Source organism: Neophocaena asiaeorientalis, unplaced genomic scaffold (assembly GCF_003031525.2).
Source record: "Neophocaena asiaeorientalis asiaeorientalis breed wild unplaced genomic scaffold, Neophocaena_asiaeorientalis_V1.1 scaffold543, whole genome shotgun sequence".
Taxonomy (NCBI): Eukaryota; Metazoa; Chordata; class Mammalia; order Artiodactyla; family Phocoenidae; genus Neophocaena; species Neophocaena asiaeorientalis.
Window position 1 is genome coordinate 2,145,436 of NW_020173671.1, and position 58,107 is coordinate 2,203,542.

The following is a 58,107-nucleotide window of genomic DNA, read 5'->3' on the forward strand; positions in this document are numbered from 1 at the left end:
AGGGTGGGCTTGGCCCTACATACTCCAATATCTTTATATACAGAATTGCACATTTGTTTTTACTTGGGTTTCATGGGTTCCACTTAGTGGTGTGCTGGTAAATGTTTAACAAGCTAACAAATAAAAAAGCCCTGCCTTGACCTGTTTGCCATTTTCCGTGGTGTAAATACTTCCACCACGACCAGGTTCAGGATCCCCCGTGACATCACGGAATGCGGAGACAGGAAGAGATGTAAGCAGCACTCCATTGGACAGTATTTCTACCACACGGATTTAATAGTCATAAATCATAGGTCATAACAAAATGCAGTAAATTAGTTGTATGTATTGATTTTTTAGTACCTTTGTTTTTAGTATACAGGTCCTCCCTGACTTAAGATGGTTTGACTCACAATTTTTCAACTTTAGGAAAGCAATATGCATTTAGTAGAAACTGTGCTTTGAAGTTTGAATTTGGATCTTTTCCCCGGCCTAGTGGAATGCAGTCTGATCCTCTGGTGATGCTGGCAGGGCAGCAGCCACGGCTCCCAGGCAGCAATGCAGTCACAAGCGGGAACAACTGATACACTTACAGCCATTCTGCACCCAGACGAGTATTGTATTTTTCACTTTCAGTACCGTATTCAATACATTACACGAGACAGTCTACACTTTACTGTCAAGTAGGCTTTGTGTTAGATGATTTTGCCCAACTGTAGGCTAATGTAAGGGTTCTGACCGCGTTCAGGGAGGGCTGGGCTAAGCTACAATGTTTGGTAGGTTTGATGTATTAAATGCATTTTTGACTTAATAGTGTTTTCAATTTACAGTGGGTTTACTGGGATGTGACTCCATCGTAAGTCGAGGAAGATCTGTAATTTATCTCATTGTAATATTACAAAATTTAATTTTAATAGTAAGTGAATTATGAAATTTAATTGTAAGAACTGGTTCACAGAATTCCTAAAAAGTTTTATAATTGGCTCTTGCGAACCGTTACGGGCTGGTTCCAGGACAGCACCGATGCCACTTAGATCTCAGCAGGAAAGGACTGCTTCTTCCTGGGTTTAAGAGCTATGAGTTTAAATGAAAAAAAGGGACCTGGATGCAATCCTAAAAGCTTCATTTGAGGGGAGGTCTGCGTCAAGTGGAAGTGTGCAGTGAAACTGAATGGGTCATTAGCGATCCGAATGGGATTTATGACCTGGAGATGTACGCTGGCCGCAGCGAGGTAGTGGTGCTTTGCATGGTCAGCTGGCCCCGCTCCATAGGAGGGCCGTGGAGCAGGGAAATAGATGTGCAGGGCAGGGTGTGTATCAGCCAGGGCTCCGGCAGGAAGCAGGCGACACACTCAGATCAGCATAATGTGTGGGGTGTTTGAGGGAGAGACTCTTTTGGGAGGTGTGGGCAGGTTTAGGGAGGCCACAGGGGTAGGGCAGAGCTCCAGGTGCAAGCAGGGTGAGGGGACCGGTCACTGGAGATGGACACAGAGAGGGCTGGGGAGTGCGATGCCTGAAGGGAATGGGACCTTTGCTTGCAGGGAGGGATGCAGGGAATAAAGGGCCTCTCTCTCCTCTTCCCCTCTGCTTTTCTGTCTCAGCTCCCTGTTGGCTGGATCCACCCAAAGGCCAGAGGGCAAGGAAACCCGTTGTTTCGACCCCTTTTGGGACAGGAGAAAGGTGGGAGGGGTGTGAAGGATCAGATGGCAAAGGTCTTGACTTGGGTATCTCACTGTGGAGTGGACGCCCTGGTTCTTTGTCTTGGGCCTAGGAAAAGGGCCAAGAGACTCACTTTTGGAAACTCCACGGGCCACCTTCGTCCCAGAGAAACCCGGGGTCTGATCACCCACCCCTGCTAGAGGCAGGGGGCTGTTTGTGGAGGTCCACTGCCTTCCACTCTGGGGCCAACACTTCTCTTGCAGCCTGGTGGTTCCTGGGATGAGGGCAGTGAGGTCTGGGAGGAGACCCTTGGCCATGGTCCCACCCCCTGCTGCCAGGGCCATCGCTGGGGCCACTCGCTGCCTGTCCGGTCCTAGGCTCCGTCTCAGATTCCGCAGGGTCCTCTTCTACGGACACTCAGTTGAGGGGGCCCTGGTCTGGGAGCCCCGAGACCCGGGCATCTGGCTCTGACACTTCATCCTGTGGGGTTACCAGATCCTATCACGAATCTGAATTTTCTCATCTGCAAAACCAGGGGCCTGGATGGCATGATCCTGATTCCCAAGGACACCTCTGACTCTGAACATCTAATGTCAAGACTTCAGGGGTGCAATCTCTAGGTCATTTGCAAAATGAAAAGCATGTCTTTCCATAGCCAGGAGGTGGCAGCAAAGCTCTGTTTAGAAGAGGCCTGTGGGTCAGGGTAGGTTCCGTTCTCCCAGGCCCCAGAACTCGAAGCCCAGGTTTGGTGGCTAGGTTTCACTGCTGAATGATGGTAATAACAACAACGATCTCATTATTATTATCATTCTGGTTAGTAAAGCATCTCCATTTGCGCAGTACTGCGTTTCTGGGGAAATCCCTTGCGTAGCGCCATGCGGGAGTCTTTCCACAACTTCATCCTGAGGTAGGAAGTCCCAGGACTTCCTGCCCCATGTTGAGGCTCAGAGACATTCCCTTACTTGCCCCAGGCCTTCTGCAAAGTATGATGTGCTGGAGACCTGAGGGCCCAGGGTGGGGAGGTGGGGGACCAGGTAAGTGCAGAGATGCTAGGCAGCTCCAGGTGACCTGGGGAGTGTTCGAGCAGATGGAATCCAGATCTGCTTTTGTTGGGGTGTCAGAAAGGAGTGATTCCACAGGAAATTTTTTTGATGACCCTCAAATGCATGGTGTGTTAGCCCCTCAAACCAGAGGAAGCTCCTTAGAGACACAGTGAAAGCCCCAGCCCATCTGGGCCCCTGTCTTACACTCCACCTGTGCCCTTAGACCATGTGTTACCTCTGCCCCCCATGACGCCAGGCTACCAGGGTACAAACTGTGTGTCTGGCTCCAGACCCAGGGTGTTCCTTGCATATTCTTACTTACTTCTCAGTATAACCCTCTAAAGTACATTGTTACATCCCGTTTTATACGTGAGGATGCTGAGGCTTAAAGTCATGGAGTAACTTGTTCCCAATCACACAGCTATGAATGGCGGGGCAAGACTGGGACCCCGGCAGGTTGGCCCCAGGGCTCTCACCACGAAAGCCCACGCCCACACAGAGGGAAAGGCCACTGTGTGAGACTCTGTGCTGCACGGTGAATCTGAAGAGCTGCCATGTCAGTTCCTCCTCAGCATTGGAAAAGCCACAGTCCATCTGCAGCCCCGTTAGGAAATGAAGGTATTAGTATCTGCCTGACCTCCTGATGGGCTTGTTGGGAGGCCAGGATGGAAAAGAGGAAAACGGTCCCATAAATACTCAGCATCATACAAAATTGTTTGTGTATTTGAAATTGTATTACTTTCATTGGGAGGGCGATGCAGTAGGGTGGCAGAAATGTAGGATTAGGATCTGGTATCTGGGGACTTTGAGAACAGCCTTGGTTTCCTTGCCTGTAAAATTGAGGAGATTGAAGAGATCATTTTTTTTTTAGCTTTTTAAAATTATTTATTTATTTATTTTATTTTTGGCTGTGTTGGGTCTTCGTTTCTGTGCGTGGGCGTTCTCTAGTTGCGGTGAGCGGGGAGCCCTCTTCATCGCGGTACTCAGGCCTCTCACTGTCGCGGCCTCTCCCGTTGCGGAGCACAGTCTCCGGACGCGCAGGCTCAGCGGCCGTGGCTCACGGGCCTAGCTGCTCCACGACATGTGGGATCTTCCCGGACCGGGGCACGAACCTGTGTCCCCTGCATCGGCAAGTGGACTCTCAACCACCGTGCCACCAGGGAAGCCCCTGAAGAGATCATTTTTAATGACTCTTTCAGTCCTCAAGTTTAGCCATGATGATGGTGAGAATGGTGATGATGGTGGTGGCGATGTCAGACATCTGAGATCACCCGACCTCAGAATCATCTCCTGCCACCACTACTGGTGCCACCCATCGTTAACTTCCAGCCCCACTGTGTCAAAGGCACAAGGGATGGGCTGGTGATGAGATGGAAAGGAGGATCTAGAAGGCCAGAGAGAAGGGATGATCTAAGATGTTAGAGGAGAGAGCATCTCAGTGCCTGGTACATAGTAAGCCAGAAGCCCTGCACGCCTTGCCAACACCCCAACCCCCCATCTGTCCCGGGAAAGCGGTGATTTTTATTGGTATCTCTGCCTTACAGAATAAGGAAATTGAGGCTCAGACCGTTAGTCTTAAGTTGCCCGAGGCCACACAGTTGGTATGTGATAATATTGGGATTCCATCCCGGTTTGCTGGAACCCAAAGTCCATGCCCCTGACCACACGGGTCAGTCTGACCATTGAGACAACTCAGGTTCAGAGAATGTATGCGGCCAACCCAGGCCACACAGCTGTTGCTACGAAGTGGTCAGGCCGAGGCTCAGATTTAGTATCGGCTTCTGATCCTGTCCTTGTTTGTCCTGCTGCTTTACTACCCTTCAGGGTAGGCAAACCAACACAGTCACACTCAGCAAGATCTGGCTGGGATCTGGGAGCGACCCTGAGACTAGCTGCACCCCTCACCCCCGGCTCAAGCACCAGGGGGAGGGTCCATGCGCGTGGAGAGGAGGGACCGGAAGGAGGGGCAGGGCTTGCAGGACAGGCCAGCCCCTAGGCAGTCCTTCCCCGAAGCATCTGTCCTCCCAGGAATGCATCCCAGGTTCAGGAGCGCCTACTGCCTCCAAAGATGTTCTGGGAGCTGTGGGTGGTCTGAGAGGAGTGGAGACACGGCCGCTGGGGGGGACGGGTTGGAAAAGCAGAGCTGCTTCGTGGAAAGAGCCCTGCTTGGGGGGCCTGGGATCTTGGGGTCAAGTCTCCCACCACCCTGGACAACTACAGTCAGAGTGCTTAGTCTATCTGGGTCCAGTTTCCCTGTCTGTAAATTTAGGGGAACTGAATTGGAAAAAATTATGAGTTCCTAGGCAGAAAAAGGGGTATGCTTATCCGAAAGGGTTTTTATTTTTAACTGCTGGGGAGCTGGTGATATATCTCGAGATGAGTTGGATTTCCACCCTTCCTTCTCAGGGCCAGGAGGGTCTGCTTTCACTTCCCTTACTTTCTTTATAGTTTATAAATAGACCTGGCAAGAATCTGAAAACCACCCCACGGAGGAGGAATGGACCGTGATGATAAACACAGCAGAGCCAGGGATCCCAGTAGTCAGGAGAATTTATTTCTCACGACACCTTCTCTCCATTTTCCCGAGGTGTCCCATGGCAACGGGGGGGGAAGGGCTCATTCTTCCATCTTCTGGGGGAGAAAAAGAATTGTACACAGGAAATGTGTCAAACCAAAGGTGAGGCTGGGCACTGTCTTCAAGTGGGGGCAGCTGGAGATGCTGGAGCCTCAGGAAAATATTCAGGCCTGGCTTTATCTCCGTTTGCGCGTTGCAAAAACAAACCAGTCGAGCTCCCGGAGTTGGGGTGAATTCCCCCCAAAGCAGGGGCTTCTTGGGCAGCGCCTCTTGCAACAGGGAGGGGCGGGGATGATGGGGTGGTCTGGCCCTGGTCCCGCACTGCTCCTGTGAGCCTGGAACCACAGGGTCCAGGCTAAAGCAATGACTTTTGTGGCTGCACGACCAGCAGCGGGGAAGGTGCACTGACAGGCACCCTCCAAACTCTGCTGGGTGCTGCCTGGTCCTGGGTCCTAGGACGGCTGGGGAGGAAGTCTGCTCTCACCTGGGCCCCCACGTCGCGGCTCTTGGCCCGCAGCTTGTTGACCTGGGACTCGGCGATGTCCGCCCGTTCCTCGGCCTCCTCCAGCCCGCGCTGGACCCTCCGGCACCTGGACAGCTGCGTGTTAACCTGCTCCTCCTGAACGGAAGGTGGAGGGGGCAGGAGGCTGAGGAAGCCCCTCGCTCTGGCGCTGAGGCCCCCAGTCCCTGATGGCCTCTGGGGAACTGCGGAACCAGGAGAGCTTGGGCCCCCAATTCCCTGGCGGCAGAGGAGGGAAAGCTGAGCTCTGCAGCGGTGAAGACGATGCCCCTGGCTCCTGTGTGCACTGCCTGGTTACCTTGCGGGTCTGCTGCCCCCAGGATGCCTGCATGTTCCCCTGTACCCCGCCTCTCTGCCATCCCCCCAACCCCGGAGCTCTTGGGAGGAAATCCAAGTGTCCCAAGGCATGTGGAGCTGTCAGAGACCAAAGGTCCAGCCCCCGCCCCCGCCAACCCCGCCCGGGCCTGCTCCCCGTACTGTCTGCCTGTAGCCCGGGCATTGTATGGGTGTGAGAGCCATCCAAGCGTTTCTGATGAAGGTGGCCTCCCGGGGCCCCTCCAGCCTGGCCAGTCCTGCTGCGACTGTACTGATCCTCCCCCAACTTAACCAGTTCCGATCTGCTTCCCAGAGGTCAGGACAGAAGCACCAGGCCCTTGGGCGGGGAGTAAAAAGGACAGGGGAGAAGCCACACCCTCAGTCATTTATCTAGGCCAGACTCCCCCAGGTTTTGTTCCTCAGGACACTAGTCCTGTGGGATGCTCTGCCTCCAATACAAAGATGCCAAGGTCCATTAAAGGGTGGGAAATGCTACAGTCTAGAACGCCTTTTCCACTATGGAGTCCATCCCGTATTACCTGCAAAATCTGAGAAATCCTTGAAGTAAAGCCACCCGTCGTCCAACTTTGTGTAACCCAGAGTTTCCCGAACGATTTCTTTTCTGTAAAATACCTCCCCCTCCCCCGCACCTGCTGCCCCAACTTCCTGCTATTAACATCCTCCAGACCTAGTGGCCCCAGAAGATATTTGGGAAATGTTGGTTTCAGCCCAAACTATTTCCTCACTGTTGGTTTCACCTGTTTGCTCAAGGGCAGATCAAAAAGGATGAACTGGAGGGTGGGAGCTAGGGAGGCCAGGGAGGGATGGAGGTGGTAGAAGCCAGGGCCAGGGCTGAGATGGGATGATGTGAATTAAGGCCAGGTGTTCAAGGTTAGCTCACAGGGCAGGGAATTCTGAGTAAGTTGGGGGTGGGTGGAGTCAGCCAGTGTGGGTGGGATTAAAGCCAGGTGGGCTGAGGCAGAGGGAAGGGATGCAGGGGCGGGGCCAGGACTAGTGAGGCAGGAGGCCCCGGGGAGGGGGAGGTGGGGCAGGCTTGCATAATGCAGACCCGAGAGGGAAAGGGCAGGCGTCCTGAGCTTGTGTTTATAGCCTGCAAATGAAAACTCAGGCCTCAGCTGCCGCGGGCGCTGTGAAACAGGGACGGACTCCTGCCAGGGCGCCTCCCCCACCAACTCCCCGGGACCCCCTACTCATGGCCTCCTCCGCCTGCTTCCTGGAGGCCTTCACTTTGGCCTGCAGCTTGTCCACCAGGTCCTGGAGCCTGAGTATGTTCTTGCGGTCCTCCTCAGCCTGCCAACACAGCGTCGGTGCCAGGGCCCCAGACCCCCTCCCCCGCTGCTTCTGCCGGGTCTGATCCAGGGGATGCAGGAGAGCCGTTGCCTACCTGGTAAGTCATTTCCTTGACCTTCCGTTCGTATCTGCGCGCCCTTCAGCGCCTGGGCTTCCCTCTTCTGCTCAGCCTCTAGCCCGCTACGTGACTCCTGCTCCCAGAAGAGAGCACAGAGGTCAGGTCACGCCTCCCAGGCTTTTCTCACCCACTCACGTGCCGGTTGTTTTAGGGTAAACTCAAGATGCTCTAGTTATATTTTGCGCAGATGACTCCTCGTAGGGCTCAGGATCACATGTGGTTCCCAAGGCCGCCACTAGTCCGTGCCGTGGCTTTGTGCAAGTGACCACGAGACGCCGTCTTTGGGGCAGGAGCACCCCGGGTGCACGCGCCTCGCCTAGTGGACCAGGCTTTGCAAAAAAGTGACGCCTCCCCTGGGGCCATGCAGCTCGGTGAGGGCTTCCTGATCAAGGAAGGGGGCAGGGGTCATGGAGAGAACCTGGGCCAGGTAGAGTCCAAGGTGTGTTTCAGCCCCTCCCCCCGTCCAGCTGATCCATCCAAAGTAAGCCCGTTGTCATCACTGAGTATGAGTTTCCGTGTATTTAGAATGGTGATGATAATTCCGGCCCAAACTGCCTTGAATGTGGGGATCAGATGAGACAAAGTCTGTGGAAGTATTTGTTGAGGATAAAGCACTACACAGGTGTTGTTGATTTCATAGCTGTGTCTGCCTTTCCTGAAGTCGTGAGGGGGCAGCCTGATTCCTCAATCCAGGGAGAGCCCAGTGGTGGAGGTGGCAGCCAGTCCCTGGGCATCCCAGTAGCCACTGGATCAACCTTGAAATCTACCAGTGGAACAGGCAGCTCTGGGCACTGTTCCAGAGAAGACCCCACCCACCGGCCCCGGGAAGCTGTCTTCCATCAGCTTCCCTGGGAATTCTCTCTAGGCCTCTGTAAGGTTCATGAAACTAAGATAACTGGGCAGCTGGGGACTGGAGGACAGTCAAGGTGCCTCACCACGACAGAGGGGAGGTTGGCGGAGGGTTCCCTGCCAACCCAGGAATCAGAGTATCAAAGAGGGTGGCATGGGATCTAATTCCTCCGTCCAGGGAGGGGTCCGTGTGAAGGACAAGCCCAAGTTTGTTTCAATAGAAGAGGACTGGGAATAATTAAAAATAAGCATTTAAAGAATTCTGGGGGGAGCTCTGACTTCCCTGGTGTTTACTTTTGTTACTCATGTGTCTACAGCCTTGTAGTTTTTAGCCAGAAAATTGTTTCACATTTAAAGTGTATGAGTGCTGGTGACCACATCCTTGGGAGGCTGGCATGAAGAATGTGTTTGGGTCTTTCCTGCTGGGAGAAGTTGTTTCCCTCTCTTCTCCTCCCCTTCATCCTCTTTCCCTCTTTCGTGCCCGTTCTCTGGGGGGCAGCAGAGACAGTGTAACATCCTCTTCCTCCGAGCCCTTCTCCAAACTGCAAATGGGTAATGCAGCCTGTTTAGAAAAACAAATAAAACAAGCCATCCAGGGTCTAACGGGAAAAGCAAGGGGTATAGGAAACAAAGGGAACCACCAGCAAAGAAACTAAAAACTACAAAATACACTCCCAGGTAAAGAAAAATCAGGACTGTCCTGCGTGTGGATCGCACTTTGCTGGCGAGTTAGCCTGGGGGAAACGCCAGTCACCCTGCATTTAGGATGGAGCTGAGGAATGCAGCAGAACTGCAAGTTGTGTTTCGACATTAGGAAATCTGGGAAGGGAATGAGCTCCCGGAACGGGAGGGCGAGGGAGACTGCATATCTTATGTAGGATGGGCCATTGTTTATCAAAGTGGAGCCTGGTCCAAAATGTAAATTGTACCAAAATGTGTAATCTTATGATTGTAAGGTATGTTTCCCCTTCCATTCACGTAGATCTGAATCTGTATAAAAACAGAATGTGAACATTTGAAATGTCATTACATTGTAGGTATCGAGGGATACGCATTCGAAAGTGGGTTTGTGTGTGTCTTGGGGCGTAGGGACCGGAGAGGAAGAAGTAGGGGGGACATTTGGCTCACAGGGAGTTTCACAAGTGGTCCTCAAACTGAACCTACAGTCGACTCAGTGCCCACTTCCCTGCCACCTAAGTTTCTGGACTGTGGTTCTGCCAGAGGCGGCTGAACTGGTGTCACTCCGGGAGTGAGAGTCCTCTCCGGCCACCCTACCCGCACCTCCAGCTTCTGGATCTGCTTCTTCCCGCCCTTCAGGGCCAGCTGCTCAGCCTCATCCAGGCGGTGCTGCAGGTCCTCACCGTCTGCTCCAGGTTCTTCTTCATGCGCTCCAGGTGGGGCGCTGGTGTCCTGCCCCTTCTTCAGCTCCTCGGCCATCATGGCCGCCTGGTTAAGTTCACAGGAGGCATCAGTGGGCCACCCACCCCTCCTATGCGGGCACACGGAGGATGCTGTGAGGCTGGTGCTAGGCATGCTGATGCTTTCCTCCTTCCCGCAGCCACCGCTGATTCTGCATGGCTCCCCTCCCACTTGGCCTCTGCTGAGACTCCATCTCCTTCCGTCTCTCCAGGAAGCCACCACTGACTGAATGCAGGGGTGAGGAGAGGAAACCTACTTGCAGGTCCTGGCTTAGAAGCCCCTTTCTCATCTCCAGACAGCATCTCTGATAAGAAAGAATGGAGCTCACATCCGTGATGGCCTTCCTGGCCTTCTCCTCTGCCTGTTTGGACTCCTGGATAGAGTTCTCCACCTCTGCCTGGCATCGGGCTATGTCAGCTTCCAGTTTTTTCTTGCTATTTATAAGGCACGTGTTCTACAAGAAAAATCAGATAAGAGGTTCGGGCTACATTTGGACACTTACAACGATTGGAAGGGAGAGGGTTGGGTGGGGAAAGAAGTCAATCTCGAGAACGTTCCATTTCTTATTTTTCACACAGGTGAAAAAATTAAAAAGACGCTTTCATTTTTGATAGGACAGATATCCCAAAACAGGCCCGAGAATTGTACAGAAAAGAACTGAGTGAATGATAAATGTGGACATTCAAATATTTGAGGAAGGATAGATTATTTAGTTAAAGGTGCTGGAACAAGGAAATGGTTGACATAACTGTGAAATGAAAAATAATTCTCATGATCGAAACATTGCACGTAGAGTCATTAGGGTGATGACAAACGAGAAAACATTTGCAGTGTGCATGACTGAAAAAATATCGCCTTCCTTAATATGTAAAAAAGACAAATCATTAAGAAAAAAGGGCAAAAGTACAAATAGCTAAGACACACCAGAAGAAATACAGATAGCCAACAAATAGAACAGAATGTTCCGCCTCATTAGTAATCGAAGAAACAAGAACTTTTAAAATGAGGCATTTCAAAATAGGTGAAGATGAAAAAAAATCATAGCTAAGCACTCTCACATATTTTCCCCATGGGAATAAAAATCGGGACAACTTTGTTTAAAGACCAGTTTACAACATATCATAAATGTCTTTGCTGTTTCTACCATGAATATATACTTCCAGGAACATTAAGGAAATAGTAATCATGGATATATGTGAAAATTTAGTTATGAAGAAGTTTGTCATACAATCTTCTAATCATAAAAATTTTTATTGGGAACAGTCTAAAAATATACAACCATAGAAGACTGATTAAATAAAAGTGCCATAATACACAACTAAAATGGACTGCTTTGCTGCCATTAAAAAACTGTACCGTAGAAAACTATTTTAAAATATAGAAATATGGGCTTCCCTGGTGGCGCGGTGGTTGAGAGTCTGCCTGCCGATGCAGGGGACGCGGGTTCGTGTCCCGGTCCGGGAAGATCCCACATGCTGTGGAGCGGCTGGGCCCGTGAGCCATGGCTGCTGAGCCTGCGCGTCCGGAGCCTGTGCTCCGCAACGGGAGAGGCCACAGCAGTGAGAGGCCCGCGTACTGCAAAACAAAAAACAAAAACAAACCCAAAAAACCCCCTAAAATATAGAAATATGTTCACAACACGTCGTTAAATGAAGAAAAGTTGCAAAAGGATTGATCACGTTTACAAAAAATATCATATTTATGTATAGAAACAAGAGCCTAGAATAAGAGATCCCAAAATGCTAACAATATGGTTGGTATTTTTCTGTTTTTTTGGCTAATTCAAAAAACAGTTATTAAAGCAAGGAATTTTGGGGGTATTCCCTGGCGGTCCAGTGATTAGGGCTTTGTGTTTCCACCGCGCAGGGCGCGGGTTCGATCCCTGGTTGGGAAACTAAGATCCCGTATGCCATGTGGCGTGGTCCAAAAAAGTAAAAAATGAAACAAGGAATTCTTTAACTTTCCTAAAAGTAATTATTTCAAAAGACAATCCTAATTTTCTAAGCTTGCAGCTTATCTGTTACTGCCCCCGTGAAGCCTTTGCCAGCCCTTTTATGCAATAATTCGTCATTCCTTGCTCCGATTTCCCCATGATCTTTTATCTTCAGATAAAAGAAAGCTTAGCAATCTGTCCATCTAGAGACAAAGTTATTCCAAGAACTAGGCCTAATGAAAGTTTGTCTTGACCACTAGCCTGGAAGGAGTGGTGGGAACTCCTTTCCATCAAGCCTGGGTCCTGCCTGCCTCCAGGGTGGACCCTGGGTGGAGTAAGGATGGACACACCTGGGAGTGAAGGAGCTGCACGCGGTCGCTGGCATCCAGCAGTCCCTGCTCCGACAGCTTACGGGTCCGCTCCGTCTGCTCCAGGGCCACCTTGCTCTCCTCCGGCTCCTCCAGCAAGAGGCCATTCCTGCGCTCCACGATGGCCGGCTGCCCCTTGAGGTCCTCATTGCTCCTCAGGGCATCATCCAGATGCAGTTGGGTGTCCTTCATGAGAAACCAGGGGTGAGACCGGAGCCCAGGGCAGGCTGAGGTCCCGCCAGGTCCTCCGGGGGCCGTGCACTCACCTTGAGCTGGCTCCGGACTGAGCACAGGTGTTTCTGGGTCTCTGCCACCTGGCGGTTGGAGTGGCGCAGCTGAATCTCCATCTCACTGAGGTCCCCCTCCATCTTCTTCTTCAGCCTCAGAGCATCATTCCGGCTCCGGATCTCAGCATCCAGCGCGCTCTGCATGGCCTCTGCTGCCTGCTGGCTGTTTCTTTTCAGCTGCTCGATTTCTCCGTCCTTCTCAGTGATCTCAAGCTCGGCTTTCACCTGGTTCAACTCTAGCTGGACACGCAAAATCTTGCTCTCTTCATGCTCCAAGGAACCCTGATAAAAGTCAAGGAGTGCTTGGGATTGCCGGGGGCAGCCACCTTCTTGAATGAGGTTTTGCATCCCCATTATGATAAAATGGGTATTATTAGACTCATGTTACAAATAAATAGAACAGTACTCAAAAAGGTCAAACAGTTTGCTCCCAAGCTGTTACTAGTAATGAAACTAGAACTGAAGCTTTGTTGTTAACAATCTTATGTCTTGAGGAGGACAGAGCATCGTTTTCAATTAGTAAACATTTTGATTACTGTGTCTTTTTAAATAGTGACCGTAAGTCAGGAGCCAACCTCTTCTCAAAAAAGACAGAGAAAGGCAGAGGAATTGCTCTCCTGTTATCCTGCATAGTGCAGATTTCCCTAGAACGTCTTAAGATCTCAAAGTAAGTACTTTGATCTCAAAGTAAGTTGAATTAACTTTAACGAAAAATAAAATTCATTTTGGAGGGACTGTCACAAAAGTAAAGAGACAGCGCAAAGCCCCAAACCCCTCACTGGCCACAACTGATGATTGCATCAGGATACTGCACTCTTTGGACCACACAGAATTCCCAACAGCCAAAGATGACTGTGTATAACTCTCTGTTTAAACTAAGGCATTCTGAGCTGGCTCTCAGGATGTTTGGTGATTGAGTTCTTGCTTTCTGAGAGGAAGACGTTGAGGACATAATGAACAAGTTTATTTATTCAGTAGGAGAAATACGATGGACTAGAGGACACCCAGGAGACAAAGCAGCAGAGAGCAGCTGGTCCCCCCACCCCAGGGCAGGGGTGGGGCTGGATTCTTCCCATTGGAGCCCCAGTGCCTCCCACAGGAAGGGCCCCTGGGGGTGGTCTAGTCCCCTTCCTCAGTGCCCCGCCCTCCTTCACATCCCAGACACTTGCCTCCACCTCTTCTAGGGCAGCCTGGAGGTCTGACTTTTCTTTCCACTTGCTTCTTGGTCTTCTCCACTTCCTGATGATTCGTGCTCATTTCCGCAATCTGCATGGTTAAGTCATCTCTTCTGCAAAGGACAGGCTTGATTTAGGTGGTTTTCACAGGCTCTGTCTGATAGCACAGGCATTTGCCAGGGAATTTGGGGATTGGTGATTCATTCATGACATTCATACAGGAGAGAACAAGTACAGTGAAACCTTTCGGGGAAGGTGTGGACAAGACACAGGTGTGTGGCCTCACCTGAAGATGCATGGGGAGAAGCAACAGAACACCTGTATGACCCTGAACCTTCACACAGTACACAGAATGGGCACAGAGAGGACCGGGGGAGAAAACTGTGGAGAAAACACATAGAATCATGGTCTCGGAAATAGAAGGGGCTTTAGGGGGCACTGGATCTGGTCTGGTTTTATAGGTCAGCAGTCTGAGATCCTAAGGGATCTAGTGACAGGATCAAGGACACAAAGCCATGTAGAGACAGAATCCATGGGAGATATGTTCTGTAGAAGAGCAGGGAGCTTAGCAGCCCAGTGAGCCCTCTGTTCTCAAGAACAAGGCTTGGCTGTGACGATGCCTTACATTGGGGGAGTTTGGGTCTCAGGGTAAACTGAGTAGATGTGAGGATTTTGTGGGGCAGCAGGAAGGAGGATGCTGTGGCCAAATGGGGGAGGGGTGGCCAGAAGAGAAGGGGGACTCTCACACACCTGTTGTGGGGAGAGAGCTGGGGGCTGTCACCTGTGGGGGGGAGAGAGCTGGGGGCTGTCACACACCTGTTGGGGGGAGAGAGCTGGGGACTGTCACACCCCTGTGATGGGGAGAGAGCTGGGGACTGTCACACACCTGTGATGGGGAGAGAGCTGGGGACTCACACACCTGTGATGGGGAGAGAGCTGGGGGCTGTCACACACCTGTTGGGGGGAGAGAGCTGGGGGCTGTCACACCCCTGTGATGGGGAGAGAGCTGGGGACTGTCACATACCTGTGATGGGGAGAGAGCTGGGGACTGTCACACACCTGTGATGGGGAGAGAGCTGGGGACTCACACACCTGTGATGGGGAGAGAGCTGGGGACTGTCACACACCTGTTGGGGGGAGAGAGCTGGGGGCCGTCACGTGTGATGGGGAGAGAGCTGGGGACTGTCACACCCCTGTGATGGGGAGAGCTCACCTTGCAGAATTTTGTTCTCCGGTCTCAGTGTCTCTAACTGACCCACCACCTGCTTGTAGGCATTGCGCATCTTGAAGATTTCAGTACTAAGTGACCTGGACTCTTTCTGAGCAGCTTCTAACTCAGCTTGACTCTCATCCAATTTTTGTTTCCACTCTGCGAGGACCTAGGAGGTGACAGAGGGACACGTGAGAAGCCGAAAGGGCCAGGGACTTGGATGAGTCATGTCTACTGTCAACAAGGGCCATCAGCAATGACAAGGTGGACCCTTCTATCCTTAGGGACCAAAGAAACAGGGTGAGCCCCAAACTCAGGGGTTCCAAACTCTGATACCACTACAAAGATCTGCTGTATTCTTGAAAGATATGTTGATCTCAAAGTAAGTTGAATTAACTTTAACGAAAAATAAAATTCATTTTGGAGGGACTGTCACAAAAGTAAAGAGACAGCGCAAAGCCCCAAACCCTCCACACTGGGAGTTGATGCTCGAGGGCCTCCCCGAAGGTGTGCATCTCACACATCTCTTGCATTGTGGCTGCCGTCAAGCGGTGAGGAAGGACCTCATCGAAGTTCCTCCGCTTCTTGTCCAGGCAGGCGCAGGCGGTGTTGGCCTGCTCCAAATCCAGCATCAGGTCGTCCACGTCTCCCTGGAGCCTCTGCTTGGTTTTCTCCAAGGAAGCACACTTGGAGCTCACAGCCTCTGTGTTTTCCTCTGCTTCCTGGAGCCTCTGGGCCAGTTTTTTCCTAAGAGAACCAGGTTTGTTGTTGTTGACAAAGGTGGACCATTTCAGAAGTAATTATCAGATCGGAAGGGAATTGAGCCGTCTATAAAGGACTGGAATTTGAGAAGACCTAGAGTTTGATGATTGGACAGTACGTATCACCTGAAGAGTCCCCAAATGGGCAAAGCAGTCACCTAGGAGGCGCCGAGGGGACCAGGCGGAATGGACAGTACCCTGGGAGAGGGGCAGGGAGACCAGGTCTGCGTGTTTAAGAAAACTCAAAGGCCTGGGGAGGAAGAGAAGGTCTGTCCTCTGTCCCTTCCCTTGTGTCTTAGGGTCGACTCTCCTACCGTAACCTGGGAGCCCCTACTTGGCCTCCTCCAGCTCCTCCGTGCGCTGGATGGCGTCCGTCTCGTATTTGGTCCTCCACTGGGCCACCTCGCTGTTGGCCTTGGACAGCGCCCTCTGCATCTCGGCCTTGGCTTCCTGCTCCTCCTCATACTGTTCCCGCAGCAGGTCACAGTCGTGGCGGGAGGACTGCAGGGCGTGGGCCAGGGCGCTCTTGGCCTGCGGAATCACAGTGGTGACAAATTGCAAAAACGTGTGGCCATTTTCCAAGTTAAGGTATTTTTGTTTCAGCCAGTGTTTCCCAACTTGAATCACTCCCTTGCTGCCTTCACAAACTTTGCTGTAGCAGTATATCTCCTGTTTTATTTACTTCATTTTTTTAAAAGTTGACTCCTTTATTATATTTAAATATATTTATTTAAATGGAAAACCATTAACTCTTGCCATAAGCAGAAGATAACTATAATAAATGCAGTGGAGGTCAGGCGGTGTTACCACCTTCTAGTGAAGTACTTCGCTGCTGTGCCTCTGTGTCTGAGGCCTACTCTCTGCGTCTTAGTGAGGAAGATACACCAGTGTTAGAGAGATGGTATCCAAAGTGAGACCTTTTCCTTCTTTAATCAGAAGAATTGAAGTAGCGTTGGAAAGGGAATACGTTTTCTCACTACTTAATGCAGTGTTATGGAGTACTTTGCCCATGAAAACCCCAAAAGCATCTTTTGGTGTCACCAGTGGGCTGTGTCCCCACCCGGGAACTCTGACATGAGCTATGCCGTTTCCACAGCTCTGCCACCTCTTCCCAAGCAGGAGGGGGACATGCCCAGAGGCCTCCATCACTCACTCCTACCTGGTCGGGAAGACAATGTAGCTCTCATTATAATGGTCACAAAATACTTTCTGGTCAACCCAGTGCAATATCTCATACATTTTTATCCTTTTAAAGACACAAACAACAAAACTTAGACCAGGAAGGAAAGCTTAGCTGTATCCTGGCCAGAGGACAGCCTTGCTCCTGTAATGGACCTTCTCAGGTTCTGGTTCCCTCCACTCCCCCTGCCTCCACCCAGTCCACCAAATACCCCTACCCTATAACAGGAAGATGGGAGACAAATATAGCACTTCTTTTTTGGAAGGGGCAGATGGAACTCGGTGGAATTCCAAGAGACTGCCCTGTAAGTTTTAGCTGGCACGTGGTAACCTCAGAATTACACTCATGCAGGTTTGCGGACTTCTGGGTTCCTATTCTAGTGCTCGAACACCCATCGACAGCATTTACTAAGCACCTACTGTGTGCACTGTTCTGTGTGCCGTACTTACTGTTTACCGTTACGGCGGGGAAAAATAATTCTTGCCCTTTAGGAGTTTACAGATTAGTGGGGAGACATGAATTATAAACATAAATAGCTTGATATTGACGTCAAGAAGGTGATAATGGTGTTCATGTTTATGCAGGTGTCCCAAGGGTGCTCCAAATGTGGTCTCTTGGAGGAGGGGGGCTTAAATGTGGGTGTTGTAGCTGGTGATACACAAAGAGTGATGAAGGAGAAAGAGGAGGGCCTTTCAAGGGGCTGGGATGAATTGCAGGGCAGAGTGAAAGAATGCACAGAGGCAGAGATGCCCAGGCTAGTACAGTGACGGGGAGGGGATACCCCTGGATGGGGAGGGGCATTTATCAGCCCCTCCAGTGGGGCACAGAGGAGCTCTGAGGATGGAGCACCCTGGTAGAGTTTTCTATCTCTGAAGAAGAAGGTCCTGCCAAGGTCCTGTAACCTCCGAGAACGGGTTCCTTCTACTACAAGGAAGAGAGGCATCACACTTCATGATGCAGCAGTGCCCCCAACCGGCCTGGTGGCTTCTCAGGTTCCACCTGACTCTGCCTTCCTAAACAGAGGCAACCATCCTTACCTTGGTTTCTTCTTCTAGCTGCCTCTTAAGCTCCTCCAGCTGCTGGGTGAGGGCCTGCTTGCTTTCGGTTAGCTGTGAAATCAGAGCCTTCTTCTCTTCCACTTGGTGGCTCAGCTCCCCTGGCAAACAGATGTGGCCCCACGTCAGAGTTTGGACCACCCTCTCCCACGGCCCAGTGGTCCCACCACCGGGCCCTGCCCATCCTCACCATTTTGGGTCTGCAGCCTCGCCTTCTGCATGTTCAGATCATGGATTAACTGTGTCTGTTGGTCATCCTTGGCTTTGACGTCATGAAATTGGTCTTCCACAGTCCGGCACATTCTTTCCACGTTACTCTTTAAAAAGAAAAGAAAAGAAAAAGCCAACATGAATGGGAAACATGGGTCCCTGGTGCCCAGTATTGAACCGTTTGACAGTTTAGCTTCTCATTAGGTAAAATAAGAATAAAAATACAGAACACATAAAGGTCAGTTTAAAAAATTGGTCATTTCAGGTTTTCTTAATCACCAATATCTTAGACCATCAGCTTTTAATAGATAAGTATTTACTGCTTTGTAAACAAACCTTTGAGAAGATGACGCTCAAAGGGACCATGGGATCTTCTTACAGTATAGTAATTTTTTTTTTTTTTTTTTTTTTGGGGAACTCTCAACCACTGCGCCACCAGGGAAGTCCTGGAACTCACTTTTCACAAAGTTAGAACAGGAGTGGAGCTTTCGGGACCCAAAGACCTACATGCAAGTGGATGCTAGTGATAATGATCACACTAGCAGCTAACATTTTACTGAACACCCTCTACGTGCTGAGCTTTCCACGCATACCCTCCGAGGTAGAGCTTCCCACGCATACCCTCCGAGGTAGAGCTAATTGTATCTCCATTTCACAAGGTGGGGACTGAGGCTTCATGAGTTCCGTGGCTCACTCGGCATTCCAGACTCATTTGGAATGGGCTGAGATCTGAACTCAGGGATTCTGGCCCTAGAGTCGGAACCCTCAACCCCTGCGTCCTGTGTAGACCCCATCCTGCCTGCGCTTCCACAAGTAATCAACGTTAGCGCGTAGTAATAAAATATCCTCCCGTCGTCTGCTTGCTGCTCCAGCCTGACTTTTATTTTGGTGAGACCACTGGCTTTGTCATCTTCAACCTGAAGATCCTCCAATGTCTGCTGATGGGCTTCCTGCAGAGATTTCTTCTCTTTGGTCAGTTTGGAAATGTTTTCTTCAAGTGCTGTCATTTCTTCTGAAAGATTCTTTACATAAGAGAGTATCAGCACCAATTGAAAGTTCAAACAATTAAACCAGAAGCTTCTGGCAAAGGCTGTTGATTCTTTTCTTTCCTTTTCTTTGACTTTTTTGTTTTTTGGCTACTGCTTCTTTGCCTCCGCAGCAGGTGCTCACAGTGTTGGCTGCATCATCCTGAAATTGGCAGCCTCTGGGTTTTTTCAGTCCTCACTGGCCTATCACAGAGCCTCAAACCCTCCCCTTAAAGCTGATTCCTTTAAAGAGGGTGTTACATGGTACAAGGAAGGACACTGATAAATGCAAATATGCCGCCTCTGGAAGGAACACAACAGTCTATATTCATCGCAATACACCCATGGGGGTTTGTTTATCAGCTGACCCAGGGTTTAGAATGAGGCAGGAAGGGGAAGAAGGACAGGCATGAGGTGCTATGCAGGAAAATCCAGAACAGGAGTCCTGTGTGTCAGGAAGCAGGACAACGGCACCAACCGCAGAGATTTTAAGGCGTTAAATTGAACTTTTTTCCATGTATGGCACTCTGCCAGATCAGAGGTTGGTAAATCCTGACCTATGGGCCGAATCTGGCCACATAATAGTTTACAACTTTTGAATAAAAGTTGAAAAAACATGAGATTTCACATAAAATCTGGGATGTCTGGTTTCTCAAGGAAAATTGGAAGCTCTGGCAGTGCTGGACTCACAAGGCCACCGGGCACCAGCTGGCTGGTGCGGGGCCCTGGCTGCCACCTGGGGGCGGGGCAAGTGCTCTCCAGTTCGCCGCAGTCCCCACCCCTCCCTATCACCTCCCTATCAACGCCCGGTTGTCTGTCCCACACTGACGCGGGTCATCTCACACCTGGCCAACCTCATCCTTGCCCCCGTCTCACTGGCAACCATTATGACGTGAATCATGGATTGTGTTTTTCATTTATTTTTGTAAAGTGTATGTGATTTTGTGTGCGTGTGATTTTAGTCTACATAAATGGTACCATGCTGTATACTTCTCTTTCTTCCTTTGTCCTCTTTTACATCCATCTTGTTGCCCTGATGGCTGTGTAGTATACCCGGCTGTGCATCTTCTGCCCCGCACCTCTCCATCCCTCCAAGGTGGACCCCGATCTTGCCTCCAGCACCCCCCACCACAAGCCACACTGCCATGAACATCCTCATACATGTCCCCTCATGGACCTGGCAGAAGAATTCCGTGGTCTGTATACCCAGGAGCAGAATCACTGGGTTGAAGGATTCTTTTTTTTATTATTATTATTAAGTTTATTTATTTATTTATTTATGGCTGCATCGGCTCTTCGTTGCTGTGCACGGGCTTTCTCTAGTTGCGGCGAGCAGGGGCTACTCTTTGTCGTGGTGCGCGGGCTTCTCATTGCGGTGGCTTCTCTTTGTTGCAGAGCACGGACTCTAGGCGTAGGGGCACAGTACTTGTGGTACGCGGGCTTCAGTAGTTGTGGCTCGCGGGCTGTAGAGCGCAGGCTCAGTAGTTGTGGTTCACGGGCTTAGTTGCTGTGTGGCCTGTGGGATCTTCCCAGACCAGGGCTCGAACCCGTGTCTCCTTCATCGGCAGGTGGATTCGTAACCACTGCGCCACCAGGGAAGTCCGGATGTGTGGATTCTTCATTCGACTAAGAATTTCCAGATGGCGTTCCTGAAGGCTGCATCAGTCTACGCTCTACCAGTAACGCACGAGGGTCCCTGGGCCTCTGACCTCGTGCATGCACGAGGGTCCCTGGGCCTCTGACCTCCCTGCCAGTCCCTGGTGTGGTCCAGCTTTCTGCCTTCTTCACCACTTGCTTCCCTCATCATCTGCCTGGCCCTGTAGGCACATTTGTCGGCTCCCCCTGTGCTACATGCTTCTCCTGAAGCATCTCTTGGCTTGTGGAGGAAGGGTTAGGGCTAGAAGTCTGTGGTGCAACCAGGCAGGCAGCCGGACCGGGGGAAGAGCCCATGGAGTCTAGAACAGGGCAGAGGCGGACTCGCTGGGATGTAACTGCCTGTCCACTGGCTCCCCTCTCACTTCTGGACAATGTAGGGTGAACGGGCTCCTTCCCCGCCTGTCTCCTCCTGGTGGGGGCTGGGCGTGCTCACCTTGTTCTCCGGGGCGTGCTTCTCCTTCTCCACCTCGGTCAGGGTCAGCTCCAGGTCGTCAGTGTCTGTTTTGAGGGAGGAGCATTTATCTTCCAGGTTCCTCTTCTTGGCAACCAGTTCAGAATTCATCCCCCACTCCTCTTCCAGCCTGTCGTTTACCTCCTTCACTTTGGCCTCCAGCTGAATCTTCCTTTTGATGAGCCCCTCGCACCGTTCCTCGGCATCCATCAGGCTTTCTGTCTCCTGAAAGAACCAGATCGTGATGTCTTTTAAAAAATTGAATTTATTGAAGTATAGGTGATTTACAGTGTCACGTTAGTGTCTGCTCTATGGCAAAGTGATTCAGTTATACATATATATTCTTTTTCATATTCTTTTCCATTATGGTTTATTACTGGATATTGAATATAGTTCCCTGTGCTCTACAGTAGGGTCTTGTTGTTTACAGATTGTTATTTTTTGATCAGCCTCTTGACCAACCCCAGAAGGGAAGGGCTTTGCCCTCCAAAAGGCCATTATCTGGACCCAAGTCAAGGAGTGAGTCATGGCCACACACACACTTGCACATATGTATCATCCAAGTCCTTTTTTTATTAACCACTAAGGATGTCATCTACTTAATAGAAAATCACCTAAGCTAATCTCAAGCGAAGGTGTTCATGGCATTCATAAAGCCTCTGCAAATTTGCCACGTTTGGACCCCCAGCCATTTTACTCTTCCTTCTACCAGGAGTTGAAAAACAACTCATCTCCTCTGTGCTTTCACAAGCTGACTAATAGTTCCCAACCATGACTACCTTTTCAGACTCTCAACAGAAAAGTGCACCCTGTGTCTCCTCAGCCCTGCCTCCTCAAGCCACGGAACTGAAAACTCCAAATAGACAAAAATAAGTGATTTTGTCATCACTTAATACATACATGTCCCAGAAGACTCTGTAATGAGTCTCTTGGAGTGGCCAGGATTAGCTAATTATGCTCTTAAACGTAATGGGACTGTGTCTTCTCCTACCAGAGTATTGTAAGAACTGGACACACATTTCGAGGTAAAGGATGAAAAGAGTCTAGCGGGAATAGCCTCTGTGTTTGTTGAACGTGTGCTGTGTGCTGGCATTGTACAAGCACGAACTCACCTGATCTTCCCAACAACCCTGCGAGGTGGCTACTCTTGCTGTGCCCATTTTACAGAAAACTGAGGCACAAAAAGGATGTCACCTGCCGTAGTTCACACAGCTCCCAAGTGGGGGATCTGGGATGTAAACCAAGATCTGATCCCAAAACTTGTTCTGCCCGCTGTGCTTCGGAAAGGGTTCCTAACAGCTGCACGTACTGACTGGGAAAGTGAAAACGGGAGCAGTAAGATGTTGGGGGTTTATTAAAAAGGGCAAACGATAAATGTCTTAACTCTACGAAAAGAGACCCTTATGCTGCCAGAGTGTTACCTACTGGTTGTATGGTTTCATTTTCCCTATTTCTCTGATAAAAAATGCATATCTTTAAAGCATTTCTATTTTATTTTATATTTGTTGTAAAGGAAATGAACAGTAATTTATGAATTACGTATATATGAAGCATTTTTAGAGTATAATTATTTTCTTGAAAATCACATACAGAGAGTTACTCTTTCTACATTGAATTGAATGATTTAATTTTAAACATTTATTTATTTATTGCCGCGCTGTGCGGCTTGCAGGATCTCAGTTCCCCGACCAGCGATTGAACCCAGGCCACGGCAGTGAAAGCCCGGAATCCTAACCACTAGGCAACCAGGGAACTTCCAGGGATGTCTTTTTATTTACAGTTTTTAAAAAGACCTGGTGCATTCTTGACAGCTTTTTATTCTGATGACAGACACATCCCCCTCACGCCCACAGCAAAATACATCTTGCTCCGCTATGGAAGACAGGGAGAAATCAGAGTGAGCAGAAATTCACTTTGCAGATGTGTTTTCCAGGGTGATCTGAGGGGCTGGCCTCCTTCCCTGGCAGGGTAGTCATGCAATACTCTGTAGGCCCACTGAGTGGCACTACTGTCTCTTGAATAGACACTGGTGGGGCCTCCTGGTCTCAGACTGGACATGCAGCTGGAGGTCATTATTTTCCTGCCGCAGGGACACCATTTTCTCCTCCAGTTCCTTCCGATGAGCCTCAGATGTGGCCAGTTCTTCATTGGCTCTCTCAAATTCTTCCTTCATGGTGGCCATCTCCTTCTAGGCCTCTGCACTCTTCAGCAGGGGCTTGATCTTGAAGAACAGGTTCATCCAGGGCCAGTGCTTGATGTTCATAAAAGATCGGATGTTGTGCTGGATGCAGAAGATGGAGTCCCTGTGCATCGTTAGGACTGGGGTTAATGGGCCATAGCAAGGCCCAGTCTCCACTCACTTGCCCCCCAGGCCCCATGACCTTCACCTTTCCCGTCCAGGTGGGAAGGAGGTACAGCCAAGCTGTGCAGATCCTATGGACTCCAGAGTCCCTTCTGCAAATGAAAAGCAGAGGAAATAACACATGCAAATTTGGGAGGTGAGCGAGGGTCCAGGGCCACTGAGGGTCTCCCATCCACCTGGCTTCCACCCCCACTGCCCTACTGAAACTGCTCAGCCTGAGGTGGTCAGTGGCCTCTAATTACAATGTGATGAGCTTCTTTCATTCCCGTTTTATTGGGTCTTTCTCCCACATTTGAGTTGTTAACTCTCACCTTTTTTTTGGTATGAATTTTTATTGGAGTATAGTTGCTTTACAATGTTGTGTTAGTTTCTGCTGTACAGCAAAGTGAATCAGTCATGCATATACACATATCCACTCTTTTTTAGATTCTTTTCCCATATAGGTCATTACAGAGCACCGAGTAGAGCTCCCCATTGCTATACAGTAGGTTCTTACTAGTTATCTATTTTAGAATATATAGTAGTGTGTATATGTCAATCCCAATCCTTTTGCCCTTGATTCCCTGATAAGACAGTTTTCCTGTTTCAGTGTGTTTTGCCATATGGGCTCCTGCTTCCTGTTGAAGTGTTGGTGTCCACCCAGGACCTGTCTCCAGCCCACTGGTCACCTCCCAGACTCTTGCCTTTCTAGGACTGATCTTTTCTCCGAACTTAGACTGTAGCCTACGTTCCAGTGACACCGACACTGTTTCCTAATCTTCATCCTCCACAGCTTTGTATCCAACTCACGTGAACCTGAAAACTTGGTTTTCTTTCCATTAAACTGGTCCCTTCTCTGAGATTTTTTTCGTTTCCATGCTGGCTTCCTTTCCCTTCACCGGGACAGATGCCCGGGAGGTATTCTTGACTAATATGTAATGGTGGCGCGTTATGGCAATGACAACGGTAGAGCTGTATGGGATGTCGGGGAATCAGGAGAAGGTGCTTCCATCAAATTCCCCTCTCCCTGACATTCCCACACAGGACCAGCCATCAGAGCTGCTGTTCCTCCTGTTGAATTACTGAAGGCCTAAGGCCCTTTAAGCTTTCTTCAGTGCCTCCCCTCCTCTCCCCCATGATCTGTTTCCTAATTCAGGTCCTTGTCATCTTTTATTTGGACTTCTGTTACAGCCTGGTCTTGGCCCCTCTTGTGCTCTCAGGCCTGCTCTTCTTGTAGCTGCCAGAGCAACCTCTCAGTGTGTGTGTGTGTGTGTTTGGCCGTGCCGTGCAGCACACGGGATCTTAGTTCCCCGACCAGGAATCGAACCCATGGTCCCTGCAGTGGAAGTGCGGAGTCTTAACAACTGGACCACCAGGGAAGTCCCCCAGAGTGACTGCTCTGAGCTATAAACCTGATCCTCTCACTCGTCTCCTCCATGGCTCCTCATCAACTAGAAGATTTAACCTGGGCTCTTTAATGTGGCATGTGGGGACCTCCACGCCTCGCCCCAGGCATGTGACCTGCTTGTCGGTCTCCTTCCCCCCAGGCCACCTTTTCTCAGGCCATGCAAAGCCTCCTTCAGAAAGTTCTTTCTTGCTGACCCCTTCACGCCAACCCCAACGAGTCCCCCCCGCCCCGAATATAACTGACATTGCACTTGTCATAGGCGTTAAAACTAGCCACGCACGTGTCTGCTTTCTGCTCCTCTACGGGTTCCTGGAGGCCAGGGCTCATTTCTGCATCCCCAGTGCTAAGCAGAGGCCCCAGCACAGAACTGCAGCTCAGTAAATGTGGGTTAAAGGGGTGACCGAGTAAATTAATATCCCCAGACAAGAGCAGGAAGCCATAGTCAGCTCCAAGGAAGAGGGCGGGGAGGTGAGGGTCTGCGTCACCTCCTCTCCATAATCTTTTTTTTTTTTTTGCGGTATGCGGGCCTCTCACTGTTGTGGACTCTGTGGAGCACAGGCTCCGGACGCGCAGGCTCAGCGGCCATGGCTCACGGGCCCAGCTGCTCCACGGCATGTGGGATCCTCCCGGGGCACGAACGCGCATCCCCTGCATCGGCAGGCGGACTCTTCCCTGCGTCACCAGGGAAGCCCCCACACTTGTATATTTTGGTCTACCTCATTAATCATGAACTGACAGAGTTTATTTAAATTCACCTACAACTATTGTTGTAGTGCTATCTACCAGCATTTAAAAAACATTGAGGTGTAATTGGCATGTAACATTTTACTAGTTTCAGGTGTACAACGTATTGATTCGATATTTGTATATATTGTGAGATGATCACCAAAATAAGTCTGGTTAACCTCCGTCTGTCTACATACATAGTTACAATTTTTTTGTTCCTGTGATGGGACCTGTTTCAAATGCTTTACGTGTACTGGCTTATTTAATTCTCACAACAGCCCTCTAAGGCGGGTTAAATGAGTTAATATTTACAAAATGAGTCAACACTTTATAAGCGCTCACTCAATAAATAAATGAATGAATAACTAAGCGAATGCATAAAGAAAATGCCATTTTAATCCTCCTTTTATAGACCAGAAAGCTGAAGGACTCAGCTGCGGTCCCTTGGGCAGTAGTAGGTGGAGCTGGGGTCTTTTCCTTGATCATCTAATTCCTCTGCTCTCCTGTAACATTGCTGAAGCAGGACCTTGATGCCAGAAGCCCAGCCTTTGGGATTCAACAGCTTGGCTGGTGAGAGAGCTGCCTCGTAGCGATGGTTTGTTCTTTCCTTTGTGACAAATGGCCCTGAAACTCAGCCATATTTGTGCATCCAGGATTGTTGATGGTTAAAGGTCTGCTGTACCACATGGTGTTCTATGTCTATATATCTGGTCTCTGACTCTCAGTTTTCTCATTTATAAAATGGAGATGATTATGCTTATCTTGCAGTGAACTGCTGTAAACAGTAGAGATAACATAATAATGGGACTGCGTTAGGCTCAGAAAACAGTTGTTATTGATGCTGTTTTTATTATGGAACACCTAAGCTGATTATTTGCCAAATACAGTGACTCTTCACGTTGGGGGGAAAGGTTTTTAAGAATCTTATGAAAGGTATGGATTTAATGTACCTATATATGTACATAACATTTTGGATATAATTTCATAGTAGGGCTGCCAGATAAAATATGCCCAGGATGCCCAGTTGAATTTGAATTTCAGAGAAACAGTAGATACTTTTTTTTTTTTTAGTATAAGTATATCCCAAATATTGCATGGGTCATATTTATACTAAGGACATTTTTATTGTCTCATCTGAAATTCGTATTTAATGAGACGTCTCGTGGTTTTAATTTGCTAAATCTGGCAGCCCTATTTCATAGACAGAGAAGTGATAAAGGCTATCATGATCCTGTCCCCAGGGAAACACACATGCACACAGACACATGTACATACTCACGTGTGCACCCATACCCACACCCACAGAATTCTGCATACATTTCAGGGAGTCCTGCTCTGATGGATTCTCACTCACCAGGAGTCTTGGTCTCATTGGGAATCAGACATCGCACAAAGTGAGGATGGGTGCTACTTAAATTGGCCATCAATTTGTTTAAAATTTCCTGGGACACAAACCAGAAGAAGCACATTTACCTTAGCAAACGCCGTTGCACTGGGCAGAAATACAACCGAATGTGGAAGTTGCCAAAAAACAAACCCTGAACACAGCGGACACGGTCTGGAAAGAGGAGCCCTTCTTCTTCCCGCCCTTCTCGCTCACCCCAGCGTAGCCTGGAGACAGACACAGAGGGTGTGTCCGGTGAGTCCTGAGGACACAGTGGTGGCCTTTCCTACCCACCTGCCCCACCAGTTTTATTGAGATGTAACTGACATATAACACTGTATATGTTTAAGGTGTACAACGTAATGATTTGATATATGTATATATTGCAGAATGATCACAGCATTAAGTCCACTTAACATCTATCCCTTCACTTAGTTACAGTTTCTTTTTCTTATGAGAGCTTTTAAGCTCTACTCTCTTAGCAACTTTCAAATATACAACACAGTGTAATTAACTACAGTTACCATGCTGTACTTTACAACCACAGAACTTATTTATGTCATAACTGGAAGCTTTTACCTTTTTTGTTTTAAAGAAGATGTTGGGGGTAGGAGTTTATTAATTAATTAATTTATTTTTGCTGTGTTGGATCTTCGTTTCTGTGTGAGGGCTTTCTCTAGTCGTGGCAAGCGGGGGCCACTCTTCATCGCGGTGCGCGGGCCTCTCACTATCGCGGCCTCTCTTTTTGCGGAGCACAGGCTCCAGACGTGCAGGCTCAGTAGTTGTGGCTCACAGGCCTAGCCGCTCTGTGGCATGTGGGATCTTCCCGGACCAGGGCACGAACCCATGTCCCCTGTATTAGCAGACAGATTCTCAACCACTGTGCCACCAGGGAAGCCCGGAAGTTTGTACCTTTTAACCCCTTTCACCCAGTTCTCCCACCCCTCACCCACCACCTCTGGCAACCACAGATCTGATTTCTGTTTCTGTGAGTTTGGTTTTTTAAGATTCCACATATACGTGAGATTATACAGGATCTGTCTTTCTGTGTCTGATTTATTTCGCATAGCATAATGCCTTCAAGGTCCATTGTTGCCAATGGCAAGATTTCATTCTTTTCTATGGCTGAATAATATTCCATTATATATGACCGTTTCTTTATCCATTTATCCATCAGTGGACACTTAGATCATTTCCATGTCTTGGCTATTCTAAGTAATGCTACAATGCACATGGGGGTATCTCTTTGGGATAGTAATTTCATTTCCTTTGGGTATATACCCAGAAGTGGAGTTGCTGGATCATATGGTAGTTCTATTTTTAATTTTTAAGGGAATCTCCATACTGTTTTCTGTAGTGGCTTCACAAATTTACATCTCCACTAATAGTGCACAGTTTTGTCAGTGGTGGCCTTTCTAAACCACTTCCTCCAAACCCTGAAGTGAGAGTGTAGTTTTCTTTTGACATAGCAGAGCTGAGGGTTTTTTGGTTTGTCCATTTCTGTATTCTGATTCTTCAAATTCCTCCAAACTACTCAGATTTGGGAACACTGATTTTTATCACTGTGGGAACGGAGTGGGGTGGGATATGGGTGGCATTTAACTGGGAGTATAATTTAGACTCTCTGTATCCAAGGAGAATCTTTTCCTTTAGACATCAGACGTGAAATCCAACTGAATAGTTGGCAAGATTGAGATGTTCCTCTTGGCGAGTGTGGTTTCTTTCATGAGTGTCTCTTTTAAAAATTCTCGAGTCCCCGTTTATCTCTTCAAAGTAATACAACTGAAGTTTCTCAGAATATTCTGCAAGTCCATTTTTTTCTTGTCTAGAAGGAACAGCCCAACTTAATGAGGCATCAGTGATATTGGGTCTGCTTTTTCTGAATGGCTCAATTTCAGATTTATCTTCTGATATGTAATCAAGATTCAGCCCTTGGGGAAATTTCATGTCTCATTTCCCCCACCCTCCTCTCACTCCACCCTTTTGTCCCCAGGGTCTAGCATGACCATATGTTTGGGTGGGGAGGAGAGGCAGGAAAGCCACTTCCCCAGGTTCATGCCTACACAGGAACTTACGTTTAGAGTCCTGGCATCACTGCTATGTGAGGTTATGCAGTACAGTTACAGAGATGCCCTAATTAGATTTGAAGACGATGGTGTTCCATCATTCAAGTTGAAAGTTATGCCCATTTTTATATTATACTGCCCAATACACTAGACATTAATTGTAAAAAATTATCTAATGAATGACTATATTGCATGAATTAAAAGCATTAAGTTGTTAAATTAATGCATTTAAAATAGTCCATAATTTTAAAACCTTATTCTGGAAATTACTTAAAAAATATATAGGTAATCTTAACAAGTGATACTGGCTTGTGCAGCCATTTGGGAAAATGGTCTGGAAGTTCCTCCAAAAGTTAAGCATAGAGTTACCATATGATTCAGTAGTTCCATCCCTAGGTATGTACCCAAAAGCATTAACAATGTCCACATAGAAACTTCTATAAAATGTTCATAGCAGCATTATTCGTAGTACCCAAAAGTAGAGAAAACATAAAGGTCCATCAGCTGATGAGTGGATAGACAAAACTGTGTTAAGATCCACACAGTGGAATATTAATCACCTATAAAAAGAAATGAGTTGCTGACACTTGCCACAACGTGGACACCTGAAGACGTTAAGCTAAGTGAAAGAAGCCAGACACAGAAGACCATATAGTGTATGATTCCACTTACATGAAACATCCAGAATGGGCAAATTCATAGAGACAGAAAGTAGTTTGGCAACCGCCACAAGCTGGGAAGGAGGCAGGTGGAAAGTGACTGCTAAAGGGTTACTGGTGTGATGAAAATGTTCTGCAATTACGTACTGGTAATGGTTTCACAACCCATAAATATACCAAAAACCGCTGAATTTTTTTTTTGATAAATGTATTTATTTATTTTATTTTTGGCTGTGTTGGGTCTTTGTTGCTGTGCACGGGCTTTCACTAGCTGTGGTGAGCGGGGGCTCCTCTTCATGGTGGTGCGTGGGCTTCTCATTGCGGTGGCTTCTCTCCTTCGGAGCACGGGCTCTAGAGCGCAGGCTCAGTAGCTGTGGCGCAGGGGCTTAGTTGCTCCGCGGCATGTGGGATCTTCCCGGACCAGGGCTCAAACCCGTGTCCCCTGCATTGGCAGGCGGATTCTTAACCACTGCGCCACCAGGGAAGTCCCACCACTGAATTTTTTAAAGGGTGAATTTTATGCTATATGAATTATATCTCAGTAAAAAAAAAAAACTATTAAAGAATGTGGTATTGGCTATTGTGTCCACTGGGAGGCCCTGTTCACCTCCGTAGAACCTAATCTCTTTAAAAAAATTTTTTTTTTCGACTTAAAAACATTAATTTATTTTTTATTGAATGAAAATTTCTTTAAATTCTACAGTGCTTTACAATTTTCACAAGTTTCACAACATGATTTCATATAATCGCATAATAACCCTTTTTCCCTCCCACCCTTGTATTGCCCCTCCCTCTTCCCTCTCCCCACTGGTAACCACTAGTTTGTTCTCTATATCTGTGAGTCTGCTTCTTATTTGTTTTATTCACCAGTTGGTTGTATTTTTTAGATTCCACATATAAGTGATATCATACAGTATTTATCTTTCTCTGTCTGACTTATCTCACTTGGCATAATGCCCTCCAAGTCCATCCATGTTGCTGCAAAATTTCATTCTTTTCTTTTCTATGGCTGAGTAATATTCCATTATAACAATTAGTGTTTTTGGGTTTTTTTGGATATATACCCAGGAGTGGAATTGCTGGGTCATATGGTTAGAGCTTGATCTCTTAAGGAAGAGGAAGAATAGAAGTAGGAGAAAGAAAAACAGAGATTAGAGACAGACAAATAAATCAAGCTCAACGTGAAGCTCATGTCCAGCTACTGGTTCTTCATGAGTTATGAGTAATTACACAGAGTTTCCGCAGGGGGAATTAAAAAAAAAAATTTCACCTGCTTCTGCACCAGCATAGTTGGAAAAAAGGAAGGACAGCAGCTTCAGCGAAGACTTCTGGTACAGGCCAAGCACTGTCTCGTTCAGGGGTTCTTTGTTCTGGTCCAGCCAGCCGGCAATGTTGTAGTCCACGGTGCCCGTGTAGTGGATCAGGGAGAAGTGGGCCTCAGCCTTGCCTTTGGCAGGCTTGGGCTTCTGGAAGTTGTTGGACTTGCCCAAGTGCTGGTCATACTTGGGCAAGGAGGTGTCTTGAAGGAGGTGTCTGTGGCCTTGGGGAACATGCACTCCTCTTCCAGGATGGAGAAGATGCCCATCGGCTGGAAGGAGGATAACAGAGGAGGATAACAGCATTTACTAGTACATCCCAATGACTCCATCATCTGTAGGAGTCAAGGTCAACTTCGGTGCTGTCACTCTGTTACTAGGAACACTGGGATGTAAGTACTGTGAGAACAAGGCTGTTGGTCTGTTTGGTGCGATGACAGAACAGTGCTCGACATATGGTAGGTGCTAATTTGGTATTTGTTGAACAAAAGAGCATGGAATGAAATTGCATGTATATAAATGTAGCTCATTGTGAGGTAATAGAAAAGATATATATTGGTCTCTGTCCCTGTTTCCAGGCACAGAGCTTCTAAAGCCTTTGTAATTTTCCTTAGTGATAAGGGTACTAGGAGCATCTGTTGTTCTGTTGAGGTGACTCTGGGTGCGCTCCTGGATGGGGGCTGGTCACCAGAAAGACCAAGCCACGATTAGAAGCTTGGGATTCTCAGTCGTCTCCCCGCATCCTCCAGAGAGGGGAGAGGGGCTGGAAATGGAGTTAATGATTGATCGTGCCTACGTGAGGAAGCCTCCATAAAATCCCAATTGTAGGTGGTCCTGAGAGCTTCCGGGTTGGAGAACACATCCACATACTGATAGGGTGACACACGCCAGCCCGATGGGAACGGAAGCTCCTGCACTTGGGACCCTCCCTTGCCCCCTGTATCTCTTCATCTGGCTGTTCATCTGTATCCTTTATCATATCCTTTAATAAACTGGTAAACATGAGTGTTTTCCTGAATTCTGTGAAGCCCCTTTAGCAAATTAATTAAACCTGAGGACGGGGTTGTGGGAACCTTCGATTTGTAGCCCAGTAGGTCAGAGGTTGTAGGGCACCAGGGACCTACTGCTTGCACTTGGCATCTCTGGGTAGATAGTGTCCGAATTGACTTAAATTGTAGGACACCCAGCTGGTGTTGCAGAGAATTGCTTGTCATTGTGAGGAAAAACCTCCACACGTTTGGTGACCAGAAGTATCAAAAACAAAGTGTTCTATGTGAGTGGTAAAGGAAATTCACAGGAAAGAAACACGCAGTAGGAAAGAACTGGGTTTTTCCCTACATAGGAAGGAAAAAAGCTGAGTTTTCCCCAACTTACTCACTTTTAGCAATAGATTTACCAAAAATGTAAAGTTGGATACATAGACATAAAATCACATGAGTAATAGTTTAAGCAACAAAATCTGGGTTTCTCAGTAGCCACCTTAGGAAGATAGGCTTCCAACATGACCAGTGCTCAAAATGTGATGGGAATTCCTTTTTCAAAATGTATGTCATCTGCTTTTTTTTTTTGGCTGCGTTGGGTCTTCATTGCTGCACATGGGCTTTCTCTAGTCGCGGCGAGCGGGGGCTGTTCTTTGTGGCCGTGCGTGGGCTTCTCCTGTTGTGCAGCACGGGCTCTAGGCACGGGGCTTCAGTAGTTGCAGCATGCAGGCTCAGTAGTTGTGGCTCGCGGGCTCTAGAGCGCAGGCTCAGTAGTGGCGCACGGGCTTAGTTGCTCCGCCGCATGTGGGATCTTCCAGGACCAGGGCTCGAACCCGTGTCCCCTGCATTGGCAAGTGGATTCTTAACCACTGTGCCACCAGGGAAGCCCTTGCTTTTTTCATAGTAACATTCCTCCAGGAAGCCCACTGCTCCCTGGTCCCCCTCCTGGGGTCTTTGGACAAGTCAGGTATGTATGAAATGCCCAGTCACCCCTGGGCTCCATGCACATTCTCAGGGGTAACTGAGCCCTGGGATCTTAATCACCCACACACCTCTTTAAGTGTCTGAACAGATTCTGTGTGCTTTCCAAACATTTACCCTTTCTGCACAGGGAATTCAGCTATCTGAAGGCTCAGAGCCTGGGGGAGTGGGTTTAGGGGAGCCAATCCATTAGCAGAAAAGAGTTAGAGCAAAGAGGTGGTCGTCCAACCAAGGCGGAGCTGTCCCTGGAGAGCAGCGTTTCTTTACCTTCTCGAGGAGCTCCATGCAGGCGGCCAGGTCCATCCCGAAGTCGATGAACTCCCACTCGATGCCCTCCTTCTTGTACTCCTCCTGCTCCAGCACGAACATGTGGTGGTTGAAGAACTGCTGCAGCTTCTCGTTGGTGAAGTTGATGCACAGCTGCTCCAGGCTGTTGAACTGGGTATTTTTGAATACCAAAGTGTCTGAGTGAGTTTGGAAAATCCAGTGGAGACTCAGCAAAGCAGACACAAAGCGGAAGGGTGCTTTGAGGCTTGTCATTGATGCAAACAACTCACGTCAAAGATGTCAAAGCCAGCGATGTCCAAGACCCCGATGAAGTACTGCCTGGGCTGCTTGGTGTCCAGCTGCTGGTTGATGCGGGTGACCATCCACAGGAACATCTTCTCGTAGACGGCTTTGGCCAGAGTGCCCACCGAATTGGTCACCTTGGAGAAAAGAACATCCACTCAACCCTCAAATTAATGTTTTTATGATTGTATTAAGTTGAAACATACAAAGTTCACGTCTTGAAAGTCAAAAGCAGCTGGAGATAGGCAATTTCATATATTTCAGTCTAATATTACATCTATCTTGAGACATCTGCTCCGTTCCATGAGGTCTATCCCATTTACAAAGATCGTTTTCTACCAACCTTGGTTATAACACGTGACTCTAGCCCCGGCCACACCTAATTGAACCAGAGGTGGACATTTGGTCCAAGTTGGGCTAAACAGAGTGTCTCTCCTGAGAATTTGGAATTGGGATCAAAAGATGCTGGTCTCAGTCTCAGGGTGAGGCTGGAACCACGGAGATGTAAACTTGGGAGTTCTGGGGTGGCCACGGGCAGGAGAGGTGGAGAAAGCTTATCCACCTAGTGAGAACACAACAGAGCAGGAGAGAGAAGACAGCCTGGAGCTGTCTTGCCAGAGAGGCTGCCTGGCTCTGGAGGGCTCTTCACTTCCTGGCTCCAGACCCTCATGGCACCCAAGGCACTCCTTGAGTTACCCCTGAGGCCTAAGAATGAATTCTCCCTTCATGGTGAGGCCAGTTTCATATGTGTTTCTGATTCCTGCGACCGAAAGAACTTTAGGATGGTGGTTAAAATAGCAAAATACGTGAGTCATTCGGATTCAGAGCATCTCCGTTACCTGCTGGACATTTTGCCCTTTAGTGACATATTCGTTCCCAACCTTCACCCTTGGACAGCACAGGCCTTTCAGCATTTCTGCGGAATTCAGACCCATCAGGTACCCAGCTTTGTCAGCCACTGAAGGAGGAGGAGAAATGGTGTCACACAGACAGCAGCTGCTAAAACAGCCAATTAGGCCCTGGGTCCTCCTAGAAGTATTTTCTATAATCCTTTTGGATGTTTTTATGTTTTCCTACACGCCCCAGGCCTGGACTTGACTAATGGAGTTTCAACCCCATAAGCCAGCGTCCTGGGTTTTCGAGAACTTTCGCTTTGCCTTCTAGATACAATCTTTAGAAATAGGTTGATCTTGACTTACTGATATTTAAATTTCATTAAAAAACATATTGTTACCTAGTATTGTTGGAGTCTGATAATACAGCAACATGGTATATGAGTAAAGGAAGTACCGTTTGGACAGTTAATATAAGTTCAGCACCTTCCTAATTTCTGCAAAGTGCCCTGCTAATTAGCTGAGAGAGAAGTACGAAACCTTCACCCCACCTGCAAGTATTTGGAGATGGTCAAGCTCAGTTGAATGTGGGCAATTTCATATAGTTCACTAGGGGTTCAGTTGACTTTGGGATGGACCGGGCTGCCTGCATTGAGCTCATAGAAAAGGTAAAGAAATGCTGCTTCCCAAGGACAGCTCCTCCTTGGTTGGGACCATCACCTCATTGCTGTTTCGGGAGCCAAGTTAATAAAAATCCAGGGCAGTGTTTGTTAAGGACTTAGTAAGAGACCAGTTGTGTGTTTTACTCTTTGCTCAAACCATCCCTTCTTCCTACTTTGCCCATTTACCATTATTCTTCTGGTTACTTAAACTTGAAAGCTTGGGGTGGCACATCCTTCTTTTTCACCCCTGACATGCAGTGTTGAGAGGCATCTAAGTCCTGCTCATTTCACCTTAAAAATAGCTTGCATCTCTATGGTTTCTAAGACTGTAGAATAGTAAAGTGGCAAAGAGCCTGGGTTCAAACTTAGGCTTTGCTCCTTTATGCCTCAGTCTTGCCATTTGTCAACTGGGGGACAGTGACAGTACTTATGTTACTGGGTGGCTGTGAAGCAGTCCTGGTATACAGTAAGCACTCAGGAAGCACTGACTTGGGTTGGTCACATCATCAGAGGAGCTCAGGCCCCGGTTACAGCCACCGTTTTCCCCTTTGCCAGGCTCTTTCGGCTTCTAAACGCTGAACACGTGGCTGCCAGGGCTGGAAGAGGGTGTGGGACCTTGCCGTGATACATATCCATATGGTCCGCCTGTGCCGAGGAGCCTGATGCATTTTTTCCCTACATTCCACACTCTGGGTGAGCATGACTACAGATGGATTAATTCCAGGCTGTCACACATACTCTGCTGCTGCTTGGAGCGTCAGCGGCTTCTGGTGTCTATCACATACATTCTAAACCATTTATCCTGGCACTCAAGGCCTTTCCAAACTGACGCCAAAATAATCGCTTTTTAATTCCCATCTCTTACAAATCCACTACACATATCGTCTTCTATAGCCAAAGTGGACCACTCTCTGCTTCTCTGTCCCCATCACATCCCTTCCTTAGCCCACTTGCTCATCATTTCTTCTGCTTAGACTGCCTGCCCCCCCCACCTTTTAGGATCCTACCCATCTTTCAAAGTCCAAGTCAATGTCCCCACCTCCCCCAGGAAGCCTTCCCTGATTACCCCAATCAGAAGGGCTCCCTGCTCTGAGCACGTTGAATTTTTCTCCTGTTACTTCCCCTGCACCATTGGGAGGACAATGCACCCGTGGGTGTACATTTCCTGTGTAATCCCCTTCACTTGAGTGTGGGTGGAACCTGTGAATGTAATGAGATATCACTCCCATGATGAGGTTATTAATCAGTTGACTTTGAGTTAATAACAAGGGAGACCATCCTGGACAAACCTAAGCTGATCAGGAGAGCCTTTATGGACAGTGATAAAGTCATGTATATTTTCCTGGCCTTTAATTCATGGCTGTTGTTCCTTTTTATCATCTGGGGTGCCAGACGCACTGCTTCATGCAGTGTGGGGATGTTATCAAAAGGTAGAATTATTAGGGATGAACCAGCCTTTGACTCTGGGAGCTTGTAAGATGAAGTACTAGAGGCATGAGGCATGCAGGGTATATGGCGATGGGTCTGGCCGTCGGTCAGCCCCTACACTGCCCTCTACTCTGCTTCCAGGCCTCTTTGGGATGAAGCAGAGGCAGGTGGTGAGATCATCCTGGTGAGAGTCATGGGAAGGAAGATTTGTTCACCAGTCCTTGGTTCAGGGTCAGTTCAACAGATGTAGGAGGCGGAAGAGAAAGTGATAGGAGGGAGAAATTTATCTGCCACCTAAATTGGCAGCTAATTAATTCATTAATTTAGGTTAATTAATTTATTAACCTGAATTAATAGCTGCCTAACCAAGGTTCTTATTTTAGGCTCAGTGAGTAGGACAATATTCTGGATATTAATAATGATATGTAAGCACAGAAAGAAAGTGAAATTCACTCAACTATCATAAATGTCCACCCTAAAGTAACAGGTAAACTGACGGTGAGAGATACTGGACAGAGATTATTCACTTATGAGTTGATGCTCTTGTTTTCTAAGGAATCTCCACTAAATGATTCCTTGACCAAGTGAATGGGCTTCCCCAGCGCATGTTCAAAAAGCTTTGGACAACCCAAATTCAGTTTGTATGGTTTTCCAAGAGCAGCTCTTGAGATGAACACAAGGTTTATCTCCTGTGGCCCAGTCCACACGTGAACGCAGGGGGAGAGGCAAACCTCTGTCCCCTTCCCAGATGTGGTACCTTCGGCGCCGTCTGGCTCTGCCTGCACTTCTCGCTGTTTCTGCCTGAATTTCATGTTCCCATAGTGCATCACGGCGCCTGTGAGCTTGTAGATCCCAACTTCCTCCTCTGAGCTGAGGTCCAGGATGTCAGTGTCATTCTGGGAGTTAGAAAAAAAGGACAGCCGTCACAGCAGGCCTCAGGGGCCCAAATGCTGCTTTTGCCCGGCATTTTGTATAGCACGTGAGACAGCATTTACCCCAGTAAGTGGATGACAGGTGGGGTATGACAAGTTGGGGCTTAAAAACCGTGTCTTAATTGAACATATTTGTGTGGGTGGGTGAAGATTATGGGAAGAAAACGTGAATAATCTGATTTTAATCCTTTCCCACTGTGCATAGATGTGGGCACTGTTTTCTGGATGAGAACACTGGGAAACATTGTGTGATGCTGGGAGGATGTACTTTCACGGGCCCCATACCGGAGCTTGCGAACTTTGCATTGCAACCCAGGAATTACAGTGTAGTTCAGCATGGAGATAATATAGCGCCGTAGACTATTAGAACTGGAAGGGAAGATATTTTTCAAATGAGAAAGGAGCTAGGTAGGGGGCTAGGCCCTGAGAAATGGAATATTTCCTGCCATATCAGTAAACAAAGGATGTCACAGTCATCAGCGATTGCAGCCCTCCAACGATTGTGCCATCTAGCAGCCATCAGACGGCAGCCGCTCCCCGGGTGAGCCCTGAGGAAACTCAAGAAGGAGCGAATGCGTGCCATCTAGCAGCCATCAGACGGCAGCCACTCTCCGGGTGAGCCCTGAGGAAACTCAGGATGTGAAAACACGGGATACTGGCTCCAGATGGCTGAGGTGCATATCAAAGGAATGATTTCGGTGAGCTCAGACTCTTGCATCTTCCCATACATTGAGAAGAGCTAAATTCCTTAACTTGAGATGTCTGGTTTTCTTTCATTAACAGTAATCTTTTGATGTTCAGACTACCTGCCCTTTGTGGCAAAACTTCTGTATAACCTGGCTCCCCCCTCACCTCCTCGGGGCACTTCTCTCAGGGTTACTTGAGATGCTGCCTCCTGAGCTTGGAAGTCCTAAAAATTCCCACCAAATAAAACATAAGTCTCAACTTTTAGGTTGTGGATATTTTTTAAGTCAGCACCATCCCTATGTTATCTCATTAAGTCCCTATGAGAACCTTATAGGTGGTGCAGATTTTTTCCAAATTTCTGGGTGAAGAGCTGAGGTTCTGAGGGACCTCCCTGCAGGGAGGATGTGATAAAAAGGGGACCGGAGCAGCGCTGGGTCACTTCAAAGCCTATAGCAGATGCTGATTTGATTTTATAACCTCTTGTTCTGCCACAATGGTTTTAAACTGGAAAATCCTTCTCTGGGGTATACATATGATTGTGTAGCAGGGTTTGCAGCCCAAGCCTAAGCAATGCCCAGGGGTGGAGTTGAAACATGTCTGGATGTGTCAGGTAAGCTGGCGGGACAGACCATGGTATTGAAGCGTGAGGCACTCTTGGGGTGGCGCCCCCTTGTGGGGGAGGGAGAGTCCACGCCAGGAGCTGACAGAGGGGAGGAGAGTTTCTGAGGCCCTGAATCGTATCCCATCCCAGCTGATGCATATCTGTGTCCTAGGAACGGGCGGCTGCGGGAAACTAGAGAAAGAACTTTCTTTCGCTAAGTGCTGAAAGGAAGCAGGTGAGAGCGCGACTGCGTGGGAGCCTTCTGGAGAACGCAGTCACTCGGAGGCAACAATCCCCCTCCATCTGGCCATAAACCATCACCCTGGAGAAGCTCCGTGGGAGGAAGGAGCAACAGAAGCCCTGATGGCAGGAATCCCTGGTGAGGACCTGAGATACTTTGGGGACTTTGAGAATTCCTTAGGAGGGCCGTTCGGGGGGTGGGGGAGGGTGGCTGGAGGCCTTGTATCAGTCACTAACCCTCCTCCCCAGCTGGTAAAGACTGGGGAAAGCTGGTTAAGAATATATAATAGCCAGACTAATGTAAAATGAAGTTTGTTTGACCATGAACATTTTCTCCTTGACTTAAAACAATTAGCATCACCTGGAAATGTCACAGAATGAAGGCCAGGGAGCTGAGCCCTGGGCAGGAGCCCCTGGGGTGTTGGGCGAGAGTGCTTTCCAAAAGCTTTTAGAGCTTCCGTGAGGGCAGAGCCAGCAGGGGTAGAGATTAATTGCACTGAGATGGTGTATTTTAGTTAAAAATGCAAGTCCTGGGGTTGGGCAGATCTGGGTTCCGACTGTCGTTTACAAACTGTCTTCGAGCAAATTGTGTGTTTTTTTCCTAAGACTCAGCTTCTACCTTTATGAAACGGGGGTAACAGTGGTGCTGATGCCAGAGATCTTGTTGAGGCAAAGCTCTTTTCTCAGTTCCTGGCACGCGTAAGTGCTCAGTGCACTTAGTTAATATAGTTATCGATCCTGGAGATACTCCCCAAAGCTAAAGGCCAGAGGCCTGACAGGTGTGTGAGCCCGAGGTGGCAGGTAGCCGGAGGAACGGAACGGCTGCTGCAGAGCGGGACTCTTTTTCTCCTGCGTTAGACTTTCCTGTATTTTCTAGATTTTCTTAAAGAACCATGTAGATGGTTTTGTACCCTGAAACCTTCCAACAAAACCTTTAAAGACCTTATCCGTGCAAACATTTACTCTAAGAAGCTGGCGAGTGGAACTGAAGGCCTATTTTGGAGAACTTCCTGTATTCCCATTTCTGGAATCTTCTGAAATGGAACCAAGTGGGGGAGGGGTGTGATCTGTACTAATTCTCTGAGCTCTTGGGTCTAATCGCTGAGCATCCCTGCATCCCAGCTGCCTCCTGAGATCATGGGTACCTCTCGGTTCATAAATTCAACAATTCCTTACTTAAGTAAATAAACACACAAAATACATCAGTGGCCAACAGTTCCTCACTGTCGTCAATAGTGGCCACGGTGACCTCTCTTTGGCTCACAAAGGGGACGTCAAAGGGGTAGGTTGAAATGAGAAGCAGGTCTGTGAAGCAGAAGGATCCCTTTAGCCTCTTATGCACAACTGACTCTGAGTTTTTTTCCAATGTGATCGATTTGGAAGATGAGAATGAAAACCAAGGAACTTACCGATAAGTTCCGGCTTCTTGTTTGACATGATTTGGTAAAAAATATGATAGCTTCTCTCACGGGATAACTGAAATGTCACCCTGGATTTTTCTAAGAGATCTGAGGTAACAAAAAACGATGTGATTTTAGGGTCCCCAGGAGATGCCTCTGTGGCCAAGTCCAAGGTGCCAGATAGAGTGTTTGGACTCACAGGTTTCAATGGCCACTGATGCCAGCTTTCCTGTGGCCCCAAAGTGAATGCGAATGAGCTTCCCCCGTCCAAAAGACAGATTGAAAAACACAGTTATCTTCTTTATATGGTACTGTAGCCAGCTTCCGTTAGGTACTCCTGAGGATGGGTGGGATGTGTCGGGTCGCGGAGGAGGTGATGCCAGAAGCATGAGGACTTTCCTCCTCTCTGTTTGCTTGGCATCTGGTTCCCACGCCGGCTCAGCTAAGACTCAGGTAGCTCTGCCCAAAGCACCTGGCCCTGTTCCTACAGCTCTGAGGATGCCTGCAGGCTCCCTCTCAAGTCTCTGTTCGGGACTACCTCACACCTGACTGTCTCCTTGGTCTTTATCCCGCTCAAACTCTTTATAGCACCTTTGAACTGATAACCTGGTTGGACTATCTGACTTTTTTTTTTTTGCCTCTGAATGTTACTTCTGAGATTTCTTGCCTCAGTTTTCCTTACTACTTACTACATGCAGACCTAGCTCCCAGGCCAGGCCTCCTGGCTCCCAAAAGACCCACTCAGCCCTTGGGTTCCCCCAATCTTGGGGAGTGAGAGGTGAAATTATATATAGTATATATGTGTGTGTGTATACTCCCTTCTTACATCACCTGCTTAATTGGTCGCTACCACCCTGTGACCCAATTTGAGGGCAAAAATACCGCCTTGCTTTTTCACCCACAGACCCTGGAATGTAATACGTACTCAGTAGTATTCTCAGTATTTTCTGAATGAAGCCTAAGAAGAATTAATGAAGGACCAGTGGAGGTTTATGTGAATTATGTGTTCGCTCTTCAGGAGTTCTAGCTGCTGAATGGAAATGCCTCTGGGTACCTGCTCTACTGGCCGGTGAAATTAGATAGGAGGCTGGATACTTGTTTATTTGCCAGTGTCGGAAGTAAATGCCTCTTTGGTTGAGCTAAACCTAAGTGAAACGTTGAAGGATGGGACGTATCCTTCAATATCTTCAGTATCAACCTCTTCCCAATTTTTTTTTTTTTTGCGGTACGCGGGCCTCTCACTGTTGTGGCCTCTCCTGTTGTAGAGCACAGGCTCCGGGTGCACAGGCTCAGCAGCCATGGCTGACGGGACCAGCCGCTCCGCGGCATGTGGGATCTTCCCGGACTGGGGCACGAACCCGCGTCCCCTGCATCGGCAGGCGGACTCTCGACCACTGCGCCACCAGGGAAGCCCAAATTCTTCCCAATTTTTGAGCTCTGCTGCCTCCACCAGGTTTTCCCTCCTCCCAGCACCTCCTGACCTGGAGAAGGTCAGATCTGCTAACTAACTTCGCATTATGGTTTTCATGGCTAATAAGTCAGTGGATACTGTTCAACGGACTTACGTATTTTAAAATGCTTCCACCTGAAGAGACCAATTTTAGCACAGAGAAGTCATTTTGTACTTGTGGAATTTGAATCTGGAATCATTGTACCTTCAGGATGCCCTGAGGCGATGCTGTTTAGTTAGGGAAAGACAGCTAAATCTTCCTTCGGCTGGGAATAAGACAAAATGTTCTTTGAGGGGTTATCAGAATATCCCAGTATAGTCTACTTGGGGGTAGGCTAAGGCCAGATATATCCTAGTTTATGTGGCCATTTTTCATATTCAGCATTGGAGGAGAGGGTTTTCTTTCTGGGGGTCATTGACAATTGGACCGAGTCTTACGAATCTCGAGGAGTTGTCACTCCTCACGGTCTTGGCCTTCCTAAAGGCCTCCAGGAGGGGGTTGGCCTGGATGATCTGGTCTTCCAGAGTTCCCTAATAATAAGTGAGAAGAGGAAAAGAGAGGACTTTGGACGTCTTCTGAATTAACTTCCCAGTGACTCAAAAGTGTGGATGCTCTGGGAAAGCCCCAGGGAGCGATGTCGCCCGGCTCAGGCTGGTGGCAGGTACAGTTATGCTGAGTACCCACAGGCCCATCCCCACCCCACCCAAGGAGGCTTCAAGGTCCCATCGTAGAAGGGGTCTTAGCACAGCATCAAAGTGGCTTCTGGCCACACCAGATTCCAGGTTGGAGCACTACCTGCTACATCTCAATCTCCCAGACGGCCTTTCTTACTCTGATAACATTTTATTATAAATCATGGATTTGTAAAATATAGACCTCTGTTCCTGCATGCACCAGGACCCATTTACATAGATATTCGGGTTCAGAAGTAGAAATAGACTGTGAGCAATGAAAGTGACCCACGTGATAGAAACAGTTGTTCTCAAAAAAATTTTTAAGTTGCATAAAATATTTTGTGAGAATTATTACGTAGAAATCCACTTATAGAAAGCAGAGTTTTCACCTTCCCCCCCGTTCCCCACATGAGTGCTTGCCTTTCTGACGTCAGAGCTGTTTGGAAACTACTGTCCAGCCCAGTGGTTCTCGAAGTGTGATCCCTGGACCGGCAGCATGAACAATGGGAACACGACAGAAATGCAACATGCCAGGATTTTGAATGTGAGATAGGAATTTCAGTCAGAAATTCTGGGCCTGGGGACCAGCCATCGGTTGTTAACGAGCCCTCCTGGTGATTCTGATGTGCTCTCCCGTTTGAGAACCACTGGCCTAAACCATTCCTTCTCCAAAGGAGGATGTGGAGTTGCTCAAGGTCACTCGGCTGTTGTTGATGGAGCTGGTGCTAGAGCCCGAGTCCACAAGGTGGAGCCATTTCCTGCCTTGCCCCGTAAACACCCCCTGGGGCAGGACCTCGTGCCGTGCATCTCTGCTGGGCACAAAGCCCTGCAAACACTTGGTGCTCACGTGGGAATTAAGGTATACTTAGTCCAGCAAGCCTTCCAGGTGCAGGAAGCTGCTCACCTGCATCTTGCCCGGCCGCTGCTCCTTCCTCTTCTCCCCAGTGACCGCAATTGTTGCAGAGTACTGGACGAAACGCTTTGTGTTCACTGTCTTCCCAGCCCCGGATTCTCCGCTGTTGATTTAAAAGTAAGTGAGAGGGACTTCCCTGGTGGTCCAGCAGTAAAGAATCCGCCTTGCAATGCAAGGGACGCGGGTTCGATCCCTGGTCAGGGAACTAAGATCCCACATGCCGTGGGACAACCAAGCCCGCACGCCATAACTACTGAGCTTGTGCGCCTCAATTAGAGCCCACGTGCCAGAACTACAGAGCCCATGCACTCTGGAGCCTGCGTGCCACAACTAGAGAAGAGGAAACCCGCACGCCACAACGAGAGAGAAGCCTGTGCGCCACAATGAAGAGCCCACGTGCCCCAACAAAAGACCCCGAGTGCTGCAACTAAGACCCGACGCACCCAAAAATAAATAAAATAAAGTAAAATAAAATAAAATAAAGTGAGATACACAAACGTAGGGAACAGACTTGTAATTGCCAAGGGGACCAAGGAAAGGGGGAATGGAGGACAAATGGATTGAGAGTTTGGGATTAGTAGATGCAAACTATTATATATAGAATGCATAACCACCAAGGTCCTGCTGCATTGCTCAGGGAACTATATTCAATACCTTGCGATAAAACATAATGGAAAAGAATATGAAAATTCTTTCATATATATGTATAACTGAATCACTTTGCTGTACAGCAGAAACTAATACAGCATTGTAAACCAACTATACTTCAATAAAATAATTTTTTTTTAAAAAGTAAGTGAGGTAAAGGAGAGCAGAAGGAATGGACAGCCCCTTCCAAGTCATCATGGCGTAAACACAGGTTACTCACGTGATGAGGATGGACTTATTGTCTCGATCTAGAAATGCAGAAGGAAGCAGGATGGAGTAAATAAACAACATATAGGCAGGATATACAAATCAGGCAACATTGGGGGTAGACAGAGCCCATGAGTTCTAGTTCTGGCTTTGCCATTAACTAGTGGTGTGATGATCTGGTCATGTCTAGTCTTCTCTGAGACAATTTGGGCAGATTTCCCAAATGCTGGAGGTGTAACGTGGGCAGCATGGGAAGTGAGCGGTGAGTCCCACAGTGTGAAAGTTATTCATGTTCACAGATCTTTACCTCCTCTCTAGCACTTTCTTATCTCCCTTTTCAACAAAGAAAGCAAGTCTCAGACTTAGAACTTGTAAGAAGCCACAGCTACTAATTAGAATTTCTGGACACTGGTTTGTTGTCATTGCATTTTTCTTTCACCTTTACTTTCTACTTGTGGATAGTGACCGTGGTTTTCCATTGACAAGAGTGTTATAGGTTGAATTGTGTTCCCCCCCAACAAATTAATATGTTGAGGCCCTAACTAACCCCCAGTACCTAAGAATGTGACCTTATTTGGAAATAGGGTCATTGCAGATGTAATTAGTTAAGATGAGGTCATACTGGAGTAGGTGGGCCCCTAATCCAATATGACTGGTGTCCTTATAAAAAGACAAATTTGGAGGCAGATGAGAACACAATGTGAAGATGAAAGTGCAGATCAAGGTGATGATTCTAGAAGCCAAGGGATGCCAAAGCTGGCCAGCAAACCGTTGGAAGCTGGGAGCGTGGCCTGGAACACATTCTCCCTCTCGGCCCTCAGAAGGAACCAACCCTGCTGACACCTTGATCTCAGACTCCCAGGCTCCAGAGCTGTGTCACAATGCACTTCTGTTGCTTAGGCCACCCAGTGTGTGGTACTTGGTTACGGCAGTCCTAAGAAACTAATACTAATAGTGATATTATTCTTCCTTTTTTTAAAAAAATTGTTTTCCTCCAGATCAAAGGGCAGATGTGTTCGGTTCCTATTTTATTTTTATTTTTGGCCACGCCACGTGGCATGTGGGATCTTAGTTCCCTGACCAGGTATCGAATCCGTGTCCCCTGCAGTGGAAGCACAGAGTCTTAACCATTGGACCGCCAGGGAAGTCCCTATTTTTCCTTTTTGAAATGGACGGAACTTCAGTCACTATAAGGAAAGATTTTAAATATGCAGAAATGACCAGGATTGCGAATGTGAAATTGGCATGGCTGAAGTTTGGGCAACATTGTCCTGGATGACTTTAAAGCATCGTCAGATCTCAGATGCTTGCTTCTACTTCTTCTCTCTGCACCAAGTCAAATCAGGTGAAAGTTGAACAGACTGAAGTGATGTTAGGCATGACAGGGTGACGGTATTACCACATCTCTGCTATTTCATCTGCTATTCTGGGAATTTAAGGAGGAGAAAGAGGGAGCCTGAGAAAACAGGTGAAGGGAAGTTGCTGTGCCCGTTTCTCCAACTTTGCATTCCTAAGTGGCTACTAATATAGTCTCTCTTCCAAGTGTGTTCATGTTGGGGGTCTCTTTGGAGGTGGGGGCAGCGCATGTCTTTGTGCTCCACGTCCACCCCCAGAGAAGCATGTACTTAGCGTGGCTTCAAGAACCGTGACTGGTAATGGAAGATGCTGCGCCCCTGGCTTTCCATCCTGACATCCTCTGAATCTCCTGAGGTCACTTTGGTCATTGCACCATTTGGATGACCAAAGCCTGTGAAGGGCTCGAATAATTAACTAAGAACCAGTACAGTTAAAGAACTTGAATACTTCACTAAAACTATTTTTTTTAATATGCATTAAAGAAATTACTCACCAGTCAGCATGAACTGAAAGTCGTTGTCAGAGATGGAGAAGATGTGGGGCAGGGCCTCCTGGCGCTTCTTGCCTCTGTAGGCCGTCGCCACCTCGGGGTTGTACACCGGCAGCCGCTTGTAGGGGTTGACAGTGACACAGAAGAGGCCCGAGTAGGTCTGAGAAAATCAGAGAATTCAACCTATGGATCTTGATTTTACTCAGAGAAGGGAAAGGAATAAAGAGAGGTTGAAGGGCACTCACGTAGATCATCCAGGCTGCGTAACGCTCTTTGAGGTTGTACAGCACTGCTGGCTCGTGCAGGTGGGTCATCATGGCCATGTCCTGGATCTTGTCAAATTTGGGAGGGTTCATGGGGAACACCTGTTCACTGTTCAGAGTGAGTGTCTGGATATTGAGAGGAAAATCACGTGATGAGTGGGAGAGCCGATGTGGTGAGCTACCAGTGTGGTGAAAATGGTGAGATATTGTGCTGAGATTACCCCATTACTGTGGTTAACTTTATGGATCATTTCTGTGCCCAGAGATGATCCGTAAATAACTGTTCCTGATAAATCTAAGTCTGGTCAAAGTGTATAACCAATTCTGGTCTGATGCCCCCAAGTCAGCATGCCATTCTGTGTGCCAGAAGTGGGTTACAGGTGTGCAAAGTTAGAGAGCCCTTCAGCCTCAGGGTGGCCAGGTGGAACTTAGGATGGTCAAGGCCACAGCAGCTTGCCTCTGTTTACCCCATTTGCTATGAGTGCTGTAATGAGATCAAGCTTGGAATATTGGAAAAAACTCTTCTAGTGTATTCTGTGCATCTCCACCTCAATACCTCTGCTCATGTGGGTCCCTTTGTCTGGAATATATCTACATTGAAATTACATCTAGCAACCTTCAAAGCTCTTCTTAAGTGCCACTTCTTCCATGACCTGTTTCTGCTCTCCCCTATCTTTTCAAGGCTTCCAGAAATTCTTGTACCGCTGCTCTAATAGTTAAAACATTTGGACTTGAAGCATGGTCCATGGCTGAACAGTATTTTGAGACTATTACCTAATTTTCCCCTCTCTGCTTTCCCTTCCCTTTAAGCATACAACTGGCACTCCATTACTCAGGAAAGGTAGAAAATAAGGCATAAAAGTAAGAGAGCCTGTAAGCCTTTCTAGCGTTTGTTTTCCAAAAGCCCAAATCCTTAGAAGAGCTTTGAGGGTTTTACCGAAAAGATAAAAGGGAGGAGATTTGTTGATATGGACCAAATCTCTTGAGGAAAGGAAGCCCTTCTGCCCCACTGCCCTAAACTAGAGAGAGAGACACACCCAAAATAGCATAAGGGAGGTGGAAAAATCTGTGTGTCCTGGAGATTCAGAAACTGGGGCTTGTTTCTTAGCACATCCTTCAGGGGGGCAGTGACACCCCATGTGGTATTACTGAAAACGTGGCATGGCTCTGGGGAGGGGACTCCAATAGTAACTCCAGAAAATTTATTTCCGGCCCTGTGAAAAGAGGCTGACACCAGAGGTTAAGTTTAATAATAACCATCATCGTCATCATCTGTCTCGTATGCTTGAATTTGTGAACTGTGATTCATACCTACCATGTACTCTTTTTTAAAAAAATTATTTTATTTATTTATTTTTGGCTGCGTTGGGTCTTCCTTGCTGCGCACGGGCTTTCTCTAGTTGTGGTGAGCGGGGGCTACTCTTCGTTGCGGTGCGCGGTCTTCTCATTGTCATGGCTTCTCTTGTTGCAGAGCACAGGCTCTAGAGCGCAGGCTCAGTAGTTGTGGCGCACGGGCTTAGTCGCTTCGCGGCATGGGGGATCTTTTGGGCCCAGGGATTGACCCCATGTCCCCTGCATCGGCAGGCAGATTCTTAACCTCTGTGCCACCAGGGAAGTCCCCATACCCACCGTGTACTCTTGATTCCTACACTAGATGATAAACTTTGGGGAAGCAGGACTGAGATTTGCTCACATTTGCAAAGTGATAGACACGGTGACCTAGACATGATGGGTGTCCAGTAAGTGTTGAATTGAATGGTGCTCTGTAATTCTCTGCATTAAATTAGGCATTGCCTCTGGAGCTCCCTCTGTAAGTCACTCTGCAGCCTAGAGAGTTCTATTCGGTATATTCGCCCATCCAGCAGCAATCTGTATCAGTCTCTCCCTTAAGCAGTCCAAACGCTTCCACCACCACCTTCCCCTTTCTCCAAAGCAAACATCATAAAAACTCTCAAAGCCCAAGTCCTCGAAGGAAAGAGCCAGAGCAGAGGTACGTGCCATGGCAGTTTTTACCTGCGACTTCACTCAGAGGAGATCAATGTGAGGCTTGTTCTATCTTCAGATTCCTGTGGACCAGCATGCAATTTCTACTATTCTACTCCAAAGGAAAAGGAGGATGCCCGTGTTAGCAAGGACATCTGAGATCAACACTTACCCGGTCGTCGAGGGTCTTGACTGTGAGCTTGTCATTTTCCTTGCTCTGGATCACATAAAATTCCTTATCATCCACTGCAAAGCAAGCTTTCTTAGAATCAAATGGGCGAGTTTGAGCCTCGATTCTCTCCTCTGATTTCCGCGGGTAGGGAGCTGCTTCTCCAAAAATGGCCATCTCCGCATCAGAGCTCATGACTGCAGGGGCTGGGAAGACCAGGGCTGCTGAGTCTGGAGCTTTGGGGAGCTCCATCCTATTATTTCCATTCAGACAGGGGGCTGGATTCAAAAGTTCCTGGGATTAACCTATGTTCTGAGGAATCCAGGACCTGGTATAGGGGCCTAGAGTGGGCAAGTGGGGGTGAACTAAAGGGGATATTCTACTCCAAGAAAAAAGTTTGAGGGGACATCTCTTAGTCCAGCTCCAGGTGTGGAAGTCTACACCAATTAGAGGAAGCCAAGCTGAGCCTAATAAAGGAGGCCTCAGAAAATACTTCCTTATCACACATCACATTTGAGCCTTATGATCTCGGTGTCATTCCCAAATCTTAAGGGTGTCTGAAAAGAATTATTGGAATGTTGATAATTCCTAGCAGAAAGTTCAGATAGCCCAGTGAAAAGTAATGACTTGAACATAAAGTACTGCCGCACTCGCTCAGCCAGTTACAGGCAACAAGGTGATAGGAGACATTATGGCCTAGTGCAATGGTTCCAAACTTTAATATGCACCAGCATTACCTGGAGAGCTTGTTTAAACACAGATTTCTGGGCCTCACCCCCAGAGCTTCTGACTCAGTAGGTATGGGATGTTGCCTGAGAATATGCATTTCTAGCAAGTTCCTGGGCAATAGCACTTGTGTGTGGTCCTTGTGATCCTTGAACATCAGCATCACAGAGGAGTTGTTAGACATTCAGAATCTCAGAACCACCCCGCATTACAAAACCAGAATCTGCACTTCAACAAGATCTCCAGGTGGGAGAGTTGAGAAGTCCTGGGCTTAAGGCAGAGGTCTCCAAACTTCAGTTATGTGTAGCAGTGTCGGGGTGTGACAAACAGTGTTTAATTAAATACCTGCTTTAGAACTCACTGCTTAGCGTGTGTGTGTGTGAGTATGTGTGTGTGTGTGTGTGTGTGTGTGTGTGTGTGTGTGTGTGTGTGTATGGTGTGTTTATATATCTTTCTGCCTCTCTCTCTCTGTCCACCCTCCCGCTCATCCCTCCTGTCACTTCTTTCCAAACCATCCCCTTTCACAGACCTTCTCCTTATGTGTTTTCCTTGCTTAGAAGCTAGAAATTTTGGCTTAAAGTCCCGGCACTGAACTTGGTCAAACCACTTAACTTCTTTGGGCCACTAATTTCACTTAAAATGAAGAAGCAAGCCTAGCTCATTTCTAAGGCCCCTGCAGGTTGTGTGACTTTTCTGGTTCCTTTTCCTCATCTGCATTTGCTTTTCCTCTTCCCTCTGGGCCTCTTCCCGCATCCTTCCTGACCCTCTACTTCTTTTCCCCACAACTCTCCCCCTTCTCCCTTTCTTTCTCTGCTTTTCCTTTTCCATACATTCTTCTGTAAGTGACCATAAAATGGAGTTCAATTACACACATGTATCCCCATATCTCTCTTAAGAAATAGTTCATATGTTTTGAATAAGGCCTTTTATGTTTCCTATTAAAAGTGGGAAAATTGAACATTTTATAGTTGTCTCTTGGAACTTCCCCCGCCCCCAATCTTACACTTTATGAAATTACTCTTCATTGGTAACTGACTGTTGTTTCAATATCCCTCCTTGAGATTCTGGGGGGATCTAGTCCTACAGAAAGAGGAGCAACTGCTTCCCTCTGGGTCTTATTCAGGATAAGTTGCATTTCGATTTTACTTTGTCCAGCAGCTCTGCTGAACCATCTGTGTGCTCGTGGTTAAGTTTTCATAGTTAAGAGATTGGAGCTCAATATAGCACCACAAAGAGGACCTCTGGCTTGCAGTCTTTATGCGGTTTAAATTTTCTGTTACTTCCTGGTGGAGAGGAAGAATTCATCCATATTGTTTCCTCATCTGTGAAGACAGTCCCTTCTTTTGTGGCTGAAGTGAGTTTTACGACAGCAGCAATTCTCAAACTTTGTTCTCTCAGAACCCCTTCACACTCTTAAAAATCATTGAGAACCCAGTGAGTTTGGTTTATGCAGGTCGTATCTACCAATATTTATGATAGTAGAAGTCAAAATTGAGAAAATCTAATTCATTTAAAATTCCTATCAACTTCATTGCATGTTAACATTATGACATATTTTTATGAAAATGACTATATTTTCCAAAACAAAAAAATTAGTGGCAAGAGTACCATTGTTTTTCATTTTTGCAACTCACTTTAATGTCTGCTGAGTAGAAGATGGATGGATTTTCATGCCTGCTTCTGTATTCGGTCTGTTGCTGTATGTTTTTTTTGTTTCTTTTGTTTTTTGGTTAAAGTAGATATAGAAAATCTTTCACAGACGTATAATTTGGAAAAGGAAAGAGTATTTTAATTGCCCTTTCAAATAATTATGGATATTCTTTTTAGATACTATACCAAAACTTGACACGTGGTAGTTTCTGTAGTAGTTCCTTAAAGGCTAGTTGCAATGTGGAATCTGAAACCATATCAGCAAACATTATGATCTGTTGGTCTGTGTTGAACTTTGAATGAAACTTTTACCCATGTGTAAACATCATACATTGATCATTTGGAAAATATTGTTCACTGAATTATACGGAACTTCCAAATATTGGCACGTTTCACTATACAGTATAAAAAAATCACAATCATTAATATCAGTACTGATCTCATTAGAAAATTCAAATATTAGGAAGTTGTCAAGCTAATGATAGTAGATACAAGTCTTCCAAAATTTTAATTTTTGCTTGAAAACTCAACTATATCATTAGTAAAAGATACTGTCAGTAGTTTTCCTTGAAAGGATAAACACACTTCACTGCTTTTTGAGAAACTGTCTGGCAGATATCCAAGTCTGAGAAACAAAAGTTTGTCTGCTCGTCGTTCTTTCAAGTAAAAATGGTGCTTCATGAATCAAGTGGCTGATTCATCTTGCAACTCAGACAACTGCACATGTGTTTTTCCTTGAGACAAATGTCAAAGTCCAGTGTGCAGAAGGAGTGCTTTTCATGGACTTCCTGTTTGATCATGTAGAATATTATAAAGATGTGGATAAAATTGAGATGTAATAAAATTAATACTTTCCACTGCTGCAAATTTTAGGTCATTTTTCAATGAAGATGGCTTTTTAAAAAAATTATTTATTTATTTATATTTATTTTTGGCTGCATTGGGTCTTCGTTGCTGTGTGCGGGCTTTCTCTAGTTGCGGCGAGCGCTACTCTTCGTTGCGGTGCGCGGGCTTCTAATTGCGGTGGCTTCTCTTGTCGTGGAGCATGGGCTCTAGGCGTGCGGGCTTCAGTAGTTGTGGCACGTGGGCTCAGTGGTTGTGGCTCACAGGCTCTAGAGCGCAGGCTCAGTAGCTGTGGCACACGGGCTTAGCTGCTCCGCGGCATGTGGGATCTTCCCGGACCAGGGCTTGAACCCATGTCCCCTGCATTGGCAGGTGGATTCTTAGCCACTGTGCCACCAGGGAAGTCCCGAAGCTGGCTTTTTAAATTAAAAAAAAATTTTTTTTCACTGTCAGTGTATGGCTGTGAAGAATACTATGACTACTAGTACAGTTTGGTGCCATGTCTTGATTTGTAAGAAAGTGAACTTTATTACAGAACTCCATCCTTGCTTTTGCATCATTAAGTCAACACGGTGAAGAAAGCACGTGGCATCTGGGTATTATTGTGAAAATTGTTTTGACCTCATGTACCTCTTGAAAAGTTCTTAAGAATCTCCAAGGATCCATGGGCCACAGTTTGAGAATGGTTGCACTATAGTGTGAGGGAATCTCATCAGGCTGCAAGTTTACGATCTGATGTCATTTAACTTGACTTAGTGTTCAGCCTGCTACCCAAAGTGTTGAAAGTTGACCCACATCAAAATCATCTGCAACAGAATCTCTGTGGTTGGGACTGAGGAAACTGAATTGTTCTCAAAGGCCTCAAACACAGTGATGTTTGGGAGCATTAATTTGCTTTCATAAAGCCACTTTTTCCAAAACCGTGGCGTGGTCCCAATTGTCAAATACAAAATGATTTTAGGCAACTATTTCTTAATTTTAGTAGTTATAGTAAAGTCTATTACCTTATTTTAGCAAAATGTCAGATGCCATCAATTGTAAGATAAACTATTTTGTGTCCCACTAATAAAGGAAAACACCCTGCTAATTACACCCTGCTAATTACCCTATAATTACTCCTTATATTGATTATAAGATGCATCCCAAGTTTAGAGATAATATTTTGTGAAAATGTGAAGAAAGTTAGAATAAAATAGAATAATATGTGCTAACCACTTAGAGGCAGTGAAATATCTGTTTATAGTAGCGATATAAAGCAGTGTTTCTCAAACTTTGGTGGGCATAGGAATCCAGCTGGGAATCTTGTTGAAATAGATATTCTGATTCAGCAGATCTGGAGTAGAGTTTGAGATTTTGAATATCTAAATGTCTCCGCTGGTGCTGAGATAGACGGTCCAGACTTTCATAGCAAGCATATAGGGTAACTTTGAAAAACACATCTAAGAAGAAAAAGGAATCAAGGTAAATCAAAATATTAAGTGAATTAGCAGTACTGGTCTTAAATGGGTATTGCAAAATTTGTGATAGTAGTATAAGAACGAAGTCTGAAGTTGGGGAAAGCCTACAGTGACTCATGGTCAAACTATACCTTTAGGTCTCTTAGAAAAACAAGACTTTCCGTCTGGGATTCAAGTCACTGCGTGTGTTGAGGTGGAGATTTTTCTTCTTCCACCCAGAGCTCTAACCATGACTCAGAATCCAGTATCTCCTAGTTTTACTGCCTAGATGATGCCTGAGTTGTCTCAGCGATATTCTTGCAAAAGTGTTGTCCAGCCTACTCAGATGCCTTCAAGATGACTTTTTTCCCTTTCGGAAATTTTGGAAAATCATTTGGGGTAGTTTCTGGAGGCCAAAGATACTTCTTGCTTGAAACTGAAATCTGGCTCTCTGTGATTCAAGATGTTTGATTCTCCTTTCAGCTCTTGGTAACAACAGAAAGAGTTCAAACCTTCTTCCCACAAGACAACTCTTCACCCATTTGATGGCTCCTCTGGGTTCTCCTTAGCTGTTTTTGTTTTGTTTTTTTTTCTTTTTTGCGGTACGCGGGCCTCTCACCGTTGTGGCCTCTCCCGTTGCGGAGCACAGGCTCCGGACGCGCAGGCTCAGCGGCCATGGCTCACGGGCCCAGCCGCTCCGCGGCATGTGGGAACTTCCCGGACTGGGGCATGAACCCGTGTCCCCTGCATCGGCAGGCGGACTCTCAACCACTGCACCACCAGGGAAGCCCAATGTGGACCATGTTTAAAGTCTTTATTGAATTTGTTACAGTATTGCTTCTGTTTTATGTGTTGGTTTTTTGGCTGCAAGGCATGTAGGATCTTAGCTCCCCGACCAGGGATTGAGCCTGGAAGGCGACGTCTTAACCACTGGACCTCCAGGGAAGTCCCTCCTTAGCTTTTTCTTTTCCAGCTAAGTAGCCCGAGTGCTGTCTTCTATTTCTTCCGTGATATGCTTCTGCATCTCCTTTACCATCACAGTGAGCTCACTCCTCTTAATCTCTTAAGTGTGACATCCAGGCCACATGTTGTCCTCCATCAGCATGTGCCCTCACCTCTCCTGACCTAGGTGTCATGCCCGAGGTGGTGACTGCCCTCTGGCAGCCTCATCACACCGATGACTCACCACTCACTGTCAAGCACAGCCCCTCAACGCACGCTGCGTGTGTGCGGTTGCTAAGTCAGATCTTGTCCCCATATTTATACAACTGGACTCTGGGACCCAGGGCTAAAACCATTTATTCTTGGCTGAAAAAACTTTCCCTTGTTAGGTCTCATCCAACTCTCTTGGCATGACTCATGGTGTCCCTGGAAACTCTACCCCCAGAAAGTCCCCTATGTATCTTCTTCTTGGTTTTGAGAGCTTGACCTCCTTCCAACCCTACACAGCTGTGTCCTTCCGACCATCCCCTCTGTTCCTGTCTTTAGGGTTCTTCCAATGGGGATGGCCATCCCAGTCTACCTAACCTCCAGCACCACCTTCTGATTGCTCCCCAACCCCTCTTTCTGCTGTCAGTGCTCTATGACACTGCTCTCAACTTTCATCCCTCTCCTGGGAATTTCTCAGCGACTGCGTCTTGTCAGCAATGGTGTGGTCATGACTTAATTATACTTCGGTTTCCTTGGTCCTAATTCATCTAGAATTACTTCCAATAAACACAAATTTTGAGGTGGGGGAGTAATTTTTTTTATTACTACAGTGGACATAGGTTTGAATCCATTTCTCCTTATTCTCTCAGCATTATTTGTGAGTGAAGACACAGCTGAGTGGATTCAGGGGTGCGGACTCTGCTCAAAAAACAGCAAAGTTAGACTTGTGTGAAGACTAAATCTTGAGCCTACAAACATCATGTTTGGGGCCAACCTAAGTATATTGACCTGGAGCTTGCGTGTCACAGTTCTGCAGTGTGTTTTATTCCTGTTAGTGTGATGAGCAAATTTGGGAAGCCCTTCTTCCTTAGCTGCATATTTTGTAATCTGTCTTTAGAAATACTTAAGTAATGGATTTTAATTTCATCAATTTCAGATTCCTATGAGTGTCGCAAGAATGAAAATGTGTAAAACACTGTTTGCTAATTTCAATGATTGTATTCCCAATCAAGATGAAAGTGACTCTTACCTTCTTGGTTTCCAAAGCAATGGTTAGTGTCTTTCAGGAATGAAGTGGCTTCTGAGAGAGTGATTCCAGAAATCAAAACCAAACCAAACAAAGAACAAATGAACTACGAAGAGTTTAAATAAATCTAGAAATTGTACTTTTCTAAGTTTAGCTACATTTAAATAGTACACAGTGGATGGTGTGGGCTGGAAATAAATTTTCCATTTTTCCCTTCGGTTAAATCATCATTCTTTAAATAATTGGGTAATTACAGCATTGATTGACAGTTTTTTTGGGTATCTTCTGTGTGTGCGAAGTACCATGTCAGCTCCTTAAGGGGGTATAAAAAAGGATAAAGACAGTCTCTACCCTAAAGGAAGGCAAAATTTAGGAACAGTTAAGAGAAATGCTCAAATAAATCTTTGAACAAGGAAGAATAATACAAATTCTGTAAAAGCATCTAAATCAAGTGTTATGGGGACTTAGAGAGATCATGCTTCCGGCTGAGGGTAGGGGGCTGTGAGGGGTCAAAAAACAAAGGAAGGACAGGGGGGAATGATCCGGATTGTAACTTGGATGCTTTTAGACCAGAAGTTGAATTCTTTGGCAATGAGGGAAAAGTTGTGAATTATGGGCAAGACTTCTTTAAGAGGTCTAGGAAGGGCACTCTCTTAAATATCCTATATTCTCTTGGAGAAGATGAAGGTAGGGTAGCTGATAACTTATTTGGGACTAAGGAATCTCAGTCCAGAAGTTTATAACCTACACGAAGATCTCAGGATACCATAAGAGTCTGAATAATTTTCTATATCAAATTTAACTTAAACTTCCCATTTGCCACACAGTACTTTTATGGAACCTGGGGAACATGTCGTGAAATACCATTTAGGCAGGAAGAGACATTTCAACACTTGCTTTCCTACTTTGGTTGCCTACTCTTGGTCTCTTCCTTTTATGAGTCTCTAATAATCTCCAGCTATATCCTGAAATTCTCACAACTTTCTCAGGAAAAGATTAAATGATTAAGTATCATATTCTGAATCCTTGGTTCAAACGAAATCACACTTGGAGGCAGAACCTCCGTTTTCTAATGCCAGCTCTGTAAAGTAGCTGTTGTAATTTCTTTGAGCTTTGGTTTCCTTCTGTAAAATGAGGCAGATGGACCAGAAAATCCCCAAGATTTCTCTTAGCCCTGTGAATGTATGACAGAAGGTATTCTGGTGAAGATGATGGCCAGAAGCCAAAGCATCGCAAGTCTCCTAAAGCTATAGAATCCCTCTGAGGGATGCTCCTGCAGTGTCAGACATGACCCAGCCCAAAGTCCACGAGGCATGCCATGCATGAGCAGTCTGGAAACTGGTCATTAATAAGCAAACTAGGATGCATTCTGAGATGGATAAAATGCATGAGAGAATTTCTTCCCGCAATCATCTCCCAGAGATCCTAAGAAAAAAATTTACATAACCACAAAAATTTCAAATAATACTTCAAGGCAATCACAGAAGAGAGATCACAAATTAGCATGTTTATTTGCTAACTGCAGTTATAATACTGACCTAAACAATTAGAGGGGTAATACACCTTATATGCAGCTTTATATCCTGCAGGTTAGTCGTGGGTTTTTTGGTGTCATAATTGCTTAGATTCTTGTCTTTTTACTCTTTGTAGAAGCTTCTTGAAAGGCCTCGCCATCTTGTCTCCCATATTGCCCTTAACACTGTTCCTTACGCTTAGTAGACCCTCAGCAAAGGCTGCTGTGTTGCATTCTCTCCTCTCCAGGTAACCTGATCAGGTATAATCACAGCGACATGGAGCAAAAAAGCGGGCACTTGTGAGCACTTACCTTGTGATGCTGCGGTCGAAGCAGTTTCGAAAGTGTGGTCCCCCCCAGCTCCCTTTATACTCCCCAATGTGCAAGCCCAGCACTCTCACTTGGCTGTATTTGGGGGATCACCATTTACTCCTTAGATGTAAAGGCATCGTAGCCCTGATCTCTCACTCTTGTTAAGTTACTTGGATAAATGACCAGTGGAGGCTGTATAACGCCAAGTCAGCTGCGAAGGGATTTTGACATTGGACACAGATCTTTGAGACTTAGAGAGTCCTAGAGGCTGAGCAGAACTGGGGCAGAGTGTGCTAAGAAGGTCAGTGAAGGGCAGAGCCACAGGGTGAATTGTCAAGCAATGGCTGATCAATGGCATGGATGCTAACTACATCTCCTTTACCCAGCATCGTAAACATGAGGTGGTGTGCGCCTCTTCTCAGAAATCTCCGGAAAACATAAGATTGGCCATTTATCGCATCCATTCTTTTTTTTTTAAACGTTATTTTTTAATTGAAGTATATTTGATTCACAATGTTGTGTTAGTTTCAGGTGTACAGCAAAGAGATTCATATATATATATATATATATATATATATATATATATATATACACACACACACGTATATATCTATATATTCTTTTTCAGATTCATTTCCCTTGTAGGTTATTACAAAATATTGAGTGTAGTTCCCTGTGCTATACAGTAGGTCCTTGTTGTTTTTCTATTTTATATATAGTAGTGTGTATATGTTAATCCCAAACTCCTAATTTATCCCCACCCCTTTACCCGTAGATAACCATAAATTTGTTTTCTATGTCTGTAGGTCTATTTCTGTTTTGTAAATAAGTTCATTTGTATCATTTTTTATTTTTTTAGATTCCACATATGAGCGATATCATATATTTGTCTTTGTCTGGCTTTGTCTGTGATAATCTCTAGGTCCATCTAATACATCTATTCTTATCCATTAATTAATTTTGTTAAAAAAATCCATTGTAGATG

At 46.9% G+C, this 58,107-nt stretch overlaps 1 protein-coding gene across 1 annotated transcript; it reads right to left on the minus strand.

The window, feature by feature from the left end:
* Positions 1-5,241: 5,241 nt before the first annotated feature.
* On the minus strand, positions 5,242-48,661 carry LOC112401887 (myosin-13-like). Its single transcript, XM_024748414.1, is given in 38 exon segments — positions 5,242-5,311; positions 5,740-5,874; positions 7,285-7,401; positions 7,496-7,532; positions 7,534-7,592; positions 9,644-9,726; positions 9,729-9,765; positions 9,767-9,814; positions 10,116-10,241; positions 12,071-12,274; positions 12,355-12,657; positions 13,545-13,584; positions 13,586-13,663; positions 14,760-14,929; positions 15,324-15,507; positions 15,856-16,052; positions 17,739-17,857; positions 17,947-18,073; positions 18,770-18,994; positions 21,081-21,312; positions 23,135-23,417; positions 26,928-27,015; positions 27,111-27,184; positions 30,953-31,190; positions 31,193-31,270; positions 33,227-33,397; positions 33,517-33,666; positions 34,369-34,487; positions 37,210-37,348; positions 40,114-40,217; positions 40,322-40,420; positions 40,512-40,575; positions 42,201-42,293; positions 43,342-43,453; positions 44,219-44,246; positions 46,055-46,211; positions 46,297-46,440; positions 48,470-48,661. Coding segments are annotated over 38 exon segments (4,869 nt in total). The 3' UTR covers positions 5,242-5,296.
* Between the last annotated feature and the right edge of the window lie 9,446 nt (positions 48,662-58,107).